Here is a 70284-nt window from a genome sequence, read left to right on the forward strand (position 1 = left end):
AACGGAAGCGGCAATCCTCTCATACTTAAGATAGAAATCTGCTCCCAAACCCGTGCGGAAACCTTTTGGTAAGAACAAGGTTTCCCAGGCGAAGGTTATGGTGGCAGCTTTGCGTCCCGCTGTTAATTGCCTTCCCTGCCCTTGTTTGCCACCTGAAAATTCCAGAGCCTCTTATCAATAACCCTCCGTGTGGCATACAGCTGCGAAGCATCCCGATCAATATATTAGCATTTCAGAGCTTGGTTATGAAGGTGAAGGGTATTACCAAGGACATCTGGGAATTCTGATCAGAGTTCTGTAATCTCTGATCAGCTTCAGTGCTTTACAAGCATGGGTTCTGGAAGAGAATAAAAGCAGAATCACTAACTCAAGAGACAGCACCTTATCCTCTCGTTCACATCAGCCCTCACTGCCCATAAACGAACAAAAAGCAAAAGTATCCTCTGCATATTCACCCTGTGGTCCTTCAGCACAGTGGCTGTTCTGCCCTCCATTACAGCTCTCAAGCACAGCAACAAACTTCTCATTACATGTACTGTGTACAGTTTTCCTGACTGGAATATTTGAGGCAAGAGTGATCTAGAGAGAGTGGAAACGCACTGCAAGGTTTTCTTTGAGCTTTTTAATGACAGCGCTACACAAGTAACTTAGATTTCATGCTCTGGGCATGACAACACATGGTAAGAATACACATCAGGCTGCTGAGAAGAAACAGCTTGTGTTTGCTTATATGTTATAGTTATTCTTCTGTCCATTCTCTTGCTCTGTGAATGATCAACAGTACATAAATGTATTACATTTCAGGCACATGCCAAGCTGAAATTGTTCCACTTTCTGTCATAGGTATTATTTATTTTTGTTGTTATTGTTATTATTATTTGCCCTTTCTGCCACCTTGAACAAGATGTTTCATTGTACACAGTTCCCTTTCTCTATTTTTTTTCTGATATTATTCATGAATTCTTAATGATAAGCCAAATATCTACCTAATGTAAAGTAGGGTAAAAAACTCGTCCTTGATTCCTAGCTTGGAATTTAGCTTTGGGGGAATTTACTCTTACCCCAGTGTAGTAATTTCTTGGCCTCTGATGCTTTATCTTTATAATGTGAGTTTGAGGACTTTTAATAACGTAGAGAGAGAGTGAAAATAAGAAACTTTGTTATCTAGGATAAGGTTTTCTCATGAATTACAGAAATGTTACATGGAAAGAAGCCCAGAAACCTTTTCTCTCTTCTCTTTTGCAGAGCTGGCAGAACAGAGTCTGCATGCCATGGGAGTGTTGTGAGTACCTGAGCTGTCTGCATAGCTGAAGACAAGATGTTCTGTTGATGCCCCAGCCAAAAGAGGTAGAAGGAGCCTCCTGGGGCATACACATTACTTGGGCTTCTTGGGATTCCTGAAACATTGAGCTTGCCTGCAGAGTAGCCTTCCCCAGGGACTAGCAGGTGAGGCAGTGTCATTAATAAGTGCAGAGCACACTGGGGTCTTGACAAAAAAGCTCTTGTGGAAGCACAAAATGGCCTAGCCATTCATTTCTTTTGCAAAACCACAAGCTATTTTGGGGATCTGCTGACTCAGAGCAAGCTGGCTCAGATTGTAATGCCATTTATAACAAAAGTTCCTCAGGAAATTAGGGTGATCTCAGGATCTTTTAATAAAATCCAAAATACAGCTGGGATTCGGTATGTACGTTCAGCATAACTTGTACAATTGCACTGGATCTCTGATATGAACACGAAGAGTCTTTATAAGCAGCTGATTTTTGAGTCAATGGGCTGTAACACTTTTGAAATCAATGATTATTTAAGAACTCCTAAAACTGCATATTGTCTAGCTGCTGTGCACACAAACATCGAGTCTACGCTGCTCTCTCTGAAAATGGATGATTTGGATCAGAGGGCTGAGGGCTGAGTGTAGTCTCTTAACACCTCTTTTCTAGCCAGGGCTGTACAGCTTTGCAGCAGCTTTTTGTTTCAGTAGGAGCTGCAAATACCCAACACTCTTCAGATGTGGTTCCAGGACACTCATGGATTTCCATAACTTTGTGACCACATATTTAGGATTTCACCACTGATGACGTTTACTCAGTTAATTTTGGTTTTATTTCTGCTTTTTCAATGATACCTCATGATCCCTCAGAGTTTCCAACTTGGCATATAAGCTCCAGTCTTTGGACTTAGAAGCTACAAAGCTTCCATCTACCCATCGCTCTGTGGGTATTTCTGTTTTGAACCAGGTTAAGATGAGTTGCAGTAAAGCTTATGTTTGGGTGACATGCTAAAGAACAGCATGTGTTCTGCCTTGAAATCCTCCAGTGATACTATTCATAGGAGTACATTTAACTGACCTTCTGTGGGTCCATTTGTGGAAGTGGTAAACTGGGCGTGTACATGAGTCGGATGATTATACTTCCTGGAAATTAGGCTGGTGGGCAGGTCACAATGACACCAGCAAAGGATATGTTGTACGAGTTTGTGATGACTTCAGAGCATCACATCACATATACATAGAATCATAGAATCGTTTCAGTTGGACCTTTAAGATCGTTGAGTCCAACCACTGACCTCGCGCTGCCACGTGTCCCTGTGTGTGTAGTGCTGTGTGAGATGAAGGCTGTATTTGGATCACATAATTTGCCTGTCAGTCCTGTCCCTGTGGACTTATTCCAAATGACATGGAATTTGCAACAGCACAAAAACATCACAACCTAGAAATTGTCCCTCTTTCCTGTTAAAAATGATATCTTTGTGAGTCAGACACAGGACTGTGATGAGCTTTAGAAATAAAAGTCTCATAAATTAAACCACCTGCCTTCCTGCAGTGCTGTAAGGTTCTAATATTTGTCTGGAAAGACTCTCAGCTTGCCAGGAAGCTGAGGGAAAACCGAGCCTTACAAAGCCTTCCATTTAAAGGTACAAAAATGCCATTGTACAGCATAATAAGGGAACGACTTTAACTGTTCCAAAATACCTCTCAACCCACACACATCACACACCCCCTGGTACACTCAGCCAGGTGAAACCTGAGATGGGCTACGAAGCATAACTCTCTTGGAGTTTTTCTACTCTTGAATAAAACATCCGTATCAAATGCATCCTGCAGGAGACACTCCTTTTGAGGAGAAAGCGGCATCCCTTTCCTGAGTAACCTCTGCTGGTTTCCAATCACGTGTTTCAGGAGAAGCGATAGAAGGAATGGCAGAGAAATGCAGTGTTTCTGAGTAACTCATCTTTTACAAAGGCCCTGGTAGTGTGTAAACAGTTTGCAGTAGGAAGGGGAGAGCCATTGGCAGTGGCTCAAAGTCTGCAGTAGTTAATCTTTGGCATTGACAAAATTGTTTTTAGCTGCCTGGACAGCGTAACAGCATCCCTGAAATCTGATGGTGGAAGAATTCATTTTGATTGCCTGGGAAAGGAGAGTTTCTGTGTGGGAGAAGCTGTTAACTCTGTTCTCATCCCTTCTTTCTTCTCCATCTGAACATCTAAACCCTGGTGTGAGGAGGTACTTCAGCACTTCCCCGTGGAAGAAGCTGTTCAAAGTTAGCCATGAATTCCATGAGTGTCTTGACAGGTTACTGTTTCCCCACAAATACTGTAAGGCCAAATGCTGCCAACACCTGCAGCAGAGCACGGAGCTAGTCTAGTGAGAGACTCCTGCCTGGCCAGGGCTACCTCCTGCAAAGACACAGCAGGCTGTGGGAAGAGAGGTCCTGCCACTGCCAGAAACCTTCTCTCAGAGCAGAAGCAGAAGCAAACCTCACCACTGCTGCCCTGCAACTCCTGGCTGCAGCATCCTCCCAGCTGGACAGACAAAGAAGCAAGGAAACTGAGCACTGTACCCTTGGGATGGAAAAGAGGAAACTGAGCCCAAAGTGACAGATATTTGTCACCTCAGGTTACTCGGGGATGGTAAAGACGGTACAAGAATCTGTGTGAAATGAAATCATTGCAGCCTGTAAGCTCTGCCAGGCACACAGAGCTGCTGGCACGGTGCTCTGTGAGCCTGTAACAGCAGCAGGCTGCAAGGCAAAGGGCATTTTGGAGCTAATTGAAGTGGGGCACCACAGAATCGCACAGTACAGATCCATGCTTCAGCTTAGCACGAGTGTAGCTCTTTAGAAGAGTAATGAAAAAGAAGAGGCAGTGCTGAGACAGGATAAATAAGGAGATAAATCACTTTGCAATACAATGCAAGCCAAAACCTGAAAATAAACAATTACTTTAAATCATATCAAGCACCTATCACAAACATCACATTTATACAATTGATCCATGTGTAAATTATCCAATTAATTCTGAATTGGAACCCTAATGAAATAATAATTATCTGTGTGGGTCTAGAAACAGAAACAAAGAAAAACTGCAGCAAAACCCACTCAGCTCCATCACCACTGGGCATGGGGTGGGTGTTGCTGAGGGGAGAGACAAACACATAACTATGTGAGAAACCTATGGGCTGCAAATGATGGCAGCGTAGAAAGGGGCTTCTGGAACACTGCTTGGGGGGGGTTCTTGGTTGTTGTTTTATAATAAACATTACAAAGTGGAAATTTCTTTCACCATTTCCAGGGGCTTTTTTTGTCCCTGCTTGGCTTTCTGCCACGAGTGGCTGTTTATCCTGAGAGACTCCAGAGGGATGAGGACCCCATAGTCAGCAGAGCAGTGAAAGATGGAAGGAAAAGGGAAAGAGTTGAAATACAGAATTAATTTGATGACTCATATGGAAACCAAAATTCTTCACTGAGGTGGAGAAATGCACCGGGGGCTTCTAGAAGAACTTTGCACCCTTGGCTTTTCATGGAAGAGCTGCAAAGAGATAAAGCAGAGCTTTAGCCCAGGTTCTCCTATGGCAGCCAGGAGCCCTAGTTAGGTCACTACCTGCTGTTGTGTGTGTGGAAGCTGTTTCCTGTCTCTCTCTTTTTCTCCTTTTTCTCTAAGTTTTACCCACCGAGCTGAGGAGAATTTCTATGGACATAACATTTCTTTTCCAGTTCCTGATGAGCTTTACTTTGCCTTCAAGTGAAACAGTTGTTAACAGGAGCAGAGTAGTGCTGAGATCCCATTCCCAAGATGCATGTTGTGGATTGGTCATTCCTGCAGCTCCCTGTTTATCTCACCCTCTCCTCACAAGGACACTAGCAGTTTAGCTAGTTAGCATCTCTCAGAAGGGATGATGCTCTGGTAAAAGTCAAGCGAGAGAACATTTAAGTGTAGAGACTGTTGCCTGCCTATGCCCATTTCCCGTAGCTCTGCATGGGCCAGAACAGATGTTTGCAGTCTTTCAAATGTGTGGAATCATGCTGGGATAGTATGTTCCTTTCCTTTCCTTTCCTTTCCTTTCCTTTCCTTTCCTTTCCTTTCCTTTCCTTTCCTTTCCTTTCCTTTTCCGACTCAGTCCCCACCGGGACCCCACCTGCCCTCGCGGGGGGCCGTACGCGGTATTGCAACTGGAGCCGCCCCGCCGCCGCTCCCCCACACTCCGGGGCTGCGGGCTCTGTGCGGGAGCTCCGTTCCCGGGTGCGGGAGCTCCGTTCCCGGTGCGGGCGCGCCCTGTCCCGGGCCGCGCTGCCGGCAGGGGGCACCCTGTGCCCGGCGGCGGGGCCGGGTCGCGGGATTGCCGGGGAGCGCGAGGCCGAGCGGGGCCGGGCCGTGCCGGGCCGAGCCGAGCCCCGGAGGCCCCGCCGCGGCCGGGAGGTGGTCGCCCCTGCCCGGCCGCAGGTCCGCCGCAGGTCCGCCGAGGGCCCGACGTGTCCCACCGCGCTCCGCTCCGGCCCGAGGAGGGGAGGGGGAGGCGGCGAGGCCCGGGCAGAGCCCTCCCGCAGCCTCCCGCAAAGTCGTTGGCGCCCCGAGGCAGAGCGCGGCGCGGCCCGGGCTGTCGGGGAGCGGCTCCGGGGCCCGGTAGCTCGGTGCGGCTCGGCCGGTGGCTTTTGTTACCGGCGGCGCGGGGCGGGAGGGGCGGGGGGGAGGCGGCGCGGCGGGGCGAGGGGAGGTTTTGTGGCGGGAGCGGCGCGGTCCGTGGCCATTCGCCTCCAGCCGCTCCCGTGGTGCTTCAGCCGAGCCGGGATCCCTTTGTGCTAATAGCCCCGTCCTCATTTGCTGCCTAATTGGAGTATATAAAGCCGATAACGGGCGGGCGCTGGTAGCCTCCAGCCACGGCAGCACGTCGCGGTGGGGGGGGCCGGGGCCGCGGCGGCTGCGGGCAGGGGCTGCGCGGAGCCTTCTCCTCCCGGCTGCCTCCCCGCCTAATCCCATTTGCCATTGTGCGTGCCCAATCGCCGCGTGCTCCCCGCGTTTAACTTGGATGACATTTTGATTTCATCATTAGCATCCGGCGCCAGGTTGACGCAGCAGCAGCGGCGGCGGGAGGCGGCGGCGGCAGCGACGACCCCGGCTCTCCGCCTGCCCGCAGCAGCCCCCCGGTGCCGCGGGCTGCGCGGGTCCCCCCAGCCCCCCGCCCTGCCGCCCCCCCATGCGAGGGGCCCCCGGCCGGCCCCGCCGCCGCGCCCCCGCGCCGCATCGCCGCGCCTCTTCCCCGCGCCGCCCGGAGCCACCGCCTGCGCACCGGCCGCCGGCTGCGGGGCCAGCGGCGGCCACCGGAGGATGCCGGAGACCGGGCAAGAGCCTCCCAGCGCCCCGCCGCCGCCGCCCCCCAAGGAGTCCTTCTACATCAAGAACCTGCTCAACGGCGGTCCCTCCAAGGCACCCCCCAAGCAGCCACGGGCGCTGTTCGCCCCCTCGGGCAAGGCGGCGGTGGACGGTGCTGGCTTCGCCCTCTCGCAGGTGGGCGACCTCGCCTTCCCTCGCTTCGAGATCCCGGCGCCCCGCTTCGCCCTGAGCGCCCACTGCCTGGAGCGCGCCCAGACGTGGTGGTACCCGTACGCCCTGACGCCGGCCGGAGCCCACCTGCCCCGCACGGAAGGTACCGCTCCCTTCCCTCCCTCCTTCCCTCTCTCCCTCCCCGGCGGGGCGGCGGCGGGGACCCGGGGCGGCGCGGAGGGAGGCTGGCGGCGGGGCGACGCGGGGGTCCGGCCGGCTCGTCCCGCTTCCCCCGACGGGACGCGGGGAGCCGGTCGGTGAAGGTGTCTCTTTGTGTCCCTTATCCTCCCCCTCCACGCACACCTCTCCCTCCCTCGTCCTTCCCGTCCAGCCGCGGAGAAATCCCTGCTGAGGGACTCGTCCCCCGCCTCGGGCACCGACCGGGACTCCCCGGAGCCGCTGCTGAAGGCGGAGGGAGAGCAGAAGGAGCTGGACTCCAAGAGCCCCGACGAGATCGTCCTGGAGGAGAGCGACTCGGAGGAGGCGAAGAAGGAAGGAGGCGCGGAGGACTGGAAGAAGAGGGAGGAGAGCCCGGAGAAGAAGCCCTGCCGCAAGAAGAAGACTCGCACGGTCTTCAGCCGCAGCCAGGTTTTCCAGCTGGAGTCCACTTTCGACATGAAGCGCTACCTGAGCAGCTCGGAGCGGGCCGGCCTGGCCGCCTCCCTCCACCTGACAGAGACCCAGGTGAAGATTTGGTTCCAAAACCGTCGCAACAAGTGGAAGAGGCAGCTGGCGGCCGAGCTGGAGGCGGCCAACCTCAGCCACGCCGCCGCGCAGCGCATCGTCCGCGTGCCCATCCTCTACCACGAGAACTCGGGCGCGGAGGGCGGCGCGGGGAGCGGCGGAGCCCCCGGCACGCAGCCGCTGCTCACCTTCCCTCACCCCGTCTATTATTCCCACCCCGTGGTCACCTCCGTCCCGCTCCTGCGGCCCGTCTGAGCCCATCCGCCCGCCCGCCGCTTGTAAGTACTCCAGACACTCGTGGGATTCGCCCGGCCGGCGTCTGCGGAGCAGGGGAGGGGGGTAAAGGAAGGGGAAGAGAAAGGGATGCGGAGCTGGGGAGACCCCTCGGCTGGTGACGCCGGGAGAAAAGGCACGAAAATTTAGGGGGAAAAGAAATTAAAATGGGGGGGAGGGAAAGGAAAAATGAGGAAATCGAAAGCGGGAACTTGTAGAGAAGTCTGGAGCCGCCACACCTTTTGTAACCGTGGAGGGAAAAGCGCGATGGTCTCTGTGGCTTGAGTTTTATTTTTGTAAAAAAAGAAAAAGACTAAAAAAAAAAAGGATGATGATAATAATAAGAATTAAAAATAAAGATCCCCGGCCACTCCTCGAGATTTGCCAAACGCTCACGGGAAGCTGAATTTCTCTTCCTTTCGGACCTCTCCTCCTGCCTCCAAATCCTTCAGGCTCCCGGTCCTGTCGCGACTCGAACTTTGCCGACCGCGGCTGTTGGTTTCAGCAGAACCTCGGCACCGCTTTGCCTCTTTGCCTTCACATATTTTGTACCTTTCCGTTTCTGCCATGGGACGTTACAAACGAGCACGAAACACAGGCTCAGAGTGCCCGGCTGAATACCGCCGCACGCTTTGGGTCACCCTTATTTATTATCGTTTACTTAGCTATTTTAAATTCTTGTTTATAATCCTCGTTTCCCTGGTTGTTGGGTTGTTGATTTGGTTTGGGTTCGGTTTATTTTTTTTTCCCCTTGTAAAGTTATTTCGGTATTTTGAGGGGGAGGGGGAGGGAAAAATCTGTACCTTTTTGCTTTCTTTTGTAATATTAATTATTATTATTGTACTTTGGAACTGTGCAATATTGTACGACGGTTCTTCAAGCACTGCTTTGATTTGAATGGTGAGGAAAGGGGGGGTTTTAGCACTGTGTAATTGCGTTTGTTCGTGTTGTACAAAATAAAGCTGAGAAAAGAAAAAATAAGGATTAAAAGTGAAGGGAAGTGAGAAGAGAGGAGCAGGGCGTGGGAATAAGCATCAGCCCGGCTTATGCGGATAAATAGAGGGGAGATTCGGTGAGCTGGGTGCTTTAAGTGAAGGACAATCAACTTTAGGGTAATTTTAATTTATTTGATATGATGTACAGTTTTCTTCTAAAGCCCATCGAGCGCGTGGATTTTAATAGGCAGAAATCGAGTGAGGAGTGGACACCTCTAGTCTCTCCCTGTTTTCGTGTCTGCTCACCTGTTGTCTGACAATTGTTTGCTGTCTTCCCAAGGGTTTGGGGTCTTTCTTTTCCTTTCTTTTGTGGGGTTTTTTTTTTCTCTCCCTCTTTCCGTTGTACTCTCTGCCCTCTCGCATTCTGTTAGGGATCGCTCCTATTTTTAAAACAGCCTATATTGTTATAAACTGAATGTTGTGGTGCAAAAAAAAAATCAATAAAGCCCATTCCTTATCATTTTTTTTAAGTGTGGCTTCGGAGCAAAAAATATGAGTGAAGAAGAAAAAAACAAAGAACCGATAAACAAATAAACCAAGGGTTGTCTGAGGGACTGCTGAGGGGCTGCTCGGCCCGGGCAGGGGTGCGAGCACGGAGCCACCCTCCAGGGGTCCTCGGGAGCGGGTGTCCGGGGGCTCCTCCGGCAGGAGGGAGTGGATGGGGGGAAGGCGGGAGGGCCCTTTCCCATCCGCGCCGCAGCAGAGGGCACCGCAGCTGGGTAACCCCGAGTGATGAGTCCCAGGAATCCCCCCGGGCGGGAAGGGGAGGGCAGGGAGTCCGTTTCTCTCCAGGGCCGCCTTCCTCGAGGGCTTCCTCTCAAGTTCTGGCCGCCCCTTCTTCTACCCCCACCCGGGTAGGTGCTGCCTTTCCTTTTCCCACCGCTTCGCCGGGGAAACAGCAGCAGGGGGCTTTTTACAAAGGCACCCCAAGGTGTCGTGTGTGTCCCCCCGCAGCTTGGCCGGAGCAGTCACTCGCGTTAATACACGCGGCCGGGTTATTCCGCGCCAGGACCGCTCTCCGCTTGCCGCAGATCGGCCCGAATGGACGTGTTTATGGAGCCGACGGCAGGACTTGGGGCCAAGGAAATAAAAATAAACCTCAGCCTTGCGAAAAGATAATCCCGCGTTTTCTTTTCGTTTGGGATAAAAACCCCGGCAATGGGTCGTAAATGAAAAATAAACAGAGTTTCGGAGTCAAAATACGCTGCTCTCTGTGTCGCCTACAAACAGAGCGATGCCGTTTCTGTTTGCAGTGCTAACTTTGGGACAAGTCGCTCGCGGCTCATTAAAAATATTGTTGTAATAGCAAATAGATCTTGCCATTTTACAGCGCGGTAGCACGATGTTATCGAACGGCAAAGAAAAAAAGCTCATTTATTTGTGATTCGTGCTCAGAAAACGATTCCGGCCCGACCCGGCCCTTCCCCAGCCGAGGAACGAGCAGTTGGACAGCAGTATGGGCCCCCCCGCCTCCGTGGCTCCGGCCTCGCCGTCTGCCTCGCAGCGCAGCCCTTACGCGGGCGCGGACACTGCCGGGCGCGGCGCGGACAGGGGGCACCGGCCCGTTCTGCACGGCCCAGAGCTGCCGGGGGCATTTCCCGGGGGAAGGTTGGTCTCGGTGGGGCTGATTGGGCTCGTGCAGAAGCTTTTAAATTATTATTATTATTATTATTATTACTTTAAAAAAAGAAGACGAAGGGAAAAGAAAAAACCTCTCAGAGCCTGTATGTTCTGCTTCTTGCCGCCCTCGCACGCCACAGAGCTGACAGCAGCCTATGAAACCGCACAGTGAAATCTGGCGGTGGGCTGAGGCGTGTGTACCCCATTCGTTGCCCCCCAAAGCCTTACTCGCACCCCTTCTGCCCTGGCCCGGCTTCTCATCCCGCCCTTCGAGCAGGATGCTCCCTTCTGCAGGCATCCAAAACCAGTCGCCTCTGGGTTTTCTTAAACCTTCAAAGTGTCCTCAAACTCCATCCTATCCCTAAACGCCAGGGTAAAACGGGAAACGAGAGGTTTAATGTCTCCCGTCGAGGGCGGAGGTGAGATTTGGCGGAGATGCGCACGGAGCCCGGGCTCTGGCGCGGTCCCGGCTTTCCCTGCTGAGCTGAGCCGCTCTCGGGCGGGGAGCGCCGGCGCGGAGCAGGACAGGCTGCCAAGGTAAACACCTCCTCAACACCCACAGCCTTGCCTAAAGTTTCTGGAGAGCCCGCATCAACTGCTGCGCTTGGATTGAGTGAAAGCAATCGCTTTGAGTGGTGGAGAGGAAAAAAAAAGTCTCTACAGAGACAAAAATTGTTTGGCAGGAAGGTTGGTGCGATTCAAAGAAAGTTGTTTCATTCCTTTAAGCTGTCAGCAACTCCACGGCCACTTCTGTTTACTGCTGCAACCCCGCTCGGCAAATCTCTGCCTTTGTTTGCAATTCAAGAGATAACACGGTTCTTCTCGGCCACTGTTTTGAGCTTGGCTGAACAGAACTAGCTCGCTTGTTTGTGGGCGAAACACACATGTATTTCTTTTATTTGGTAGTAAATAGAGGTTTGCTGTGTACAGCAAACAGCGGGGGGGAAAGATATAAACTTCTCCGCCACTAGATTTGGAGATTCAGAAGAGTTTTGCCTCCCTGAAGTAGTGAGCGGGGTGCGCGGAGTGGAGCGCGGCGGTGGATCGGCCCCTGCGGCAGCCGCACGCTCCGGACAGCCAGTTTGGGAGGTTGGTATTCATCATCATCATTATTATTATTACTAATAATTTTATTTTCGACATCCAAAGACTTGCAAATATTCTGGTTCAGATTGGTGAGAGATGTTTCGTTCTTCTGGCGGGGGCTGGGACTTGTGGACACAGGGACCCGCTCCGGGGGAATAACCTCACTTTAAAACAAGGCTGGAAATATGTGGCGGGTTGCGGCTTGGTTTTGGATTTTTTTGTGGTGGTTTTCTTCCCTCCACGCCCCCCCCCCCCCCCAAATATGCTGCAAGTGTCTCTGTAATAATCACTTTACTCTATCGACTTGGTATAGTGCGCTAACGGAATGAGAAGACCATTAAGAGCATTAACAGATTGGTACAGCATAATGCTTCAGTTCCTATTGATCGCGAAACGTCTGTAAAATATTGTTTCAAATGAATCTATTGTTCCTGCGCTCTTTTCCGTGGTGTTGATGACCTTGGTTTGTTCTCGTACATCCAAATTATCCCCTCGCTGCTCCCAGTTGATTAGGAACCGGGCGGTGGGAACCGCGTCTGCCCGAAAGCCTCGGAATCACCTCGAAATTGGGAAGGGAGGGGAGGGGGAAGGACAAGGGCAAGGGCCCGGTGTGAGTGTGGCCCTGCAAGCGGGGAGCGGCTCGACAGAGCCTCCCGCCGCTCCGCAGCTTGGGCAGCACTCGGGGTAGCTCAACCAGACCCCTCGGGACCTCCCCCTCGCCCCCCCCACCTCGGGTGAAGCGTGTAAAGTTGCCCACGGGAAGGTCTAAACCTGTCTTACATCAATATCAAGCGGAAGCGGGGACAGATCCTACAGCCTTTCCCCAGGCAGCCCCAAACTCCCCGGGGCCGGGGCGAGGGGAGCAGCGGGGCGAGGACCCCTCGTGCGGGCCCTTCGCGGCTCTCCCGAGCTGGTCGTGCATATTGGCCCGGATCGACCAATCCCCCTCGATCGGCGAGATGCCTGCGATTGAAAAGTCCCTCGCCCCGCTCCCAGCTGCGCTAGAAGGGGCCGCGGGACGCCCGTACCCCCGCGGAGACACGCGTGTCGCCCGGGCAGCGTGCGGAGCGGCCCCCGCGGGCGTGGGAAGCGGCAGCTCGACGGGGATAAAACCTCCTGTTCTCTCAGGTTTGGTCACCTGGTCTCTGCTCTCCCGGGCTCCGATATTTTAAATAAATATAAAGAATCTCTTGGTCTCCTCAGCTCTATTCGCCTTCGTGATGGAGTGGAACCATCAGATTTTCATCAAAGTTCTATTAAGTGAAACATAGGTTGCAGGGCACCCTCTGATTGAAACAGTTTAAATTTTAATTGTGTTTTTAATTTGACATATAGTTGCAGAAAGGAATGACACTACAACGCCAAGGGGCGGTCGATTTTCTTAATTTCTCCCAGAGGAATTGATGAGTCTATCAGGCCACTAGATTGGAAACACATTAAAGCTCTCTGGTTAGGTTGTTAATTGGAACTTGATGGATAGGGGGCCTTGGATAGGCTATGCTGATCCAATCTTCATGACTTTCTGTTTTCCAATAAATTACACGATTCATTTTCCAGCCACAGATTACATAAATTGTACACCTCTAGGGCTCTCTTTTTCAAATAGGGAGCCCTTTTCCCCAAAAGCCCATTGCGAGATGTCATTTGCACCAAAAAACGAGCAGCAGAGGCGCTTGAATGAAAATCGAAACATAATCAACGTTTATACTTAGAAAATTTATCGAGATCATTTTCTCTGGTATTTCCTTATTTTAAAGTTTGGACGCGCCATATATCATAATCCACACGTGTAAAGGGGACTGTGTTTAATATTTATCGAAGCTTGATTCCAAGATCAAACTTGTTTATGACTTCATCTGTCATTTCAGAGGGAACCTTCTCCCGATATTACGGCCGCTCAACAAGCCTATTTTCCGAGCCCTGCAAAAGCAGCGGAGATCAATTTTTATTAGGCTCCCTCGGAAAGCTTGCTCAGGGCCACTTTAATATCGAGCATTGTAATAATCTGGAGATCTAAACTTTAAGCGTTCGCTCTGTCTTTCAAAGTTTATCTTTGTCGCGGTGTTTGAGCATCTGCGCTCCGACGGGACGGGCTGCTGGAGGGGGGCGAGGAGGAGAGGCCAGCGGTGGGTTGCCCCCACGCAAAACCCTTAACGTGGCCGCCAGCCCCTGCCCTGATGAATATTCGATGGGATGGTAATGAGGACGTGGCTGGGCTGCTTCCCCCCGCGGGAGCCGGCCCGCCGGTCCTCCCCGCCCGGCAGCGAGGGCGAGCGTCCCGCTGAGGCCGCCTTGGCTTCCCGCCCTCCCTCTCGAGCGGAGTGGTCGTTTTCCCGATTTTCTCACGAAATAACTCATTTCGGGGAAATCCGTTCGTTCTCTCGCCGCGGCCGGGCAGAGCTCCCTGTGCCCGCAGAGCCTGTGCATCCCTCCCGGACAGCATCCATCTCCCTGGCCCGCTCCGGGAGCATCCCCTGGGCCCTGCCGCGGCTCCCACAGGCAGGACCGTGGGGAAGGAAGGACCCCTCCAGGGGCACACTGGTCTGCTGGTGGGCTTCCGAGGAAAGGAGGGCTAACGGGGGTGGCAGCTGGAAGCCAGCGGTGCCACCGCGGTGTCACCTCGGAGGGCTGCCGCGGGAGAGAGGTTGCTCCCTGTCGTTCTCCCTCCCTGCTCCGGGCCCGTCACCGCCAGGGTTCGAGGGCTGGCAGCCCCCAGAGGCTCTCCCCCGGCCAGGCTGGCCCCCTGAACGGCTTTTTCCCCGAGCCCCTCCTCGCGGGAGGGGTGCTGGGGTCTTGGGTGCGGGGCCAGCCGGGGCGGTGGAGCGGGATGAAGGACGATTTCTTAAATTGTATTTCAGTGAGGGGTCTTTCCGGGTTAATGAGCTGACATCATGATTAAAGCTGACCATTTGTAATGTGTCGCGACCCTGTTGAAAAGCACTGAAAAGGTTAATGTGGTAAAACAGGACAGCACCTGCCCCTCACAGGGAGAGGAGGAGCTGGAACACTTTTCCTAATCAATTAGTCCATTAATGAGTCTATCAAGTAGTTAAGTAGTTAAAGATTATGCCGCTGGTCTGGGTAACAGTCGTCATCTCGCTATACCTAATTATATTATAAGTACTTTATTCAATATACCAGACATAATATGGTGACTCGGAGTTAATGAAAATGTCATTTTAAAACGTCTTGACATTTGTCTCTATTGATTTGTATATTTCCATCTCATTCTTTGCTTTCCCCGATTTGATTTTATTTGGGGCAGGGGTGGTGCTGGTGTGTGTTTTGGAGAAGGGGAATGACCCTGGAAGGAAGGAATCAACAGCCGGGGCTGGGCTGTCTCCGTCGGCGGGGACCCCCGCACACACCGCACGGGCAACCGGGGGTTAAAAACCCGGTACCGGGGCCCGTGCCAAGGCCAAGGGTATTGCACCTCGACACGAATGCAACCAAACCAACTGGGGTTTCCGAGCTGGAGCAGCTCTTGCCCCTCCATCCCCTCCGCGCGATGCTTTCCCAGCTGCACCCGGGGGTCGCAACAGCTTCCTTCTCTTGTCCCCTGATCCGTGGGGTGGGAGTCACTGGTCCAACCAGCCGCAAAACTCGCCTCACCTTCATTAATCACCGATATTTCCAGGCGTGGCTGGCTGCGGGCTCGGGGGCAGCTCTCGCTCACGGTCACAGGTGACCCCGTCGGGGAGGGAGGGCCAGGGGAGGGGGCACATCCCTTAGAGTGGAGGCAGCTGGAGCTGCCTCGGATGGAGGCGGAGCGGGCGGGCAGGGGAGGGAGCGTGGGGCCGGTGTCATGTGGCAGCCGGGGCATCTGTGACCGGGCTGATGGCGCCCACATCGGCCCCGTTACCGGGGCTGCTTTCTCAGGCTTCAGTCGTCGGGGCTCGGCCTCGCATCTCTGGGGCAGGCCCTGGGAATGGGGCTCCAGGACCCCTCAAAAGCGAGGTTGGGGTGTCTCTCTGGCCCAGACGAGTCTCCGTGTGCCGCCGGGAAGGTGGGAGACCCCGGTGGGGTCCTGGCCCTCGGTCACCGTTCCCTTGGGGACAGGCGTGACACCGCGGCTGCTGCCTCAGCCCTGACGCTGGCTGCCAACCGCAGATTTCCCCTTCCACGGGAAAGGGTGGCAGGGGAAGAGCTGCCGTCGCTGTGATTTATTCCTCCTGGAGGGGAAGAGCCCCTGCCTCCTGACAAAATGTATTTGGGAATGCGGGAGGACGTCCCCTCTGTCCCCGCGCCCTCGGGCTGGCAGATCCTGAAAATGGAACGCAGGAGGCATTTGGTGAAATACTTGTTATCGACTGTGGCGCAGTGCAAAACCCCATTTCTCGAGGGCAGATTTTGCCAGGGCTGCCGAGCGGCCAGCGCACCGTAACACGGTTGTTTGTTGGGGGTTTTTTGGTTAATTTTTTGTTTTGAGGGGTTTTTTTCCTTTCCTCTCCTGTAATTAATGAGCAAGAAGGAGAAAGATCCCTGGATACGCACAAGATGTTTATCCCAACACTTACCCCTCCCATCCGGCATAAGACATTCAGCCCACGTCCCTCTCACCCACTTGAGGTGGAGGGCGAGGAGGCATGGCGGGCGCTCAGCATCCCTCCCCCGGGGGCGCGGGGGCAGAGTAGCCCGGGTGAGGAACCCGAGGGATTTCGCCCCGGTCCCACTGCCTGTCCCTCTCGCCCCCCACCTCTCTTCACGACCCCCGCAGGTTTCCAAACTTTCCGTGGCCGCCGCCGCCGTGATTGGCGCGGCGGAGGCCACCTCCATGCAAATGAAGCCCCGCCGCCCGCCGCCCGCAGATCAATAGGGACGCGGGGGAAGGAGCATGCAGTCCGCCTGGGCAGGCGTGGGGAGAGCCGGCAGCGGCACGCCGAAAACACCCCCGAAAATAAACCCCCCATCGGCTCACCTTAGGCTCCCGGCACCCCCCTCCCCGTACGCCCCGTCCCCCCGAGCCTCTCTAAAGCGAGAGCTTCCCTCCTCTGCTTTCTTATGAACCCAGGATGAGCAGCAAAGAAGACCCGAGCAAGTGCTGTCCGGCGGCTGCTCCCATCTCCAGTTTCACCATCCAGTCCATCTTGGGCAGCGGCAGCTCCGAGCCCCCCCGGGAGGCCGGCGGGAGAGCGGCCGCCTGGCCCGCCCGCGCCCGGACCCTCTCCCTGTCCTCGGAGGACGAGGAGCCGGAGGAGAGCTGGAAACACCGCGGCTGCTTCTGCTCCGAGGCTCAGGGCCCCGCCGAGGCGTGCCACAAGCACCAGCCCCTCAGTTTCACCTGTCTCGGTGAGTACCTGGAAGGGACGTGGCGGACGGGGCCCGGCAGGAAGAGTCTCAGAGGGCTCGGCCCCCACCGGGAGAGGGAGGGGGGACATGTCGCACCCTCTCTGCTATCGGGACAGAGGAAATTGCACCGTCTGTGGCTGGAGCGGGGGGCAAGGAACTCCGTCAAAAAATAGGGCGGCTTTATACATTTTTTTCCTTCCCAGCCCACGCGGGGCTCGTTCCCCCGACGGGGCGCGTTGCGATGGAGAACGCTCGTTTTCTTCCGTTCTGCTTATTCACAGCTCTCGGGCAAGAGGGAAAAAAATGTTGTGGGTTTTTGTTTTAGCATGAATTCTGACTAAGCGGTCTGTGAAATACAATGCTGTCAAGTAAAATCTGCCGTCTCGGGTCGGCTAGGGAGGCAGCCCTCGCCTGGTACTCGCTGCCTTCGCTGAGGAGTGCACAGCCACCTGTGTGTCCGTCCAACCGTGTGACGGAGGGACAGGGACATCCCCGAATCCCTGGCCTTGGTTGTGGTTTCCACGGCAGGTTCTCACGGCGGGTGCCTGTCCGGGGGCTTGCCTCAGTGCTTCTCCCAGCCGGGGAAGCTGGGGGGGCTCGTCCGTCGGGGGTGTCGGTGCTGGCCGCCGTGCGACCCCCGCGCTGTCGCTCTGTTGCAGGCAGCGCCAAGGGGAGCGGAGCGGCTGCGGGCAGCGGGGAGAGGGGACCTTTCCTCTCCCCGCCTCAGCAGGACTGTAAGGAGGAGAAGGAGAAGCCCTTGGGACCCTCCTCGCCCTCCTGCGGGGACCGGCAGCGCGACGGCGGGGACCGGCAGGCCGGCGCCGCCAAGAAGAAGACGAGGACGGTGTTCAGCCGCAGCCAAGTCTACCAGCTGGAATCCACCTTCGACATGAAGCGCTACCTGAGCAGCTCGGAGCGGGCCTGCCTGGCCTCCAGCCTGCAGCTCACCGAGACCCAGGTGAAGACCTGGTTCCAGAACCGCAGGAACAAGTGGAAACGGCAGCTCTCGGCCGAGCTGGAGGCGGCCAACATGGCCCACGCCTCAGCGCAGACTCTGGTGGGGATGCCGCTGGTGTTCAGGGACAATTCCCTCCTCCGAGTGCCGGTGCCTCGCTCCATCGCCTTCCCCGCTCCTCTCTACTACCCCGGCAGCAACCTCTCGGCCTTACCGCTCTACAACCTCTACAACAAGATCGACTATTGAGCCGCCGCATTCCCCCCCCACGGCCGCCCCGTCGGGGCCGGGACCTGGCCGGGGAGCGGGGCCGCTGCGGGGACTTCGTGCGGGGTCTCGATCCGCCTCCTCGGCGGGGACAGAGGAACGAAACTGACGGGAGGGCCGGTCAAACAGAGAGCTCGGGGTGGCCGGGGCCAGACCCCAGACCCCTCCTCGCTCTCCGGTCACTTGAAACTAAAAATTAATTAAAAAAGCGTTATTTCAGATGTGTAAATATTTTTAAAGAAAGAAAGAAAGAAAGAAACAAAATAAACAGTTTTAAGCCTCGTTTGTAAATGCACCAGCTTGATCCCCTGTTCCCGCCAGGCCCGGAGCGGGGTCCCGGGAGCCGGGGATGCTCCGGCGGGGATGCCGGGGCTAGCGAGACCGACTTGTACCGGCAAGGGTTTATGTTTTGGTTGTTATTTCTTTTTCCCCTCATCCCTCTCGTTATCTCGTTCCGTGCAGCGAACCCCAGCCCCCGCAGCCTTGCCCGCGGCGCCTTCCTGCGCTCGGCCGGGAGATGAACGAAAGGCTTTTGTCAAACGCCCAGAAGCTGTTTCGGAAACGAGGGGCGTTTATTGTCCCGCTTTACGGAGTTTGCTAAAAGCCTGACAGCCGGCTAGCAGTTACCGGGGATGGAACCCGGCGGCTCCTGTCCCGGCCCCGGGGCACCCACGGCTGTGTCCCCACGGAGTGAACCCTTCACACACGGTAACAGCGGTACCGAGCGAGGGGCGCGCTCCTGGCGGCGACAACGAAGGTGCCTTTCGGGGTAACGGAAAGAACAGGAGAGATAAGAACCGAGAAGGGATAACTCAGGCGGTGGGAACGAGAAAGCTCTCCCGGCACGTCCTTGCTCCGCAGGCGGGGTGTTCCCTTGCGCAGCCCTCCCCGGGTGCAGCTCGCCCCGGGAGATGGGCACCCGGTGTCCGTGCGGCCGCTCCGCATTGCTGACTCTGTCTCGCAATTGTTTAAGGGCAATAACTGGTGTTTCGGGTTTGCCCGTTGCCGCCGCTGAGCGCAGCGGCAGCCGCGGCTCGGGCCTGGCGCTGCGGGCTGTGGGCAGTGGGCAGCTCGGCCTCGGGCAGCCCGGGGCAGGGGGTGAAGCCGCCGCAGCCGCAGGGAGCTCAGGACCCCCCATCGCGGGAGCGGCAGGACGCGCGCCGCACGTACACCCCTATGGAACGACTACAAGCCCCAGGATGCCTCGCGGCAGGAGCGCGCGGGGCACGGCGGGACGCACGTCAGCCCTTTTGAACCGGCCAATAGCGAGGCGGCGCCAGTGGGCGTGGCTGCGGGAGCTGCGCGCGCGCGGGCGGCAGCGGCAGTCGCGGGGCGCCGAGGTGAGTCCGCAGCCGGGACCGGGGCAGGGCCGAGCCCCGCGGGCAGCGCCGGGCCGGGGCCGCGGGGGTAACGCGGAGGAGGAGCGGGCGGCGCTCGGACTGAGGGATGAGCCCCTTCCATCTCGGGCTGGCGGCCGCGCGGCCTCCACCGAGCTGGGAGCCGCGGCCTGTGGCGCCGGCCTCGCGGGGCGCCTCAGCCTCTGCGCCGCGAGCCTCGGCCCTCGGGCCCTTCTCTCACTCTGTTCCCCTCCCGCCGCAGCCAGCAGCTTCTCCGTGCTTCTCCGGGACCGGACTGCCAGAGCAGAGGCCGTGCCCCTGGCGCCTCAGCACCTCCGTAAGCCGCAGCTGCAGCAGGAAGAGAGCTTTGCTTTGGCGGTGCCGGGAGCAGCCGCAGAAACTCGAGCAAAATGAAAACGGTACTTCTCATGTCCCTTCCCAACGCTTTCAACGAGCGGCCGGCCTTGTTCAACCAGCCGTTACCGCCTAGATAAGTCAGAGCGCGGGCTGTGTAACGAGGAGCTGTAAAAGCACCGATTTGCTGCATGTAGTCACTCGAAATCAGCTTTGGGCAGTGATGGAGATGCAGAGGGGCACCCCGTAGTTAAGTCGGCGTTGCAGATTCAGCAGCATGTGTTGTCTTCTCTCTGATGTCTTCTTTGTGGGTCCCCTCTTGTGCTTGAGCATTTTATCAGGACTTGGTTGTTTGAGCTGTGCACGACAGTTACTGTTGTTTGGCAAACCTGTGTATTAAGTGATTTGTGTGGGCTTTTTTAGTGCTTAAAAGGGACATATAAAAAGCAAGAATGTATTTAAGTTCTCCCGTTTTATAGATCTTTCCGGATTACAAAACCTTTTGGGAGAGAACCTTCTAGATTTCTCATCTAAGTAACTAAGATTGCTTGTTGATTACTCTTGGGCTGGGTTTGTAACTTGTAGCAGATGCTCTTAAATCGTCATTTTTGTTCCAGTTTTGTGTCATAATTAGGCAAGGCAGTTAGCATGTTCAGTCTAATTCTCTCAGATGTTTGGAATTCCTTTAGACTTAGTGTCTTTGTGTAGGTTCATCTGAAATACTCTTTGAGGGTACAATTTAAAATGTGATGAAGGAGCTGCCAGATTCCCAGGTGGTAAAATCTTTATCTGTCTTTTGGCCAAGTGTTCCCAAAGCAGAGCTGAAAAAAGGTGTTAAAAAAAAGAGAGGTTTTTTCCTTATTCTTAAAAGTTTGTGGTTTTTTTTATCCTCCTTCTTGTATAAATAGCAGAAAGAGCACTTTATGTTTTCTTTTGAAGGATATCTTGCAGAACACCTACCAAAGTTACCCCTTAATTTTTTCCCCTGTGTAAGCATTGTAGTGCTCCCATTATTCTGCAGCTTGGTGGTTGTTCAGTGGCTGACAAGTGCCAAACTAGACTAATTGTGCACTACATTTGAACCTTGCCCTTATTCATCTACTCATTTCTCTCTTGGTTTCTTCTTGGAGGTCTAATCTTAACTCTGCAGAGTTACCAGTTAACTTAATGCTCAGCACTTTGAGCAGAAGGGAAACATGACTTGAAAAACAGTTTTGGTAGTTTTGTTGGTGTCCATACAACGTACAGTTTCATTTGTTGGAGTGGTTGTAAGGTCTGCACTGTTTTCCCAGCTGAAATTTGCTGCTCAAAGCCTCTTCTTTCTGCTTCTTTCATAGTTTACTTCTGATATCTCCAACTAGCTAGTCCTGTTCTGCAATCACCTTCAGAGTTGTTGATCTGTCATTTCATTGTTGATATCTTTTAAGTGCTTGCCTTACATTTCAGTAGCAGCATCCGTTTCTTATCTGACCTTCTTCAGCTTGTATGAGGAAAAACAAAATTAAAGCAGTTTAACTGGAAAAGATTTGATAGCACTTATGGAATCCTAAGGATTGGAAAGTTTCAGAAAGGCCAAACTAAGTCGATCCAAATGCAGTTCTTGGAAGTATAGACCAGTCAAAGCAAATCGGGATCAAATCAACACTTTTTCTTGGAGTTCTCAAACAGAATTCCTCTCTGCCTGTGTGTGCTTTTTGAAGTAGTTTATTAATGCTCACAATAGTGTATAAATATTTACTTTAAAAAATGCAGCCACCTGCACAATAGAGCAGGAAAAAAATGCATTTGTTAGTAACAGCATGTGAGCTTATTGATTAATAACAGCAGCAACTTTTTGTGCTGTTTTATCCACGCTATATTTGATGTTACAATTAAAATATTCTCTAGATGGGGAGGAATTTATTGAGGTGTTGGACAGGGAATCACCATCATGAATTTTAGTGACTTTGTCAGAAATCTGGGTGTTTTGAACTTGTTCTTGTGAACCTTTCAGGTCAAAGTGACCTTGAGGGAAGGGTCAGTTAGCTAGCCAACTTGCTAGTTCCTGCTACTAAAATTGTCTATGTGCATTGTTGTCTTTTCTTCAGATGACAGGATCAAACGAGTTCAAACTCAATCAGACTCCAGATGATGGTATTTCATCAGTGAAATTTAGTCCAAATACATCTCAGTTTCTGCTTGTTTCGTCCTGGGACACAACTGTCCGTCTCTATGATGTTCCTGCCAATACCATGAGACTCAAATATCAGCATTCAGGAGCTGTCCTGGACTGTGCTTTTTATGTAAGTTTGCAAAGTGGTTTTTCTTGTTATTTTATGGACATATAGTGCCCAAGCTACATGAGAAATGGTCAGTTCCTGGAAAGGATAATGAAATACTACCATGAATCTAGGCTAAAAAAGAGCTTACTTCTATCAATTACTCTTTCAATGAACATTGTTCTGATCCCAAATGAAGGTATTTCCTGTGGAGAGTGGAGGCACACAAGTAATTTGCTTGTGAAAGTACTTGTGAAAGTAATTTGAGCTGGTTTGTGTTGTTTCTGCTGTGGTGTGTAAATTCTGTGTGGGATTTTACAGTCCTACAGGTAGCATATAGCCCAGAAATCCTTAGTCACAGTAAATGCCTGTAGCCAATTAGTGTTTTTAACCTTCACATACCAGGTTGTTTTGGAAACATGGCATTGTTCCAAGGGAGCCATTTACCACATACTTGATTTCTGTATTTTTAATGCACTGAATTTCAAATATACTTTGTAATGGTTGAAGTTTATTGGTGCTACTTTTTTGTTTTGCCTCTTTCTTGGTATAATCTATGAACTAGAAGGTTTCAATGAGCATCTTTTTTGTGTTTTATTGTGTTTTGCCAATTGTTTTTGTCCTTCACTGACTTGACCTTGATGTATTACTGGATGTTTTAAGAATCCATTTAAATTTTTGGGTCTGCTTGTGCTTTTTCACTGAATATTTTGTCACATAGCAAATATTCTACTGTGGATTGACACACAGGGTCTCAAATGGTATCTAGCTTCTAAGCTAGGAAGGATTAAACTCCAGCAGATCCTTATACATCAGTCATATAGAACTGGTTTAGCTTGATGGTCATTTAAAAATAAATCATAGAATGGTAGAGATTGGAAGGGACCTTTAGAGATCATCCAGTCCAACCCCCCTGCAGAAGCAGGTTCACCTAGATCAAGTCACACAGGAACATGTCCAGGTGGGTCTTGAAGACCATTATGGAAATGGGAAATATGTGGTATAGTCTGTAACTGCTTTATTCAGGATGGTTTTTAGTTTTGCTTTTAAATGAAAAAAAAGAAAGATATAGCTCAAAGACCTTTACTGAAACATTTTGCAAAGCTGCTGTCACCTGCTTCTTTAGGTCTGGGACAGATCTTAACCCTTATGTCTTACATTTAAGAGGATGGGAATTAAGTCCTGTGTATGAGCCTAGGGGATGAATTGTACAGCAGCCAGGGAAACTTAATTCATGTCATATGGTGATTTATTTTTTTTATGATGCCTGGTAGGATCCTACCCATGCCTGGAGTGGAGGATTAGATCAGCAGTTGAAAATGCATGATTTGAACACGGACCAAGGTAAGCAGACTGGATTCTGACGGTGGTCTCAGCAGCTGGCTGAAGCTTCAGGTTCATGTACTTCCATGGACAGAGTATCTTTCAAGTTTCTTAGATGGGGAGGGTGTTTACTTTAAGCAGTAGCTGTTTAGATGTTGATTATAAACCTCTGTTGATGTGAGTTGTCAGTATGAGTGCTCAGCAGTCTCCTTTGTGCAGCCCATTCTGGTCAGCGAGGCACTGGATGGGCAATGTTCTTACTGTGTGATTGAAGACGGAGCTGTAACACCTTTTAACAGAAGGGCAGAATCCATTGCTGCCAAACTGAGGGTTTAAACCTTTCATTGATGTGTTTTACATGTGTATTTCTTTCTGTACTTATTTTAAGGTGAAAATGGAAGAAAAGGAAATAGCTATGTGTTTATCACACTGACTGTTCACACCATATTCATCAGAGTAACTAATGTCCCTAATAACTACTAACTGAAAGTGAGGAAACATTTGGCACTTTACCAGTTTGGTAGATGCCTATTGTAGGAAGCCTTGCATTGGATTTCTGCTGATAATCCTGCTGTGCCTATGAGGGAATCACCTAAGCAAAACTGAAATTGCCCATGTTATTTTTCAAAGAGTTGTGGTTTAAGACTTATTCAGAATGATCTTTCACACGTATGGCAGAATATATATAAAGCTTTGGCTTTGTCAAACATCATAGGTGACTGTCCATAAGTGTATGTACCTTTGTTATTATGTAGTAATTTATTGGAATGTTAATATAGATAAGCTAAAGTTGCTTTTTCTACTAGTGTCTGCATCAAAGGGAATGGTACCATTTGTTACTGACTGCTTCTTCATACCTCTGAAGGTCTGTTGGTGCTTACCTGAAATCCTTAACTTTCTTTCATAGTCTCAGGAGACACAAGTTGAAACTTAACAATCCTGAGCTTTGCAAAAGTTTAGCTTCTGAGAACTGATTTCTCCTCAAGGGGATTCCTGGCATATCAGTACACTTCAGGGAATGACAGAAAACTTTGTACTACAGCAGTGTCCTTTTTGTTCTTTATTCAATGTGTTCTGACTGTTTGTAGGGCCAGTTAAGTTACAATTGATTGTATTTTCTTACAGAAAACCTTGTTGGTGCCCATGATGCTCCTATCAGGTGTGTTGAGTATTGCCCAGAAGTGAATGTCATGGTAACAGGAAGCTGGGATCAAACAGTGAAACTCTGGGATCCCAGAACCCCTTGCAATGCAGGAACCTTCTCTCAACCTGAAAAGGTACGTACTGGATGTTAGATTCTAGGTGAGATGGTAAATAATGCATCCAGTGGCCATACAGGACACTTAAACTGATTTTTGAGCTGATAAAATGTTGCATTTAAAAATACTGATATCCAGAATGTGTTTTGATTTTTAGGTGAAGGCTTTGAGCTTTCATCCATAGGACAGCATCACTTGATTCTTAGCACTCATGGAGAGCTAAATTCGTGTCATTTATAAGAAACTTGGAGGAGAACCAAACAAAAGCAGAGTGGGACATTAATGCAGTTGTTAGTAATCTCTGGCTTAATTATAATATGCAGTATGGACTTCCTGGAACCCTAGGACATTTGGATATATCAGATCCTGGCAGTTGTTAAGTTCTGTTTGTTTTGAAACATGCATAGAGATATAACAGACCATTTAGGTTGCCTGAAATAATAATATTTGTTTCTTTAACTTGTATTAAAAGATTGAACAGAATTGCTTATTATAAGCAATATAATAATGTAATAAGCAATATTGCTGTTATTAATATTTACCTGTTGTTGTACTAATGCCTGGTAAATTCAGACATTCTCCTAACTCTAAAGTCCTCTGTGCTAATGAGACACCAAGAGAAATAAGGTAAAACGCAACATCTTAAGCTTTTTCTAGTGGTTATATTGTGTGTTAATCTTCATACTGCTTACAGGGCTACCACTGAAAGATTTACAGCACTGTCCTGTGTTCTTTATCCAGCAACCCATGCTTAGGAGTCTGTAATTTTACATCTGCATATATTTTTTGGCCTGTGTATTGAAATGTCATTTAGCTCTGTCACATCATGTAATCAAGTCATAATTGGGGGCCACCATTACCTTCTCCATCGTGTCTAAATAGCTGTGACTTCTGTTAGAACAAGCTGAATCTACTTCTGGCAAGACCTTTGTTCAGAGTAAAGTAATTGCATTATTTCTAGCTTTGATTTATAGTTGTATGTAGCATGTAAAGGACTGTGATAAATGGCTGACAGAATATCATATAATGGACAGCCACAGTGAATCAAGCTGCTTATTGGTTCAGCAAGGTTCATTATGTCATTTCTTTAATACTCCCCTTGATAAATGTGTACACCTACTCAACTGCATGACGATGGTTTCATTTGATTTATGGTGGTGTGGTGTAGAAAGAATACTTACTGTACAGGTGTGACATCAGTTTGTAAAGAAGATTTAAGATACTTAATGTTCTTTATGCCTTTGTTCCCATACATGTATACAAACAGGGTTTGTGTAATGTTTATCAATGTGTTGGATCCATTTTTACATCAATAATGAGGGGAGAGTTGAAAAAAAAATGCCATGTTAAAATGTGTAGCTGTTGTTGGCTCAGTTTTCTTGCCCTTTTTATACCTAAGTGGGATTTGGTAATTGAGATCATCAGAAACTTTAGGCAACTCCTCTGTGAACATTTAAGACTCTGGTCTTAAGGTGGGAAGTGTCATAAGAGGGAAGTTTAATAATCACATATCAGAGCAAGAATATTTGCAGAATGAATGTGGATTGATTAAGGGAAGTTTTTAATATGTATATATACATACACACATACCCACACACACATCAGTCTGCTTAGGATTTTGGTTAGCAATTAACTTTCTGGAAACATATTCTCCAGAGGTGTTTATAGCCAATGAAAAGTTGTGTTGTCTGATATCTCACTGCAATCTTACCAGGACCAAATCACTGTCAGACAACCAGAAAGTGAAACGAGGTGCTTGAGTGAAATTGTACAAGCACGTGCCAAAAGTAAATGGAATCCTTCTGGCAGGCTTCCAGATCTCTTACACTTTCAGTTCTTGATCTGAGGTGTGTAAAACACCTGTTTCCTCTGTATTAGCTACATTAGATCACTTTTTCACAAGCTTTTCCTTATAGATTGCTCCTGTTAGCAGCTGAGTGCCAGGACAGCTACAGGTAGCTGGGTTCCATCTTGTATATCCACAGCTTGTAATTCATTTGACAACACAGAGTTTTGGACTGAGCTTCTTTCTTTTTTTATACCATTTCCAGATTAACTGCCTACCAGGTAATAGTTGGAAACAGAATGGTTGATATGCTGAATGTTTTCATGGGAAGTTTGATCAAAAATTGGCTCAAAGGTTCTAATTTTTGAGTATTTTGCTATTCTAAGCCATAGTATTTTTTAAAATGTCAAGCATATTGTTTCCTCAAATTCTGCTTGATTTTACTAAAACACACAAAGTACTGTTTTATTTACACTTTATTTACCTCTAATGTGAAGCTCAGCTTGAGGTATTCTGTTTAAAAAGGAAACCAACATGATTGTAAGGTGGAGGAAAACAGAAGGAAATGTGTGGTGGGGTACTGTAGGTGACACCTAGTTTTGTACAGAACAAAACCTGTAACAACAACAATAGATAGCTAGGCTAGTAAATGTTAAAACAGTGTGATTTGTTTTCCAAGGTGTACACTCTCTCTGTGTCTGGAGACAGACTGATTGTGGGGACGGCGGGTCGGCGAGTGCTGGTGTGGGATTTGAGGAACATGGGGTATGTCCAGCAGCGAAGAGAATCGAGTCTGAAATACCAGACCCGCTGTATCAGAGCCTTTCCAAATAAACAGGTATGGCATTTGTATTTCTGCTGAATGCTCTGTAGGAAAAGTGAGGGGTTATATTTCAAGTTTTCTTCACCTTTCTCTGGTTTGGAAAAAAACCCCAAAACCCAAACCTGGTCTTCAAAGTTCTGTAATCAGACTCTGAGGAGGGGGTGGGAATGGTGTTGAGGCTGAACTCTTCTTAATAGCACAGCTTGGGAATGTTTGCTACCGACTTTACCAGCATACTACATTTTGCTTTATCTTCTCAGTTTCTTCTCCTTTTTTTCTTGTTTTAAAATAACTCGGTGTATACATCACAATACTGACCTGCAATTAAAAACAACAAAACACCCCCCCATGAAGCTGCAGTGGATGAGAGGGAGACAGAATTAGCAGGTGCTCAGCAGCCTTTGTGTATTGTAGCCCTGGGTTCTTCAATAGGCTGTGAACAGGGACAAGATTAAAACTATATGAATGTCATTTAGAGATTCTTCCTTTCTTTCTTTTTTTAACTCTGTGTCATGCATTCAAGAACCCTTGATCCATCATCGAGGGGGAATTGTACCATTTAGATGATCATACAGCTGTTTCATGTAGGTTAACATAGTGCATCTGTGGTATTTCTCTTTCTGAAGTAAAGCAAGAAGATGAGCTTTTTCTCTGACAAACTAATTTAGCAGGGAATTTTCCCCTGTACATAGTGATAGTACAGGAATTGCACGACCTAGTTACTTGTTCCTGAACTGGCATGGATGCTTTGTCCATTTTCAGTTCTAGTTACAGTAAAACAAGCTGATCTTCCAGATTATATAGTATTATGGATTTTAGAGAACCTTGCTATAGCCAGCTATCATTACAATCCTGTTTCTGAAAAGAACTATTGTGGGTTTAACCGAGAAGTTCTAATAAACGCATCTCGGGTTGCTCTAAGCGAGGACTGTAATTAACTGGATAAGTGGACACCACTTATAATCAAGTTTCCCTGAAAATACTATTTCATCTTGAGTGTTTAGTTGCTAGTTTAAAGCTCTGAACAAATTTTAACTTAATTCTGAAGCTATATAGTCTGTAATATTTCAGCCTCAGGGGATAGGTGGGACATGTACAAGGGGCTCTTAACTCTCTAAGTTTTTTTCCCATCCCCCAATCAACTTGTTTGGACCTGCAGGGGTAATTAAAAGTCTCCCTGAAAACTATGATGGAGTGGGAATCTCTCTGAGAGCTTTTTTTCCTGCATTGCTTCTTAGCAGCAAATTTTATTGATGGTGCAGTAGAACTGTGCTAACAAACAATTTCTGGTTGCACACAGTTGAAGGCTGTTTACTTATTTGCCTTTAGAGGGAGGATAAGATAAACTGTACTGCAATCTCTATTTGTAAACTTCTCAAATGCTTGCTTTTCTTTTGTTTTGGTAGGGTTATGTTTTAAGTTCTATTGAAGGTCGAGTTGCAGTGGAATATTTGGATCCAAGTCCAGAAATCCAGAAGAAGAAATACGCTTTCAAATGTCACCGTTTGAAGGAAAATAATATTGAGCAGATTTACCCAGTCAATGCTATTTCTTTCCACAACGTCCACAACACGTTTGCTACAGGTAAATGCTCCATTTTCTCTCACACTTGCTTCAGTTCCTTTAGTTTGGATTCAAACAGGATAGCTTTTGCTTTCCCCTTTACTTTTTTAAGCATTGTTTTCTTGCAAGGAGAAGGCTTTTGAAGTTATTTGCTGCAGTGAGAGTTAACTGCTTTACCAGGGATTTTGGGAAATACTCATTCTGTTCCTTACTGAACTATGCAACTCTATTTTTACTGATGAAGTATTTCCAGACAGTTTTCTCTTGTCCTTCATTTGTTTTTGGTCCCCTTTGATCAGATCTTTGCACTCTTACCGTTCTCTCCCACCCCTCACCTAAAAAGCACAATTTACAAACAGCTTTTAAAAACTTTGGAACTTTCAGGAGGTTCAGATGGCTTTGTAAATATCTGGGATCCCTTCAACAAGAAGAGGCTGTGTCAGTTCCATCGCTACCCCACCAGCATCGCGTCCCTCGCCTTCAGCAACGACGGCACCACGCTGGCCATCGCGTCCTCCTACATGTACGAGATGGACGACATCGAGCACCCCGAAGATGGCATCTACATTCGCCAAGTGACAGACGCAGAAACAAAACCCAAGTGAGTCTTGCTGCACCCCAGCATCCCTCCCCACGTTTATTAATTTCCCTGTTATTGATGGCAGTCCATAGTGCAGCTTGACAGCAGGGCTGGGTTTGATTTTTATCTCCTTTGCCCAAGCTTTCAATATCCGTAGGTTGATAGACGGCTGATGGATAAAATTGTGCCTGGTTGTTTAGTAGGAGAAGAATGTCAAACTCCTTCTCCTTTTTGAATAGGTGCTATTATATGAAGCTGTGGAGTTATTGCTAGCTCGTTGCTTTAAGAATTAAGTGAGGAATTCAGGAATAATTCTTTGGAGTCAATGTGGCTGTGTTTGGATATTTAAACTGTAGAACTAAGGAGATCTGTACGCGGTGGGTGTGCTCCCAGCTGTCACGGGCAGAAGCGAATCTGGATGCTCTTCCAGGAAGGTTCTGTAAAATCAAGGAAAAGCTTTCTCAGTTCCTGTCTATTGGAGTTTGCAGCCACCTGATAAAGCACTTTCCTATCTCTGTTGCTGTCAAAATGGGGCAGAGTGATTGATGGGGGTGAAAGCTTTCTGTTAAGCTCTCTTTGGCATGGCTGTTACACAGACAGATTGCCGTCACAGTGCGGAATTGCACTGCTCTTCATTATGCTAGCACAGGAGCAGTTGTTTTTATTTTCAAGTTCCTGTGGTTTGTCACTGCTGTGTTTTTTTTCCTTCTGGTACTCAAGCTGTCTTGCACTTCATTTGGTTGTCTCTTTTGTCTCTCTTATTTAGTATCTCAGTGGCTATGTAGATAGACAAGCATAGACGATCAAAGTTCTTGAGCTTAAAACCTCAAGACCTTCCTCCTGCCCTCCTTTAAGTGACTTGTATTTTACTTCAGAGCAGCCATTTTATTGCTGTGGGGACGTGAGGTGGAAGTGACAGAAGGAGAAATCCACCACCTCTCGCTTGCAGACGTGTGTTTGGCAAAACAGAACGCCAGAATTATTTCAGTATTTATTTCTGAGGCTTCCTCGGGAGGAAAAACGAGATAAAATCCAAAGATGATAATTCAGAGATGATAACTTCAGAATCAGTTTGGATTTATTGGGAGGGTTAAAAAAATAGAAAGGTAGTAAAAGGATCCTTGCTGGTGTTGGCCTTGTAATAGTAAGGGCTGCTTTCAGTTATTTTTGTTCATTGCTAGTTGTAGTTGCTAATTCTGTAGATGCTTCACTCTGCCGTATGAGGAGGTTAATCTACAATTAAACAATATTTCCTCTTGGCCCTCCATTATTTTCTGAAACAGATGGTTCATCATTTCCTGGGCTGTTAAATACAGCGAGGTTAAGGTTAGACTCTTGGGAATCAGCTAGTTTTGAATCATATTAGGCTGTAGAAGGAAAACTAATAAGAATACTCCTTAATATCATTTTGTGACTGTAAACAATTATTTATTAGCAAACAATTGATCCCAGAAGGGCAAATTGTTTGAGTCAGTAATGAGCTGAGAAAAGACAGAGCATATCTGTGTATTTGGAAAATAATTGTAACGTAATTGCAATGCATTTAGACAGGCATCTTTTTGGACCTGTTTCTATCTTTAAATGAATTTCTGAAAACATTAACAAGGTTTATATGCTTTTCTGACATTTACAAGTTGCTTGTGCCAACCTTAGGGCACTAAGAGTGATGCATATGTTTTAATGTTACAGCAGTGTGAGTCATCTCTGGTCCATTCTAAAAATAAGTTGCTTAGGACAGGAGACTAATAGTTGTTTCACAGGGATCTTTTGTTTTTGCAGATTAATTTGAATCACTTAGCATTTCTGCACGATGCATTCCTAAATGCAGCAGGATGGTGCCATATTATATGAAGAAAAACTTGTCAAGATCAGCTTTTTGATGACTGAATTATGATGTATTGCGTCTTGTTACAAGTGAAAGCAGTCTTTCTGCTCACTTCTGCTTTTATGGAATGTTCAATGTGTTGCCTACGTATTATTACTCCAAATATTGCATGCTGAAATACGGTTTTATTTCTTTCAGGTCTACTTAGTCTTCTGGTGATGCTGCTTCTCTACATGAGGTGCCCCACCTGCTCCTAACAAGACTAAAACAATAGAAGTGCGAAGAGCAATCTTTGTACTGATCCTGTTTTTAAACTAAGAAATATTTGTATATTGTAGTCTCTTATCTGTCATTAATTGCCTGCTTATGATGTTACTGAAACTGTTTTCTTTATCTGCTCTCTGTAGCTAAATTAGTTCAGTCCTGTAGGCAACTTTGTGTATACCTTTATAAGAACTTACCACGTTTTGTACTTTCTAATGATGGAAACTTCCAGTGGCCTCATAGTTGTTCAATAAATATCCATAGGTTTCTTCTTGAAAACAAATGCTTTGTGTAACATCTCTTACTGTTTATGAAACAAACATTAAGACCAAACCTTTAAGTTGCAAGAATTCACGAGTTCTGGGTCTTCCTGATGGATAAAGACAAAGGGTTCAGGAATTTTCCAATGGGATGAAGCAGGAATTTCTTCATTACTTGGGGCTGTTGGCTCTCCAGTGCTTTCACTGGGCTGTGAAAGCCTAAAGCTGTGTTAAGTGGGCTTGGTAGTTGCAGTGACTTATTCATTACTGGGGAAACATTGTTTCTGGAGGAAGGAGTTTGAAGATGTGATACTTTGTGTGTGTGTATGTGTGTGTGGTTTCTGGAGGAAGGAGTTTGAACATAAGATAGTGTGTGTGTTTGGTTTTTCTTTTTGTAAATGAGAATGTAAATCTGATCAAGAAACTCAACCTGCACATCCATCTTCTGCCAAGAAGAGCGTATTCAGTGTTGCACCTTCCTGACTGCTTTGAGGACATAAAGGTAACATGTTTTCTGATTAGTACCACCACTGACAGCCATCTCATCCAGCTCTGTTTGCAGAACACTATCAGACTGCTCTCTCAGCAGCAGCCTGGATCAGGGGTTTGGCAAGTACTCAGTACTTAAGTACTCACTTTGTAGTGAATAGTAAGGAAGGGACAGAACAAAACTCCTATGAGGTTTACCAGAGGTGATTAAGGTGTGGGTATTTTGGGGTTAGGATTGGACTCATACTTCCAGCTGCCTTGCTTGTGAGTTAGCAGTGCCTGTGTAGCCAGTGGGAGTACTTTATTGCCTTTAAGAAAACAAACTTGCTGATGACAGAAATAGTAACTGATCCTTCCAGGCAGGTGGTGATGAAGAGGATGCTGGGCTCTGTGTGTGCAGAGAGCCAGCAAACCAGAGCTGTAGTCACAGTAAATGAGTTGTATGTGGAATATCTTGGTTTGTCATGAGCTAGATAACGGATTCTTTGATAATCTGGCTTGATAGGTTTGAAAAAAAGGAAGATTTTCCTAAATTAAACATGAACAATGGTCTCACTGCAGTAGCATGCAGCCTCTGTTCTGATAGATGTGCACCATCTTTATTTCTTCTGGTTTTAATTGTCTTTCTGGTATTGAAAGTACATGACTGTGGTGTTGAATATTTGATGTCACCTGAGGGAAGTGGTGTGACATCTTGGTGTTTGAGGTGTTTATTGTTTTTGTTTGAGGAATGCTTGGCTACATAGGCTCTGGTCCCTAAGCATGGGAACCAAAGGCTTCTGTGAGAATGATTAGCAAACAAACAGTAAGCAAAACCCCTAGTTTGGGGGATACCTGTAGGCTGAGACAGCAGCCTTTGTGTTAAGAGCATTGTGAAGTGTTCTGGGATCCCACACCACAAGTGTAAATACAGAGGTATTTGCAGAGCAAACACACACAGTGTCTGTTGTTTCTCCAACTCTTCTCAGGTAGGAGTGTATAATACAAACCACAAGACTGAGACCCTAAATAGTTACCTGAAAGCATAACAGTGACCCTGCATGTAAAGAGGTGAGGATGGGTCCAAATAAGTTGTGTGAAGGCAGGAATGGGCTGGGACTGACGAAGAGGTGACTTAGTGATGACGCAGCAAAAGGAACATGTGAAATGGAGTGTGGACAGAGTGAGGAGTTACAAGGGTGGAACTGCAGGGAACAAAGTGAAATAAGAGCTAGAGAACATAGGGGAAAACAAAGAATTAGGGGAATTCCAAATAGTTCAGTTTACAAAGTAGGTACATAACCTAGAAATGGTGCCACCTGTGCAACTTCTCATGGGTGAGTATTGGGGTAGAAAACCTGTTAGTGCTTGATGTGCTGAGATCTGGGTGCTTCAGGGGACAAAGGTAGCCCCAGAGATGCAGGAGGAAAGGGATTGGATTTGCTTGTTCTATTTTGGCTTAAAAATGGTTGGAAAATTGCTTGTGGTGTGCCAGTGTTTTATGTAAATCATAGAATGGTAGGGTTTGGAAGGGACCTTTAGAGATCATCTAGTCCAACCCCCCTGCAGACAAAACCCCCAGGAGTCTGTAGCAAATGGTGGAACCAGAGTGTAAGGGAGAAGAGAGATGTTAGCTGGTCAGAGCTATAGCTGTGTCCATATTTTGGGTACAAATATGTGCAGCTGGAATACAGATATTTCTTTTACAAGATTAATCTTCCTTTTATTAGCTCTCTTCTAGAAATGCAGGTCAAGGCAGAGGTTCATAAGCTGGAGAAATCATGAAACAAGCCTTTTCTGACCTATATAACAAGCGGCTGAACAAAGAGGATATACTGACTCTTGAGCAGAGGAATTGAGATCTAAAAAAGCCCCTGAAGTCCTTGCTTTTTGGACAGTGTTTGAGTGCCATACAGAAACCATGGAGTCACAGCCATCATTCTAATAGAGTCATCAATCACCGCTGACTGCTTGCAGGGAAAAAAATACCTCGGGTTGTCTCTCACAAGAGCCTTGTAACACTGTGGTATTAGAAGCCAAGTGGCATCTGTGCCCTGAATGGTACAAAAGCATGCTGGTAAGTGTACTTTTTTTTCCTGTTGGCCAGTACTTCAGGATAATCAGTGTATGGTTACAATGTACAGGGCTGGAGCTCTGCCACGTCTCAGATGTTTTGTGCTGCTGCTGCCGTTACAATAACTATATGTTAAAGAAAGGTGTCCTGTAGATGGGTGTTTTCTCAAGCAAGACCAGACCCTGCTCTGAGCTCAATGCTGAGCTCTGAACTTCAAACACAAAGCCTTAAGTGATGCCATTGGCCTTTACAAAGCTCTGTGGGTATTGCTGGCTCCATCTTCCTTAGCTGGCTTGTGCTTCTGGAGGTGTTCAGGAGTTTGAAAATGAAAGGTTTCCAAGAGTCACGCAGTCACTTCAGCAGTAGTTCGGCTGGTGCATCTGTTGAGAGATGCCCAAGAGCTGAATGTTTCAACTATTGGATCCTCTTACAAATGTTGGCTTAAACGCTGCATCCCTCATCAGTGATTGGTATTGGTGGTCTGGAGCAGAACCTATTTCTTTTGCCTAGCAGACATCTGTTCTGGTGATTACACCATTAGCTGCTTTTATGTTGTTTAGTATAATCGTCACCGCCACGTGGGTAATTCTTTTAGTCAATATGCAACTGATCCGAGTTCCAATCTTCCAGCAACGTGACATGTGCTCTGAAACACAGGGGGCTGCTTTGTTCAAAACAGTATTTAAGTGATAACTTTGTAATATGTAGAATTTAGAAATGAGAAGTCAAATACAGGAGCTCGCCCAGATATTCTTAACTAATCTGCTGAAGGTGCTTTCTGTGGAACGGGTCTGATTTCCTAAGGCTCTGTGTGTGACAGGCTTTGGCTATGTCACGCACTTCCCTATAGCATCAAGAGATACCAGTGTGCTAAGGCATGATAGCAACATGGGGGAGGTAAAAGGTCTTCAGAGTCTCCTGTGATTACCTGCAAAGTGGAAGGGAATAAACTCTTCTCCGTGTCCACTGGGACGAGGCGTAATGAGCTTAAATTGCAGCAGAGATTAGTGTAGACGTTAGGAAAAACTTACAAAGAGTAAGGATGGTTAAGCCCAGGAGTAAATTGCCTGGGGAAGCTGCAGCATTCTCCATCTGTGGAATTTCTCAAGTGCAGGTTAGAAACAGGAATGGTGTGGTTTTAACTGGTTCCATCTTCGGGCAGGGAAGATAAACTGGTGCTGATTGTACGTGTGGTTGTTCGACTACTGAATTTCTCTGATCCTTCATTCACCAGCTTTGCTCCTGCTGCAGCAAACTGATTGGTATTCTTTGTAACAGAGGCACGGGCTCCTGTTCATTTAACATCTTTGAATTCTTACACAGGCTTTTACTTTCCTGTGTGGCCCACATCACTATTAAGTGACAAAGTGGTTTGGGCTTCAAATACACCTGAGCTCACCCCATCAATGTCACCGGCACGCCAGAGCCAGGAGAAACCTCTGCAGAACTGTCCCATTAAACAAGCCCATCACACTGCTTAAATTCAGTGTGTGTATTCATTCTGTGGGCGTTTCTGACTTTGCAGAAGGTTAATAAAGCAGAGCACTCCATTCTTGCTGGCTGTGTAAATATTTTGTTTGCATCAGACTTAGGGTAATTGTAGTTTAAGCTTGCAGCTGGCTTCACTGTCAGCTGGCACTAAACAACTCTCCTGCCAGTGCAGCATGGAGTTGTGTATTTTACTCAATCCCTCACTTACAGAAACCCACTGTATTTTAGTAAAACCCGAGTCAAAACAAAGCAACAATTTATTCCCTTATGCCACAGAGCTCCTAATAATTAAACCAAGCAAGGGCTGCTTTTCCCTGCCCGTGTTTGCTGCAAACCGCCGCTGCTCCGCAGCCACAACAGTGCAACAAAGAGGACAATTGCCTTATTCTCAGCGCTGCACAGATGCATTGTAAGGAACGATTCTGGCTTGAGAATTTGTTCCCTAAATAGATAAGACAGCCAGAGGTTGAGAGAGAAGAAATATTCTCATTTCACAGACATCAACAAAGGCACAGAATAAGGAAGCGAATTTCTTTGTGATGGAGCAAAGGCAGGACTTGAGCAGATTTCTTGATTCCTCGCTCACCTAATTGGTTTAATTTCTTGCCTCTGCTGCAGACTTACTGTGGGGAGTTAGTTGAGTTAATCCTTTTTTATTCCTGTGATGTAATTTTTTTTCATCAATCGAAGGAACAGTGCTTCCGTGTAAAAGCAAATGAGACCAAATTGTTCAAGGGGAGTGAAGATCCTTGGGTGAATCGTTTTAAATGCAGATTTGTTTCCCTTACAAGAGGAGACAGTACACAGTATTGTGTTGATTTACCCTACTGGCATCAAGAGATTCCAGTAGAATACAAAGACTGACTTTATTTACTCCTTTAGCGAAGGGTAGATGCAACAGGAAGAAAAAGTAGCAAGTGCAAAGATTTTTCAGAGGTTATGCTTTTAAAAATAACACTGGAAGTTTGCCTTTGTGTTTCTACATAGTAGAAAAAAATGGATTGGGCCCTGCAAATCCAAGGCTATTAAGAAGTATTAAGTAGAGAATTTGTAATCCCCTTTGTAAAGCTCAAAAATAAAAGATGGAATTGCAGAGCTGTAGCCTGTGCAGCAGATTTTGTCATGGAGAATATAGATATATGTGTTTTATTTACCATGTTCCTCACTCGCAGTTTCTCCTGTCTCTCCTTGATGGGTCGTTTTTCCTGTCTCACAGACATTCTGTGTTCTGCTGGGGAGCCGCTGGCTGCAGTTGCTGCAGCCCCACACGTGCAGCTGCAGGATGCTCGTCCCTCGCTACAGAGCTGGTGAGAAGCTGCAAGTCCGTTTTCCCTGGAAGCAAACACGTGGGGTATTTGTAATGGCAGAAGCCTTCTTGTTCCCAGGCCCACCAGAGCACGTAGCCTTATTTGCTCTAATAGATAAAGTCACTGCTTTTAGTCTTTCACTTGGTGATAACCCACACGGTCGTTTAAACATGGCAACTGGTGACACACACTGTGATGAGACAGTCTGAATATCTCTTGCATTTGGAAATTAGATGTTTTGACAACATGACTGTGGCTTTTTCTCTTCCATCTGAGTTGGGATTGTTGCATCCTCCCATGAAGGTTTTCTGTAGCGAGCTGCAGGAAGGTGCCGCTGCCCGAGCGGGGAGATAAGCGCCCTGTTTCTGTCGGAGCACACTTATTCCTGCTAATGAGATTGCAGAGGGAAACACTGAGAAATATTTGTGGAGCAACTTTACAGATGAAACATCAGGCGTTTTGTGCAGGAGCTTTGGTCCTACACCAATAAATTCAACGGCAGGGATATATCTGGGGAACTGCATCTGTGTGTTTGTGTTTAAAATCTTTGGGTTTAAGAAATGCTTAAACCCTTGAATTTTCCCCTTGGTTATAATAGAGTCACCGTTCTTTTCCTGTCATCTGCAATCCTCGATTGCTTTTAATCAAATCCTCGGGTTTTGAATTATTTAAACATCTTTTTGGGATTCAATTTTTTATTCCTAATTATACGCAAAAGATATATATCATGAAATATGCAGCGTGTAATTGCGGTTCAAGCGCACAGCCTCCCGAAAGATGGCTCCAGCACTTTCACACAGCCAACATTTAATTAGGCAGATAATGGGCTTTTTAAGGATGGGGTGGGGAAGCAAATTTTTGGAGTTGCACTGGTTGGTGTTTTTCAGATGGAGGTGGAAATCAACAACGAGGCTGCAAATGTAAATCCAAGTCGCATTTCTTTCCCCATCTCTCGTGTCTTCTTTCTGCTTGTATTGGACTCCAGATCATTCCTACAGAACCTGAGTTTATTTAGACAGTGAACAAGTCCTTCAGTCAGTCTCAGAACAAAGCCTGATTTTCTACATAGTTGAGGTTTGTGTTTGTTCCTCCTTAGACATCTGAGAAATCAAGGTGAAGCTTAAACTCTTCCACAGTCAGGAGGAGGCTTTTCCCGGATAGATTTCCCAGCCCTTCCTTCCTGGGCACGTTATTAAAGGCTGTCTCCTCTGCTTGGCTGCCTGCTTTCATGAGGGATGCGGGAATTTGATATCTTGGAGACCTCTTTCCTCTGTCAAACTCAGTTGTAATTGGTCAGTCAGTTCCCAAGTTATTAGGGGGATGAGAGGAGAAGGGGCCGGGCAGACAGACACAGGCAATTTCATTGCACGAATCTCATTTCCTTCAGAAACTGGAATAAAAAAAAAAATCAATTAAGGTTAAGACCCTCCAGTACCCTTCTTCAATTACTTTGTAAGAACAATGCCTTTTGCTGAAATATCCATGATCTACAATATCTAGATCACTCCAGCATGGGGTGAAACCTATTTTAGCAGTTTGCAAGTGTCCAAATGAAGGGTGAAACCTGGCTTTTCTGTAAGCAGTAGCTAAGGCTGGCTTTGGCCATGTCAGAATTCATGTGCCACACGTCAATTTGATCGTGTAGGGTCCAGAGGACACAACCCCTGCTTTTTATTCCCACTGGTGAGCCTTAACCCCAGCTTTTCAAACACCCCTCGTGTGCTTCAGGGTCTTCTTCACCATTGCTTTGTCTTTTGTGGCTTTTAAATAGCAGCTGAAACTTCAGGTGCTGCTGTTTTACCATGCACCTGCAAAGCCTGCTCAGGACTTCCAGCCAAAGAGAAACCCCTGAGAGACCCCTTCATCGGGAGCTGTGCAGCAGGGCTGCTGCACTCCAAGCTGCGAGGGAGAACACAGATGCTGCTTAGCACATCTCAGCCCAGGCCTCCTCCAGCATCAGGAGGTTCCTACAAGCTGCACTGCTCCAAAGACACGTGGTCCCACTCTTGCTTTTGTTTCAGCATCAGATGGCCTTACCCACTGCTTATCACAGAATCTCAAGGGCTCAAAATCTCAAAAGATGATCCAATCCAAACCCCCTGCCAGAGCAGCACCATCTAGAGCAGGGCACACAGGAACTGGTCCAGGTGGGTTTGGAATGTCTCCAGAGGAGGAGACTCCACAGCCCATCTGGACAACCCCTTCCAGTGCTCCCTCACCTCAAGAAGGAAGAAATTCTTCCTTGTGTTTCTTTGGAACCTCTTATGTTCCAGCTTGTACCCATTGTCCTTTGTCCTATCATTGTGTCAACCAGTTCCTTCTCTCTTCTCCTGAGTGATTGTGGAAATGTCACTGATTTCCAAGTAATTCTGTTTACCCTTCCTCCTTGTGTCACTGACAATTTTTTTTGGTGTAAATATAGAGCATTTCATGATTTCATTTTGTATATAGCATTTCATGAAGCCTCCATTCCTATAGTCAGAAAGAATTCAAACACAGCTCCAAAGTGGCAGACACAGCGAGACGTTGAATAAAGCCCTCGTGTTTTCACAAGATGTTTTCTGGACTCTCTTCTAAATCACCATCAAAATCCCAACCTAAAACAAACCCAAAAGACCCCAAACAAACCTTTTAATTCCTGTTCTGGTTGCAAACCAAGCCTATGTGAGCAGCCTGAAACGTTTATGATCTCAAAAGCAGCAAAAATCATCCATTTTCTGCTTCCTACCCAGCAGAGAGGTCGGGATTCAGCACTTTGGGGCGGTAGCTTCTTTTCCTTCCTCTCATTTCAGTATTTGTTATGCTAACATCTTGTTCTGCTGTCGAACTGTTTACAGTAAAGAAAAAGCCACCCTTATTTGGCCTAGAATCTCTATGGTGAGGGGTTTTGGTGTTGTTTTTTGTGTGGAGAGAAGGAAATGAGGAAGGAAAACGTTAACAGAGGGAAGCGTACGTGTTTCAGGTGATGGATTATGTGCATGCCCTTATTTCTTGCTTTACTGCATTTGTCATTTCTCTAAGGTTCTTTTATTAAGAAATAAAGAAGTGATGCTTTTCCTGTGCATCAACTTGAAGACATTTTGGTGGGACTTTGTTACAACGTCCCTTCAGTTATTTAGTTCCTTGTGGAGTGACGTGGAACCACGATTCAACCCCTGGCCGAAACCTTTTCAGCTCAAGGGACATCTTTTCAATTCAGTGACTTGCTCTAAGGCTTGAAGACAATCCCTCTGCTTAAAATCAGTGAGGAAAAACCTTGTTTCTCTTGGCAGAGGATCAACCTCTGTGTCAAAATGGTGGCCAATAATGTTTTCCAGATTTTATTTGTTACTTACAGCATCAGGCAGATGCAGTATTCCTAAAACAGAGGTTGTGGTTTGTGTCATTTGCATGTAATGCACTCTCATGGCTGTCTTTAATTCCCCATGTAACTCTCTGTTGTAAGAGCAGCAGAATTGCATTGCAGGACAGTAGGTATCAGCAGGTATGATTTTTTTTAGGGGGGCTTTTTTCTTGAGCTGGCTTCTAATGCAGCAGCCTTTCATCCCTCTAGATAAGATTTACCTTTAACCCAGAATCTTTCACCCGTTATCTGTAATGTATAATTATAAATACATTGTGGTCTTGAGTAAGTACAATTAAAAAGGGTAATTCGTTTCCCTCCCTCTCTCCCATCCTCCCACCCAAGTCCTTAGGTTTAATTTTCATGATTATGTTAGATTATGAGTCATTTTAAATCATGGTATCCAGTAGAGACTGCTCCTACTCTGCAGCTCTTTTCAACAGTTGTTTATGGTAGTTTCAGCCTCTTTCTGCCTCTCTGAGGCTCTTTATTTTTAAAGCAAGGCAGACAAGGCCTAAAATTATTCCATTAAAGAGGTGCAATTTTTGTAATGGGACTTAGAGTGCTCTGCAGAAGTGCAGGCAAGTTTCTTCAATATCCTGAGCATTATTCGCTCATTTAGTTAAATGATGTTTCTAATTCCCTGGTAATTACATGTAATGAGGCACTCTTTCTCTTCTTGATGAGACTTTAGCTTAATATGAGATGTCGTATTTTTTTTCTTCCCCCCTTTTTTTTTCTTCTTTAGGGATAATTACCCTTCCCAGGAAAAGCCAGGGGTTTGTTGTGCAGAATATACAGCAAATTATTTTATTTCCTGCCATCTTGACTGCCAGTAAATTATAAAATTAAGTTTCAGTGCAGCATTAGCACCATTTTGGAAAGGCTTGAGGTTTTTTTTTCCCCCCTCTCTCCTTCTTATTCATGTATTGATGTCCTTTGGGACTGTTAAGCTGTTATTCATAGAATAGATGTTTTTCTGCCAATTCCTAGCATTAGATGGTACTGAAGCAGCAGCAGCAGCAACATAGGTTTAATTTCTTTCTCCTGGATAATGCCCAATGCAGAATGCTCTTGTTAGTTGCTTTTTAGATCAGGTAATTGTAAAGTTTTAGTAACACTCCTTCCCCCTCCCTCCTTGGTGACTAATTCAGTTTATTTTTACACATGTTGTAATATCGAATGCTGAGGGGCTTTTTGTATTCAATCCTTTCTGGCATTGTTCATATTTACATAACATATAAGGTATGGGAACGAACAAAAAGCTTTGTGATACCTGAAGTTAGCAACAAAAAAGGAGCATTTAACTTCAGGAAGAGTCAAATCAACAGGAATTTGAAGTACTCTAAATGTCAGTGTCATTTTCTTCCTGTTATTCTGACAAGATGGTGCTTTTCTGCTGTGTTTTTGTTGTTGTTTGTTTTTAAATGCAAAATGCTGTAAAAATGATGAATGGAATAGCACCTTGAGAATAAAACCTAATAAGGGCAATCTCTGCACTGGGAGTTGAATGGCCAGTGGGAAAAAATACATTTAGTCATCTGATTCTTATAGAAAATCTGAGGATGGATTTCTCTCACCTGCCTTTATCTAAAAGCAATGGGTTTTGTCAAATGAGGAAGCCATCTAGGCTCCCCCGTTTCCAGTTGCTGAAGGATTTTAAACCGGTGCAAGATATGAAAGGTGAGGTCTATTGGTCACAACGTTCCTGCTAATTCATTTCTTTTTCCTCTGATGTCACCTGAGATAGGACTTTCAGCTTTTGATGTCTGGCTATGAGCAAAAGCTGGGTTCTGGCTGTAGCTGCTTTGCAGGTGGACTTTGGACAAGTCACTTTACCTTCTCCACATCAGCCTCCATCAATAACGGTGTTAATGACAACCATCTCCTCTGCAAAGCCCCAGGAGAGCTACAGGCTGAAATTATTACACAGCAGCCAGAGCCAGCACTGTGGTAACTTTCCAGCACCTTTGCAACAAACTGCACTCCTGGCCATGTGTGCAAGATGCATCTACCCAGTGCTCTCGCCTTGCAGGAGGAGGGAGAAAGAGAATCCAGTTGTATGGGGGAGAACCTTATTGTCTAGCACAGATGAGTGGGGAGGGAAGGGGAGAAAGGACAGGGAGGTTTGTTACCAAAGCCTTGTGTGACTTCTCATTAGCTCTCTCTCTCTCTTTGGAAAGGATATTTTGACATTTAGTTGGAAAGAACTTACCCTGCTCACCCTGGCAACCTATTGGTAAGAGAAGGCCACGAAAGAACCTTTATCAATACGAAGGTATGTTTTCCTGTGTGTGAATATGCTGCATCTCTACCCCTGGAAGTCAATGACACCACCCACGTGCTTTAAAATCTGTTCATTTAAGGGTTTTGCAGGGTCAGCACCAGGCTCTGGCTTGAAAATGTTGGGCTCCTGTATCAGGAGTGTACTTTCTCTGTCTAAAGAAACCACAGTGCTGCAAAGTTCTAAATATAAAGGCACATCTTCATGACAAAACCAAGATTTTGAGAGGCTAAAGTGCAATCAGCGGTAGAAAATAAATGTCATAAATAACTTTTTGATCCCAAATACTGTGACCCCAATTCTATAGCGAGAAGCTGGAAAAATATGACTGCATCTCACTCTTTATTTCATCTTAAGCAATTTGGCGTCAATCAAATGACTATAGAGGCAAAGGCATGAACGTTTATTTCCCAGCCCACAGGATTGCTGTCAAATTGCAATTTTCAAAATGGAAAGAGTCGTTAAGCTAGATTTGCTCCATTTTCTTCCCAGTTCTTTCCCTCAAACTTTCAGAAAACTGCCTCTCAATTTTGCAGTGTACTATTCGACAATGTGCGGGGAAATGAAAGAAGCTCCCGAAGAAATCCTTCTCCACGCGGTGGGGAAATCTCCTTTTCTTGTCTGCAACTCAAGTATATAAATCTAGAGGAAGGCTACATCAAAGAAGAAGGAATGAATGAGGTTTGAAGCGTTCAGGTCTTGCCCTGGTGAGGTTGGCAGATGAAAGAAACGGGTTTGGTACGTTGACGTTGGGTGATTCGAAGCTGTCTGGCTGTGGCTGGTTACCTCCAGTCTACTGCAACTCATGCCTGCTAAGAAGGGGAACCTCATGGTTAGACTTTATGGCTTGAAAATACAAACCCAGACTTTACATGTGTTACCCATCTACTGTTGCTTTTGCAACAACAGTGTGGGAAGTCCCAGTGGAAGAAGTCTGTGCTCCCTTATCGAGAGAGCTGTAGAAACCCACTCAGAAGGATTTGCACTCAAAACAGATGATACTGGTGATGAGAATTACCCAAACCAGTCAGTCTCTGCAGTAATGCTCTGAGAAAGTGCCTTCTCTTCTATTAATGCACTTTTGTTGAGTGGTGTTTATGAGGAACTCAACTGCTGCAGTACTTTGGGAGGTACCTAAATCTGATGGATTCTTTGCTTTCTCTTAAGTTTCTTTACATTTCTGAAGGCCAAAGCTCCTTGACAGACCTAAGCAGCATTTGCCTCATCTTTAAAACCAACTATAATGTTCTACTCCTGTCTTCCAGTTGTCACAGTCTGGTAGTAACTTGAAAGCCTGCCTAATATATTCCCTTTTCTGTTAGTAAACAAAAACCTTGTGGAGAGTGTGTCCATGTCAGCTATGGTGAGTGGGAGTGAATAGGAAACACAGTCTACTATATTGTTCATTTTAGATGGTACTATTTTGGGAAGCTTTGGTATAAACCTCTGAAAAATCATGGTAATTTGCAGCTTTTTACAGGGCTTAAGTGTTGACAGAGGTCACCAACTTAAGCTGTCTTGCTTGCTTAAACATTCAGATGTGTAGGACAAGCAGTTTGGAACAGTGTGGTGCTGGAAAATTATTCACCCTTCTTGTGTGCAAATGGTGATAAATAGACTAGAACTCCCTGATTTTGCTTTTTTGGCTCCATGCTGCAGCAGAGCAGACTGCCAGGGTGGTTGCTCTTCATACCTGCCAGATGTGAGACTTGGAGCAGCTCTTTGCAGAAGGGTTCACCTTCCAGGGCAGGGTCCAGGAGCATCAGCAGCACTTCTCAAGGGTGAGCCTTTCAGCCTGGGAAGCTGCAGGTTGCATGCAGTGCTTGGCAGAAGCCTGGTAGATGTCTGCAAGGCAGAGCTTTGCTGGTACATGATCCAACAGCCACGATAACGTCAGTCAAAACCAGGAAACCTGTCTACCAGGGCTGGACTAACTCCAACACCCCTTTCACAAGGGCTAATTAGGAGCCATCAGATTAAGTTCACTATTGCTTCATTAGAGTAGCCCTAAGCCAATGGCCTAGAGGCAGAAGAATGCTGTTAGTGAATCAGAGAAGTAACCATTTGTTGACATTTCTGTCTGTTAGCCCCAGACATCAACCTATATCCTGATGGTAATGTGCCTCCTTGTCGTGTGCACTTGCACCCCTGCAGATGAGGATGCTCCCTTCAGATTGTTACAAATGCCTTTATCCATTCCCATTGACATTTTAAACAAACGGTGATGTATTTAGTACAATAATTACAGTTATTTGATTACCTTTCTTTTTAGCCTGAAGTAGAAGGCAGCTGACAGATGTGAATACCTCCGAGACCAAGGCTCTGTAATAAACTAACATTATTTATTACAAGATGCATTTTATTAATAGGAACTGGCAGTAATTAATTCACTGAAGTTGATGTTAGTAATAATTACGTGTAATTCTTGAAATATTTATGAAAGAAAAGTGTGTATAAAAATGATGCAAAGGTCATTTAGCTAATTAATAAACATCACCAGCATTTCCAGTGAGCCCTAATTCTGAATAGTTTCAGGTTTTCCTCAGTGAAACCGTTTCTGAAACTTTCTTTTCTTCGTCCGTGGCCTCTTGACATGGGGAGCTCACGTTTCTGGTTATTGTTTTGAGCCAATGGATGTGCTGTTTCCTTTGCTAATTCACTTTGTCCTCTTTCCTTGTTCATAGTGAAAGATCCTAATTAGAGATAGCACTACCTCAATCTAATTTAGGTTATCAGTGAGTTGTGGTGTCTCCCAGTTTAAGGATATATGAATATATCTCTGTCTTTTTTAACTTGATTCCACTGACTTTCCTTGGAATCAAATAACCATCATCCAAATTAATAGCTGACATCTGAACTGGAAAAAAATAATCTTAGTGTCATTTCTGCCTGCATCAAATTCAGTGACCAAAACAAGTGCCCCTTGACCTTGTGAGATGCAGGATCAGCCCCTGATCCTTGAACGCTAACGTTGCGCTAATTTGTGGCAGCCTTTGTCATGGGATAAGCTGGAGCTATTTGAAGAGTAAGGTGCAGGGTGAGATTGTCCTATTGCCGAGGTCATTCTGTGTAGTGTAGGCTGTGGAGAACTGCATCCTGTTTTGGATTGAGCCAAATGACTTGTGTTTGCTTAATGCCAATAGTTCAGAGACGTTCAGACGTGATTTGAAACAGTGAGAGCCAGGGAATCCACCACACCCTTACTGTCATATGCTCCAGCAGCCAACCAGGCTCACCCTTCAGTTGTGGATGGATCTGGCTTCAATTTCTTGCTGCAAGTCAAACATAAATGTTTAGGCTTGATGAAGGGTTTGCCATATAAAATTCCACGTTGTCTTCTGAAGCAGCACAGGCTTGGTGATCTAATAGGGTTTGTTTCCATGAGTCTGTGCGAGCCACCTTTGCACTTTGCTCATTCTGGCGTTGTTTTATGCTCAGTCATAAAACAACCTTCAGCACTCTGGCTCTTGGCAGAGCTGGGAACTGCTTAAGGACTTCAGGGATGAGGTGGTGAGGAGAGAGCATCATGCTCACTGCCTTAAATTCAGGCACGAGGAGTGCTGACCAAAGAGCTGATGTCACTTCTGCAAGCTGCTCTGGGGGTGAGTAAAACGGCTGTGGTGCAGCTCTGAGCAGGGAGATGGACACAGAGCTGCCCTAAATCAGGGAGGGACTAGTCCATATTTGTTAGCTTCCTTGAATACTACTTTTCTGACTTGGTGTTTCTGTACTGACCAGAAACAATAAAAGCAAACCTGTGTGTGGAACCATAATTCCTCTTGTTTCGTGAATGAGAGGCTACTGGCTGATGAGGAAATCTTGGTCTTCAGCTGATAGTTTATGTTTCTCATATGTGTCATGCACAGTAACAAAATATGCCTGGGATTCCCCCTTTATTAAGAGCCTGTGGGATAACGTCTTTCATGGTTGTCTACCCAGTGGTACTCCAAGCATAAGCAGATCAAACTCACAACTGATGCCTAAGATCTACACGTAAACTGAGTTACAGGTCTGTGGCTGGTCTGGATATGAATGGCCTCACCAGAGTCTCGTGCCTTATTCAGTTTCTGTGGACTAACTTTAGATAATAAATCTTCTTTAAAGAACAATTTTATTGTATGAGTAAGATCTGATGTAGGAAACTTTATTACATGGGACAATGAAATATATCTGGGTAGGTCATATAGTCTTGAATGGCTAATGAGCATCAATAGAAATGACTCTGGCTGATAAACATTTGTCTTTTACTTAACAGCTGTTATCCTTTTTAAGCACAAATTGTGCCCCATTAAAGCTGAAGATGCTCAGCCTTAGTTCAGCAGGACAGCACAGATCTTTGTGTTTTCTGCCAGTGGGGTTAGCTTGTCTTCAGCATAATGTGTTCTGCAGAAGTCGTTCAGTTCTATGGAGATACTTTCCCGTGCTATTTTTCATGAGGCGTCAGAGCTGGTATTGTACCTGGTGGTCTTTGTTTTTGTGGATCAAAGTGGCTTGAAAGGCTTATCCTTGAACTGGCTACCTTTGAGAAGTGAATTTTCTGGAGGAAGGGCATTTTTGTGTCTGTGAGTCGCTGTGGAAATGCCTGTGATGGCAGCAGAGCAGGAGTGTGCTGCCAGGATCCAGCACTGCCCTGTCAGTTCATGGTTCCTTTAATGCACAGGTGCAAAATGGTTCTTGAAAGAAGTCTCTGTCCAGCCCTTGCTGAACAGACACATGTTGCTGTCAGATGATAAAGGCAGGTGACAAAATGATGCTGGATGTTACTGGCTGCTAAGATCTTGATGGAAGAGCTCAGTGCAGCTGTAAACGACATCAGCATGAACAGATACCTCTTTTCTGTGAGGAAGCCCTGGCCCAGCTGCCCAGGGAGGGTGTGGAGGCTCCTTTCTGGGAGGTTTCCAAACCCCCCTGGACACATTCCTGTGCCCCCTGATCTAAGGGAACCTGCTTTAGCAGGGGGTTGGGCTGGATGAGCTCTGGAGATCACTTCCAACCCCCACCATGCTGGGATTCTGTAGGCTCAGGAATGAATTACTTTGGCTTTGCTCTTTCCAACTGCCCTTTTAGCAAAATGAAGAATACTGTTGTTGATGAGCTCCATGAGGTGATGTTCCTCTGAAAGGATACTGGACAGAGAAGTGGAGAGAGAACACAGTAGCAGAAATCAGACAGACACGAAAGGATAGAGAGTGCAAGGTTGTTCCTGACTTTTGGCTTCACCTCTTTTTTGGCCCATTCCTACTGAGGAGAAAGCTCCTTGAGACTCTGCTGGATGGTGCTATTCACAGCTCCCCTTCAGCTGCTGAGAGACCTGGACTGGCCAGGCTCAGGCACTTCCAGATGCCAATGCTTTGCATGCTGATACACCAGTATGTGCAGAATAACACACTGATGATCTCAGGTCTGCTTTTTTGGGCGTGAATGCATAAATATCATCAAAACAATAAATGACCACCATAAGGTGCTGGGCTAGAAAGAAATGATTGCCCTTAGTGATGAAGAAGGAGTTCTCAACCCAGTGGTCCCTCCTGTGTGCCCCTGTCCTGGGCTGATGGCAGTCCTGCTGTGACACGTGTCACTGTGCTGTTGAAGAGGATGAGCTAGAGCTATATCGGTCTCCCAGTCTTCCCCTGGTAAATCCATCTCAGCTCATTAGTAAATGACAAGATTTGGCCTTGCATCATTATATAGCCTAACTGAATAGGGAAACAATTTTCTGACATTATTTGAATTGCCTGCCTTGGAAAATAAAAATGAAAAAGCTCTTGTTATTTTCAACTAATAAACAGACTCTCAGGAAGGAAAAAAAAGCTTCAGCAGCAAACAGAAGAAAGAGCAAAACAAGGTAAGGGGAATATGCACACGAGGGTCTGCTGTACAGAATATGTACAAACCCACAGTACCTCTTCCTGCTATGTAAACCATTTTAGCCTTTACTTGTTACAAACAGTCTCCTCCATGGGCAATCGTCTGGTAAAAAACCTGACCAATTTCTGAATTGCCTCGAATAAGCTTCCTAACAGGCAACTGGTTCTGATAGAACAATTTGAAACTCTCTGTCTCCTTATCTTCTGTCGACATCATTTTTCAGAAGGGGCAACAGGACCAAATTAAATCGTTTTGCTGCAGACAGTCTGTCTGATTGCGTTGCTGCTCTTGCCCGTTGTGAAGATTTTTTTTCTCTCTAGCATTTTCAAGCTAAGACAAGAGGAAAGTTCATGTGTACCCATGCACATAGATGCACACAAAGCTGTGCCTCCCTTCCCTTTGACTTACTCAACTGTGAGACACATTTACAGCCTAAGATTCAGCGTCCAGTTGTTCTACCCCATGGCCAACTCTGTCTGGTGGTGTCAGAAACTCTGCTCCTCCCTTTTTTTTCCTTTCTCTTTCCAAAGCCAGACTAAAAGCTTGAAAGGCAATAGTGAGAAGATGTGTATGAGTTAGTTGAATTCAAATATTGTGGAAAGAAGTGAAGGGCAGGGTGACAGGCAGCACTCGGATCCGATTTGTTGCGCTCATGCTAAGGAGCAAAAGGCTCGGTTGTCTTGTCTTTGCTATTTCTTATGCCTTCTTCTTAGAATCATGGAATCACAGGATGGTGGGGGTTGGAAGGGACCTTTAGAAATCATCCAGTCCAACCCCGCTGCAGAAGCAGGGTCACCTAGATCAGGTCGCATAGGAACATGTCCAGGCGGGTCTTGAAGATCTCCAAGGAAGGAGCCTCCACAACTCCTCTGGGCAGCTCTTGTTTCTGAAGCCAAGCTTGTGTGCAGAAAGTTTGATTTTTGACTGAGGTGCAGCTGTTAGGACTCAATAGAAACAGTGAGCATGGTGGAAGAGAAAGAAACTGGGAAACGAGATGCACTGCAGCCAGCAAATGGATTTGGAGAACCTGATTGCTGTATAAGGAAAGAAGCCTCTGGGATATATTTTACTTACTGGCAGAAAGGAGAGAGCTGTGGTCTTGGGACACGTTTCTAAGGGCTGCACTGCACAATCATCGCCTTTGGATTGTGTCCAAGTGCTGCTCAGAATCCTGAAGGCTCTTGAAAGGCATTAAATCAAGATGGATGTCACTTTACATCTCATTGCCAATGCACTACCTGGAGCATGGGTTTGCATGCAGCATTCCTTCTCAAGCACAGGCTTCTGCCTCAAGGGAGGGTTTTGATCCAGCTGGGAAGAAAGGAGGAAAACTTTTTTGTGCCCTCATTTGCTAGTCACTCAGTGTCTAACCAACTGTGATTCACCAAAACCTCTTCCTCCAGAGCTTCGTGTTGTGTTCCAGGGGATCTAAGTCAGCATTCCTTAGCATGCCTCTGTACTGAGGATGTAAACAAGGAAAGCAGATGAGCAGCGTCTTTGGCTGGAGTGATTCCTCACTGCTATAGCCATTTTAGTAAGTTCTTATTGTGTGTTGGCTTCTCTTTTCAGATCACCATCTTCTGGAATTGCTCCATCTCCACTGACTTACAAGGTGATGCTCTCTGTGTGTTCCTGCTGAAGACTTGTTTCTTTGCTTCTTAGTGTCTTAGTCACAAACTACCAGGTAAAATCCTTCCAACTAACTTTACAGGGACACTATAAGTACCTGGGGAGGGAATGTTTCATAATTTCTATGTTGGGAGCTGAATTCATAGTTGGCTGAGTATTTATTCTTGGATTTATATAAAGTACAGGTGTCATCAGTAAAGTGGCAAACCTGGAAGACTGTTAATTGTTCCTTCAACAGCAAATTAACATGCATAGAATGTATTATTAATGTAGTATTAAATATGCAGATAAGCAATGGTTTTTAAATAATGAATGGTTTGTGAAAAGAAAGACAACACATTATTAAGAGAGGGTCTTGACTGTCTACTCCCCTGTGCAGAGAGACATCTTAACCTTAACCAAGACAGATTTAAGCAGAAGTGGATACCTTCTCACATCTACTCTGGGAGCAAAGGTGAGGCAAGAGCTGTGTGGAAGTGCAGAACTGCAGGAGTTTCTGTTGTCAAGTGCCCAAGCAGGTGCTAATTTCCAGGAACATACTGTGTATTGGTGATCTTTGCATTGAGTAAGCATAAGGGAAAGGTTGGGCTTGTGTTAAATCACAGAATGGTTTAGTTTAGAAAAGACCTTGCTGAAAGCAGAGGTACATCCTCAGGTGGGCCCTGGAATGGTCTGTGTGCTACTTCATCCCCATGAAGCCACTTGTACAGAGCCAGGCGTCTAGTCTGAGACAGTGTTGGGGAATCTTGTTTTCCCTTTTGCAGTGACATAATATAGCTGGGAATTTAAGGAAAGCTATGGCTACTGCACCTATTTTTGGGTGTGAATTCTAGCTAATTTCACTCTTGGCATCAAATGAAAAGAATGAAACTACTGTGCTCTGCCATTACAGCCCGTCTCTAATTGTGCCCATGTTTGTGGCATGCAGAAGCAGTGTCCTATTTGAATTAGATGGCCATTTAATAGTATGAAAGCTTTTTGGTGTTTAATTAGTGGATGCTGGTCATCAAAATGTGGGTCTAAGACAAATAGCTGTGGTCCCAGAGCAGACATGCTCTGTGGCTAATAGACAAAGCACCTTTCCTTTCCAGTTCTGCTCATGGCAGAAGCAACTGGAGGTTGGAAGGAGAAGCCTGGCTCTGGTGTCAGCCTCAGCCACCTACAACTGACATATCACATGGTGAGCTGGGCTAGGGAGGCATGGTCACAGCATCATAGAATGGTAGGGTTTGGAAGGGACCTTTAGAGATCATCTCACAGAATCACAGAGCCATAGAATCATTTCAGCTGGAAAAGACCTTTCAGATTGTCAAGTCCCAGCCCTCCCCTCACACTACCAAGCCCATCACTAATCCATGGCCCTCAGCATCTCAGCTCCACGGCTTTGGGATCCCTCCAGGGCTGGGCACTGCCCCAGCTCCCTGGGCAGCCTGGCACAGGGGCTCACACCCCTCTCAGGGAAACAGTTCTGCCTCAGCTCCAACCTCAACCTCCCCTGGTGCAACTTGAGCCCGTTTCCTCTTGTCCTGTCACTCATTACTTGCTATAAGAGATGGACCCCCAGCTCACTGCAGCCACCTGTCAGGGAGTGTCAGAGAGTGCTCCTGTCTCCCCTCAGGCTCCTCTTCTCCAGGCTCAACACCCCCATTCCCTCAGCCCCTCCTCAGCACCCTTGTGCTCCAGCCCCTTCCCCAGCTCTGTGCCCAGCTCTGGCCACGCTGCAGCCCCTCAGTGTCCCTGTGGCAGTGAGTGAGGGGCCCAGCACTGAGCACAGCCCTGGAGCTGCAGCCTCCCCAGGGCCCAGCACAGGGGGACAATCCCTGCCAGGGCCCTGCCCTGTCTCAGCACCCTCATCCCACTCCATCACTTCATGGCTGGTTCCTTGGCCAGGGCTCTGCAGCAGCCTAGTCACAATTCAGCTTTCTGTGAGGATCCAGTCCCCTGTTTTTGTGAGTGTGCTTTGTAGTCTCGTGTCTGCCCAGCTGTGCTCCCAACGCTGAGTGTTCACAAGCAAAGAAGACCCAGGGTGAAATTAAAAGGAGGCCGAAGGAAGCAGACAGCAAAACAAAACCATGCTTTTCTCTAGGAGCACTTGGTAGAAACCCTAGAAGGTGTTAAATTGATTTAATCCTTGCCTTGTTTCATTTGGCCAGTGCTTGCAAAACGCTGCAGTTGGTTTTGGCATAAAGAAATGAATTGCACTGTTCTAAGCAGCGTTTCTAAATGTGGGCTTGAACAGAGGTGTTTTTAGAGATGGTTAAAAAAAGAGCTGCTTTAAAAAGACAAAAGCTCTCCCATACAGTAGAATAGAAGCTTTTCTAAAGCCCTTCCCTGCCCCCTTTCTTCTTGAAAACACATTTGTAACCATTAGTTTGGTGATGGGGCATTTTTGCCCTTCGCATCGCATCGTAGCGGGGCGAGGGCTGCGGGAGGAAGGCCGGTGCCTCTCCAGCCCCGCTGCTCATGAATCATGTTAGTCCAGAGGGGAACCCGAGCTGGTCCCCAGCTCAGCAAAGCCTTTAGGCTTTGCAACTCCTTTTCTCCTGGTTATTTTTTTGAGAGGGAGAGGTTTTTTTAGGCTAAGGAAGCATCCTTTCATTAATGGCACTGCTATATTAGAGACTAATCAGAAGTACTCAGAACTAGAGATCCTCTATTACATTTAACTCAAAAAGCAATTTCTCTTGTCTGTGTTCAAATGCCATAATGTAATAAGGAGTAGTCCAAAAGCAGAAGCCCAAACAAGCAGAGCAGCTATGGCAGGATAGATGCTTTCTATTAATATGTCCTGTCAATATAAGTTCAAGATGAACTACAAAACTGGAAACTTTATTAATTCCCTTTTAAATGTGTGAGTTCTGTGTATATTCAGGTTCCTATTTAAGGGTGCACAATGGAAAATGATTAAGAATTGAAATAAACAAAAATATTTCCCCAGAAAACAATTTCCTGTTGGAATCACTAACGTTGAGAGTGAAATATTCAGTCTCATAGAACCCTGTAAATAAAAACTGGAAGACATTTAGTTGGTTATTAGAAGAAAGGAGATCAGAAAGGCAGTGAGAGTTGTCTTTCTTGCAGTGGCAGTCTGATAATTTACAGATATTTTTCCCTTTTTCACTCTCATTTCCTTCCCAGGAGCTTGATTCTGAGCAGAGTTGTGTGCATGTGTGTGCCCAAAATGATGCCATGTGTGCTAGAACTTATTTGCTTGAATAAGGCTAAATGACAATGACATCTGCATTTGTATTAGACCTTTCTGTCGCTGTTTTGCTTCCAGAATGTGAAAGTAAATGCAAGACCTCCTATAGAAATATGGTTGGTTATACAGAGAGGGTATTTGGCACCCTTCCAGAGTGCTGGGTTCCTACCTGTTTCTAACCAGTAAGTTGAATCTTTATGCTTTCTTTTCCACTGGTTTAAGTATTTAATCACCATTGTTATGCAACCTATTGGATAGTAAACCAATTTGCTTTGAATTACCTGCTTTGACACTTCCACCCTCAAAACTACAAGATGCTAAAAGCAAGTGTTGGTTAACAAAAGCTCTCTTGCAGTTGTAAAAGATTTTGTTGCTAAGGTCTTTGGTGATAATTAGTCTTTTTTGGTCTTTGAGTGAAAGACACCTTTCTTTTTGGGCAGTTAGGATGGGCATTCCTTGTGCTGTTTGTATACTTCCCCAAATTTGCCTACACAATTTATAAATGGTCATCCCTTGCACAAACCAGTTCTGTGTTCACCTCCAGAACAAATGAAGCTTTTGCTGTTTCTCTTCCTTCAGAGGCACATGGATCAGCAAAAAGGAGCTGCATAGGCAGAAATGACACTTGGAAAATTACAAAGGGTTATTCCTTAGCTCCAGCTTACGTGAGGATCTTGAAGAACATAGAGCCAGAGGTCTTGATGTCAGTAAATTATTAAGCATGCAGAGTAGCTGCTAAATCTGCATCGAGATCCCATGATCAGGAAGTTAGACAGGGTTTTCAACACCAGTTTTGTCTGATGTTTAAAAGAACCTCTTTCTTCTCAGTGTTTTCTCTACCATTCCTTTACAGCTGTGGTGTACTGGTACCTGGCACACCAGCTACTTACAAGTGCAAAGTTGTACAGAAAGTTGCACAGATTTATTCTCTACTAAAGGTTTCTAGTGATTGGGTATTGCATAGATGCTTTTTATGAAACACAGGTCATTCAGTATGTGTGCTTACAGACAATTCTGTGTATGAATTCAAGTGGCTCTTCCTGTGCCTTGCATTTGTCAATTCTGACTGTCACCACTGTCATGGACTCCATTTATCTACTTACTGGGTTTCTCTGATATTTCTCTGAACCTGTGCAAATTACTTTCTAATCTCTGGCAATATTTTACTTCTCACTGCCTCCTGCAACAACCTCTTCTGGGTAGTTCTGAGACAAGTTTGACAAAAGCCTTAAGCTGATTTTCTCTCTTGCTTTCCGTCTTGCTCGCTTCCTTCAAGGTCTTTATAGTACATAGCAACAGCAATAATAAACAGCCTCTGCACATTTTTGGTTAATGCTCCATGGTGTTGGATTTCTTTTGATTTCCCTTTTTGTTGTGAGAAGAGCTTGCACTGCTGGCACAGTCACTACTGGCCAACTATTCGGTGCATGATTGTGCTCTGCTGCGGGATGTGTTTTGTTGTCTTTTTGTGCCTATCCTGTTCCTGTCACCTCTCCCATCAAAAGAAGCATCTTACCTATTGGTGTAGAGTCAGATCAACCTGTGAGGAGAGAAACTGGATTGTGTGGGGGAGACTTTTAACTTGTTTTCTGACCAGTTTTACAAATCACCACTCAGAGTAGCACCCCCCTCTCAAAGACAGGTTTGGTGGCACCGTAGGGCTGCACAAGTTCCATTTGGCATTACCAAATTGCTTTCAGAAGCCAGTTTGCTTTCAGATGAAAATCTGCTCCTCATGTCAAACTACAGGGATCTGCAAAATTGTGTTGCTAGTGCAAAGAAAACACCAACAAACTCCTAAATGGAAAAAAACCAACAGCCTTTCCTCTTCATCCAGAATAATCTCTGGGAATTATAGGAATGAGGAAAGACATAAGAGACCTTGTAATGAACCCAAACTTCAGGATTCCTTGTGACATAGTAAAGATTTTTAGGTAAATGGCTGTGGCTTTTCGTCCAGTATATGATTTCTGTGCTGTTTGACTTGTTTTCACTTGACATCGGATTAGCCAACAGGTTAAATATTGTGGTTCCAAAGTGTTAATTTAGCACATTTGCAAATTAGAATTTCAACATATTTGGAATTTTGATGAGACTAAAAGCCAAATTGTAGTGTTTAAAGCAGCTGATTTTTAGGTGCAGTTCAGCAATTAAGTTAATTTCTAGCTTTCTGATGCTGAGAAGGACTCTCAGGGCTGATAATAGCTTATTTTCTGGGACGCAGATTGGGGGAGCTGACTACAAACTTTCAAATGAACACGTGTGCTTGATTTGTCTATTTGTATTCAAGTTTACCTTTTTTTGGTTGTCAGTAACACTACCCCACCTGCCCTATACAGCTTGTAGTGCTCAAACCTATTTGGAAAATCGTGTGAATAGGGATTTGCATCATTACAATTTCCTTTCCATTTAGGAAGCATCTGCTATATCTTTAAAAGTAACAGGTTTGAAGAGGCCACAGGCTGTGAAACAGACTAAAGCATTATTAAAATGAAACAAAAACGTCAAAAAAAGCTTGCTGGACCTAATTCAACAGCAGTTTGAGCATTTTTTTTCTTCTTTCCTCCCCTCTTTTTACCTTGAAAAGGTTAAAAGCATTTGGGTCCTTGTGGAAAATGTAATTGCATTTCAGCCTTGTTTATGTGTGAATCTAAAGAATACTGATAATCTGCCACGTGAAAAAGTTCTGTTCTTCTGCTAACAGGCAATCCTTCTTGTTCCTAACAGGTCTTTCTATTAAGTAAACAGTTAAGGCCTAATTGGAGCTTTTATCTGTACCATGTCACACTAACTGATCAACCATTGCTAGCAGTCATATAAATGTCATTTTAAGTACTTCAATTGTACAGACCCAAGTGCTACAGGGAACGAGGAAAAACCTCAGCTGCAATTTTTCTTCATAACAAATAAAAAGCAAAGTTCTATGAAGATGTGTTAGAGCAGGTTAGGTTAACAATATTATCCTGCTAACCTTCATGCATATCATTTCCACGGGCAGCTGGGTGTTTTGTCAAGGGAACCGACTTACTCCAGGACATTTCTTCCCCTAATTAGGTTTGCCGTTCTTTTGAAGGTGGGCAGTGCCATCGTGGCGTGTGTCTTAGTTTCCCTGTGAGATAAACAGCAAGCTGACAGAAAGTGCTTCTGACAGATCATTTCTGCCAGACTTGGTCTGTTACTCTGCTTACATGAGAGCCCTACACAACAAAAAACTGCTGACTTCCATGATTTCCCTGGAGTGAGATTTGCCCTGGCGCTCTCCTCCTCATCTTCTCCCATCCTCTCTCTTTCTCTGCCCAAGCACCAGCTTTGCAGGAAAAGAAAACAACCCCTTTCTTAGAATTGTTTTAGACAAGCAGAGTATTTGGTTTGTTTATGTGTTTGTTTGCTTCACTTCCTAGTCATTGCCTGGAAGACTGGCCTTAGCTTCTCCTGAGCCTCATTGCACACATCCCAAATGGAAAGAAAAAATATGACTTCACTTTCCAAAAGCACTCAGCATTGGTTTGCTCACACTTTCAGTGGGAGCCAGTTTAGCCAGGGCACAGCGAGTCCCATCCCAATCTGTGTTAGAAAACAAAGTCCAGAAAACACTTGTATTGCCTCTGAAAAATTACAGACTGGTTTTCTGGGCACAGTTCCTCTGGTTATTTGTACTTCTCTTTACACATTCCTTGACCCAGAGGTAGAAGGTTTCTTTTCGCCTGATAGCGTTGCTATTGGTCAGCAAGCATCACAGTTGCTATCAGTAGGACTGTTATTAAACTCATTAGAAAACTGTGAAGGTGTTTCAGATGTCATTTTGGGTCCTGCCTGTCTGAACACTGGGCTCTGGAGAAGAATTTGAAGGGACATGAGCAAGTTGCTCTCTGAACATCAAGCTGTTTTCAAATCGTCCCCCCGTTTGGCACTGTCTAATTAAAGGAGCTCTAGAAAACACGTCAACAATCTCATTCCTTGTCTCAAGGCAGAACTGAATGTGTCTGAGTCATTTATAAGGAAGATAGATGAATGCTGTCCTCCTAAGGTTCACCTAGTCCAGTATCCCCATCATCAGCAATAGCTTGTAGTGTGTAGTGTACACTAGTGCAAGGGCACAGCCATCCTCCCACCTCCAGGAGCCTTCAGCCTTTAACAGTTCATAGGTTTTGTGATGCAGAAGTGCTGTGCTCAAGTTTGACTGCCTGTGTTATCTAGGGTGTGGATTTTAGCCCTGCCCTGCCTGTGTGAAGCTTGCAGAGCCCTTAACGAGCAGGTGGTGCCATCCATTGGCTTCAAGGTCCATAATGCAGCTACTGACCAGATCATCTTGCAAGTTGAAAAGGAGAGCGTTTTCACTTGAGTTGCCAAGCAAAGAACATCTGTTTCTGCTCTTGACACAGAAACCCTTTAAAACGGGCACTTGGAGATCAGGTACTGAGCATGGATGTCTCACTTGTTGTTGGGGGAATGGCATAAACCAGAGCAGCTTTGGCATCTGTTGATCTTGAATGCAAACCCGTGGCAAATTGAGCAAACAGGACATGATGGCCAACCTCATGGGCTGTTGCACAAGGCTTTGCTTTGCTTTACTCACCCTACTTGCTGTGCTGCAAGCTGTGAGAACAGTTTTAGTTCACTGCCTCCTGGTTCTTCTGGATTTGCTCTATCCTTTGGCTCACATATGTACTGTAAATCCTCTCGAATTTAATGTCAGCCTCCTCTTTCCACCTGTGATGTGGCATCATACCATCTCCCACAGCTGGGATTCAGATGGGGTTTCAGTTCTGATCTGGCTTACAGATCCTCCCCACCAGGTCTCCTAGGCTCTGTCAAAGGAAGTGCAAAGGAAGCAAGGCACCTCTTCCCTTTGTCCAAGGTAGGAACAAGCTGTCTGGAAAAGGCTGACCTCAGGCTTGCTAAAGTTAGCAGATAACCTGGTAGTCCAGTTTTGATGAGCTCTGGGCTAAAGGAGCAGGCAGGAGTGGAGCATTCAGTGCAGATCTTACACCCACAAATGTGATCCTGTGTCCGACACGTTGGGCTGATGGAACACACATGCAGTGGGACAGCAGCTTCGGTGCTTGTTTGGCCTATGGGCAGTAACTGGCCTGTGTTTCGTTGGCAGTAATGCTGACATGTGACTCCTTTTTCTTCAGGCACATGCACAAATTTGGACTCTGCTTCTGTGGCCAAAGCTGTTTCAGTGCCAGGATTGCCCCCTGTGGTGCAAATACCCCTGTGTACGACCTTCCCAACAAAGAGCAACTCGGTGAGACGTGTTGAAGGGATCTCTTGATAAAATGAGAGGAGAGGAGTAGCTGGAATTGTTCATCCCTCACATCAGCAAAGGAACCAGGATACTTGGCTGGGCTGGGACCAGCTGTGATTTGCACAGTCAAACCAATTAACAGTGCTGTCTGCAACATGGGAATACGGGCACACACGCAAAAGTTCACATACACACACGTTGCTCATCCCGTCTTTTCCAAGGCTGCGCTGATAAGGAGATTTCTTTTTGTCCTCCAGAGTTTTGTTGAGGTTTGGGAGGTATTCCTTTTCAGGGAGGCTGTTTTATGCTCCTGAGCAGCACCCTCCTCTATTGTTTGCAGCAGCATGATGAAACTTTTGTGCTGTTGGTTGAGCTCATGCCCTCCGGCCCTGGGCAGATTGTTCTTCCTGCAATTAGTATTCATGGTTAGCTGAGCAGAACTTCTACAACACATCTTCCCTGCTTTGAAGGTTATGTTACATGGTTTCAAAGTGGAAAGATTCCTATATGAAGAAGATATCTGGGAATATCCATTGCCTTCTTGTGTATTTAATGCTTGCATTTTGGGTAGGATTTCCTTGCCATTTATTCAGTGCTTTCTAATTTAACACATAATAAAGTGCAGCAGCCAGTAAGAACTCAATTGGCTTTAAGATTTTTCCATTGAATTTTGTCCCAGGTTTCCAATCTCTTCCTTGGCTTTGGGAGAAGAAGTGGTATCTTTATTTCTTCGTAGAATTTGCATGTGTTGTTAAAGATTTAGTACTTTTGCAAATACAGGAAACATTTTTTCCTATTATATTCTATATTTATTCTATGTATGTTCTCTGCATGTACAGAGAGCTCTGTGTACTTGATCTTCACCGAAAAGATCAAAAGTGATGTCGCTTGTAAAACTCTTGTTGCTTTGGGAAAAAAGGTGATGCCACTTTTCCTCTTTTATATGTGAGACTAAAATATTCCTCCCTCAGTTAAAGGACGTTTCTAGCAGCACAGCTAGAAACAGCTCCAGAACTCGCATGTAGAAGGTCAGTGCCACAGCCTTTCAGTGCAGTCTGGTCACTGATGGTTTGGTGGCATGTTCAGGAGAACCATGGTTGCGGAATAGATCTAACTTGGCTGCCTATTGCTCTGAAATCTCTCCTTCTATTTATTACTCATCAGACTCTTTAGATTGTGACATTAAAGCCAAAATCAGGGTGACATCGAGCTCCTGCATGCAGCAGGATTCTCAACTCAGCAGCTTCTTGGGAGCTTTTTCTATGCACAACTGTAGATTTTTTTTCCTGTGCACAAGCAGCTTGTGAATTGCCCAGCAAATGTTATTAGATGTGATGTACATCCATGCTGCTGTACGCAAATATCAGGCAAGTGGTAACCAATGCTTCATTCCTGGGCACAGTGGCTGGACCTGAGAGCATCAGGCAGATGTAGTTGTCCTAAAATCATTGAGTGATTTGGGTGATCTTTGGGCTGAAGAGCAATAACCATTGCTGGCAATACAGCCACTTGATTGCTGTCACTGGGTTTGGGAAAAAGGTCTCTGCCTGGAAAACATTTTTCTCTGCCATGCTTGAAATAATCTGTGAAAGAAATTTGTTTTAATGGATCAAACGATTGGGATGGTTAATTTTGGCTGTGGCCTGCCGGTGTGGAAATGGCTCTCGAGGAAAGTTTGTTCTCTTAACAGATAAACTTTAAAATAGAGATTATTCTATTAGCCCATCGAGGTTATTATCATCACCATCACTATTAGTGGTAAAGGCATAAGTATAGTTTACCTGGCAGGTTTTAAATGGATAGTTATGAGTTCCCCGTGACCAAAATATCAGTGGAAGTGTATCACAGGTGATCACTTTTTCTAATGTAAATCATTTAACATCAGTAATTTTCCTCTGTTGCCAATGCCATTAGTTATTTCAGAGGGAAAAAAAAAAGAAAAAGAAGGATGTTTTACTTACTTTTTAAAAATTTTACTAGGTACCCATAGCTTGACTTAATGATTTGTATAAGTGATAGTAATTGCTGAAACTACAGTTGAGTATTATTAGCTCTAAAATGAACACGGTTATATGTCCAACACAACTAGCAAGGAACAGAAATGCAGTTGTATCCAAGAGAAAATAATTACAGCAATAATCAGTGTAATTCATGATAATGGCTGAATTGAATTTCACACCATAGCTCCAAGCACTTACATTTAATGAATGTAGTTTGTGCTTGTTTACTAAAAAGGTTTTTAGCAGAAAATCGATAATGTAACTTCAGTGTTTCTAATTGCAAATGTAATTTTTTTTTTAAAAGTAGTGGTTCAATAAGGATTTTGTAGGGAAAATTAAGGTATGTAAGTGCAGCAAATGCTGTTGCTTTAATTAGCCTACCTGTACATTAGTGGTATAGTTCCTTAATATTTATTTATCACTACATATTGATTAAAATTGGTTGGTATTCCATTTTTAAGACTAGCTAATGAACACTGAAACTTTTCAGTAAGCACTGGCTGTGACTAAGTAGATCACTTTATAATAGAACTGTCCTCAGAAAGAGGTGATTTTACCTTAAAAGCGTTATCATAAGAGCAAGGAAATACAGGCTGGTCTACAAAGGTGCTTCCTGCACGATGGATACAAAAGAGTTGCTGGTCCTTTACCTGCACTAGCAAAATAAATAATGATTGGTGGTGTAACTATAATTGCTTAATTGACCCAAGGATATTCTTGGCTTCATTTGTGGTGAGGAGGGCTGTTAATGTTTAAAATGACAAGGAAGCTGAGGAATGCGATGCCAAAGGAAATGTTCAGTTCCTTAGCCTTGCCATCTCCACTGTCATCTCAGAGCTCAGGAGAAGGTTGGCTGTGGTACATAGAGGTTATTAAGATCCAACTCTAACAACTAAATGTTCCCAGAGGCTGCTTTATAGGAGTAAACTCCTCACTCCTACTCTTACTAAAGTCAACAGCAAATGTCCAAATTTATTAAGTGGTGGAGCATAGGGGCTGGTATAGGTCTGAGGCTGGGGAGTAGGAAAGAGGTAGGAGTGAAGTTAGAGCATTTAGAAGACAGAAGAGATGGAGCCCTCAGAGGTGGATTTTCTGCAGCTCAGCTACATGCAAACAAAGTTGCTTTTGCCTATGGACTCTTTTTGCTTTTGGAGACATAGACCCAAATACTACATCGACAGGGAGGGGGGAAGACCTGTGAATGCCTTCTGAACTCCCTTGTACAAGTAAGTGAACCACTTTTATAGCCTACAAGGACAGTTGTGTTAAAAATCACAGCTAGTGGAGATGTTTTGTCTTAAAATCATAGAATGATTTGGTTTAGAAGGGACCTCTAAAGGTCATCTGGTCTAAGCTGCCTGCAATGAGAAGAGATATCTTCACATTGACAAGAAGAAAGTCACTAGGTCACAGATCTTCCAAACCCAAGCTGATAGTCCAGCAGGAAGGATGTCACTGCCCAATCAGCAGCAATGACACGGTATCTGGACTTAAACTGTGGCAGCAAATTAAGTGCAATTCACTGGGAAAATATTAAGAAATATGGAAAGGCTTAAAAAAATAAACCTGGATCACTCAAGACTTGTGCTCTGCTTATTTTCTGTGGCTCCCTGCCCTCGCTGCTAGAACCAGCGTTGCATTTTCTGCTGGGTTCAGTAAGGCATTTTACTCTACAAAAACAACTAGCTCCTTTCCAACCAATGATTACTTGTAATTATGCTTTCCCCTGCTATTATTCTAATAGACTGTCATGCTGCACAGAGGAGGCGTTTGGAGGCTGCTTTTATGGATGGACTGTTGGAACACTTAATATAGCTCTATTTTTGAATTATCAGGTTCTATCCTTTTGAAGTCTGTGTTAGTGGAACTCCTATTTATGAAATGTGCTGTGCTTAAAGGTTTGCTATTGATGAAGAGGTCCAACAGAGGCCTTTATCGTAAGTACTGTAGCATTCTCCCCGAGAAATAAATAGCCTTGCTAAAAGGTATGTTGTGTACCAAGGTTGCAAATTATCAGCCAAGCACCTTATAACTGTATACTTCAAAAATACCTTTCTGCTTTCTGTTTGTTCTCCCTTTTTTTCCCCACAACATGAGCGGTGTTTTTAAAAACACATCAGGAGACAAAGGCAACCCCAATCTGTTATCTCTTGAATTGGGCAGTGTGTTCTCAGTGTAACTCTTTGATATACACATATATCTTGGTGGAAGGCCCTGTTTACAGGTGTGTCATTCTCTGCATTAAGTACTGTGAGTTTTGAGGGACTTTTTCAGCTCCCACTTGGTGAGTGAGTCCAATTGCTGATTTGTTGCAGAGTTCCATCACTATGGCAGCCACACCAATGCCTCCAAAGCTGTGAATTGAGGATTACTGCCAAATTAGTTAGGACAAAGTAATGAGAGCAATGTCACGCATGCAGGAGGAAATAAAATCTGATGTTTTCAGTCACAAGATGTTAACAAAGATGAGATAGGAGGGATCTTTGTAGCTTCATTTCCCTCTTATGTTGAAATTGCTAGGAGCTCAGTCATGCAAGGTACTGCCTGTTCTTCCTTCCTTTTGCAACCCGCTCTCGAACCCTCTCTCTAATTCTGTTTACCTCTGCTCCATTCCTTGAGCCCTTTGGACCTAAAGGCAAAGTGCACTGAAGATGTGATGTACGCTGATTTGTCTATCTGCTGCTGAGTTGTCCCCTGATTTAAGATCAGAGCAAGTCAGAAGAGCAGCATGTCACTGGAATGTACTTCAAAAATTAAACGGGAATGCTCAGCTTCCCACTATTTAGTTTTCTGTTATTGCAACATGCTGATCTTTGTGGAAGTTACTACATCCAGCCATACCTTTCCTTGCCCTGGGAGCTTATCCTTAGGCTGCCTTCACAGACCTGCTGCACCGGGATCAAGGACCAGAGCTCCCTGAGTGCTCCGGAACCTGGGGCTGGCGAGATATCCAGCACGGTGGGATGAGCCTGGTAAGACATGGTGATGGGGCACAAGGGCATCACCGAGGAAAGCAGCAGGTACGTGACAACACAAACAGTGCGGATGCTGCCTCGTGGAGGGGGGATTCCATTTAACACAGCAAATAAGGCGAGCCTTGCTCTAAAGTGTTTATCTGGAGCTTTTTCGTTTGGAGCTGCAATGTATCAGAACCTCGACTTTGTACTCCCTAATTCATCTTTACTTATGTATTTTACTATTACCGATAGCTTTCCCCTTAAGCCTGTCTATTTGCTAGTAGATTTGACAGATGGCAGCTACTCTTTGGGATGTTGGATGGCGGTTGTACGGCTACGATGCCAGGAGCGCTCTGAGCGCTGGTGTTGCATATTTATTGATCTCCATATTCCCAATAATCTGATGCACGTCACATTTGACAACATTATGTGGAGAGGTCAGCTGCATGGGGCTAATGAAACTGTTTCAAAGATGGATGTTGTTTTCCACAACATTAACCTTGCAAATAGCTGTCACTAGCGCATTTCACTATGGGGCTTGGCGTTTGAGAACCTCCCTTTTTTTTATTGTTGATGTTAACATTAAACAAAACCTGAAGCCATTAAACCTCAGTATTTATATACGATGGGAAACACGGACGACGTGGCATCACTCCAAATGAAAATCTTATTAACGGCACACGGCGCTTGTGGCAAAGTCCTGAACAATCTGAAAATTGGTTTGCCTGTCTGAAATGTTTGACAGATTAGCTAAGGATGATGTAAAAGGACCAAACAGGGAACGGCTGAATTCGAAGGATTAAAGTGGCAAATAGAAAACCCTGATGTAATCAAAAAGCACATTGAGCTTTCATATTTTACTGCACTATTACTGTTCTCACCAGGAGCTTATTACATCCAGGGCAATATAAAATTTAGATTACCCTCTTTAAAGTTATTTCACTGGCATGGGTAATGTTAGGAGGAAGCCCTCGCTTTCCAAAGACCTCTCTTGAAGTTCTTTTTCCTGAAAAAGATACTGTTGTGGTGATTTAAATATTTAATTGTAGGTTTTCTGCCGTGGTGCTGAGGCACTTCACAACAGGAGTCCTAAGGGCAATCAAAATAATCCTTGGAGGCCCCTTTTCCACGTTACAGTGTTTTTCAACACTTGTAGTAACTCTTTTTCGATGTCACACGGCATCTTTTGTAATGTAAATTTTGCACATACTTGCACAGCACAATTCCAAATATGATTTTGATAGGCAAGCAATTTAGGGAATGCTTATGCTGGCCATCTGAGCTGCCAAGTGCCACGGATTTTTACAGCGTCTTCTGGGACTTCAGCGCTTTGTAAGTGAGAAAGAGGAAGAAAAAACCCCAACCTCAACGCTCGTCCTGGTCTGGAAACCCATGATTACATTTTAATATTTTAAAGTGCAGGCAGTAAATGTTACAATGAAGCCTGTTCACAAAGGGTGAGATTGTAACCCGTGCACCGAGGCTTCTAGGAGTAGAGGTCAGATAACCACGATAAGGACAGCTGAAAGCGGCCTCACCGGGTCTTTAAGGTGATGTGAGCTGGAGCTGTTGCAAAGTCTCTGTGGAGCAATAGGCTGCTCATGCCCCACTTGCAGCCAGTGCAGCCCTCAGACATTGGGCAATTTAAACTTGCTTGAATAAAGCCTTGAGCATTCATCAAGCCTTGTTCCAGGCTTCCCTTGTAGGTGAACACCCACCACTGGCCCCTGTGGGTGTTTGGATCATGAGCTGATAAAGGCACCAGAAGGGCATCTCCCAGTTTTGCTTGATCGTGCCCTCAAATGAACATCCTGAATTAAAGGCTAAAAAAGGTCAGATGAGAAGGAAAAGACTTAAAGCAACCCTTTAAAAAATGTTGTCTAGGATGAGCTTATAACAGGCTGTGATTCATTTAACTTGTCCAAAAGTTAAGCTGTTGTCTCTAATCTACACACCCAGACTGTCTGAGCACTCAGAGGGGAAGTTTCAGGGGACAGGATGGGTCAGGATGGGAGGATCTGATGCCTGGAGGCATTTTGTGATTGTAGATCTAGAATGCCTAAGGCAAGTGCTTAAGTTTTGGGCCAAAAAGCCAATGAGGTGCCAACCATCCCAGTGGAGGGCAAGAACATTTGTTTCTGTTCCAGATGTTCTTCAGGCTGGTTTTGAGGATTTTCTGAAGGTGTGTTCAGAAGGGAAGAGGTGAGGTAATTTGCATTTCATATTTATTTTATTGCACGTGTTCTAACACACAATTTGTTTCTTAAAAGTTTGTTAAGAATGCAAATATTCCCAAGTCATAGAAACAAAGTCCCTTCCCTCACTTTCGGGCAGTTTCTGGGTTATTTATTTAGTGATTTAGCGTAGGGTCACGGAGAGTTTCTCCCGAAGTAGAACTTAACGCCAAGTGAACGTTGTAAAGGGAGTTAAAGCAGATGATTTATATTTATAACATCTCTTAGTAATGCTTAACATTGCTAATTGAGAAAACATCGTCCTGTAATAATTCTCAGGTTGCACCGTGTCGTTATCATATGAAACCGTGACACGATGTAACACACTTCTGCAACACCAGTTCTGATATTGCTAAGCTCACATGCTGTAAAATATTAAGTGCTCACCAAAAATGAATCAATGGAAAAAAACCCCCACATTTTGTACTCTAAAAGCTAATCAACTATGAGTTCTTTTTTATTTGTCTTTTGGGTTTAAAGCCTCCAGACCTCATTTTCAAGCTCTTTTCTGAATCCAGGAGAGCTAGTTTATTTTCTAAAGAAAACAGAGAGAGGTCAGCCAGAGCCTCTCACAAATACAAAGGCTCCAGGAGCTTGGGCTTTAAGATTTCAAGTGATTATGACACAAACAGCTTGAGCACTGTCAGCAATGCTTTAGGATTTTAACAAAAAATATGTAATCTCTTTAAAGATGTTAACATAATGGATGGGGCTCCTTGCTGGAGAAACAGACATCTCTGTACTTGGAGGCATGATGCTACCACAGTGAGGAATCTGTTGGTTGTCTAATGCTCCTCATCTACACTGGCACTTGGATCAAGGACCACATTTTTTTTTACTTAGCTTTACCATAATGACCTGGGATGTGGGGTTTTTTTCCCCCCTCTTATTTTCCATGAAGCAGAAATTCCACAGGTAGCAGCTGGAGCCTGGATGTCCCCCTGGGCAAGCAGAGTTTGGGTAGGGTGGCTGTGTTGCCAATGGCACATAAAGGTAGGACATGGCCAAAATTACTGCTCGGATGCCTGGTGTGAAGGATCAGGTATCCATTTTCAGATGGGTCATTTGGCCTTGGCTGCCATCTGGAGCAAGGCTAAGAGTTGTATCTCTGGCTGTAATAAGGTGCTGCGATGCTCTGCCACTACATCCTTAAAGACTCAGAAATACCCGACCTTAATATCTCTAATGTCTTCAAAATAATGCTTAAGTGCAACTTCAGGGGTGGAATAAGTCTAGTTCTAGACCTCTGGACAGAATCAAATTTAATCCTTAGGGAAGCTCATCTGTGCCTCACAACTGCAAAGTGCTGTGCACTCTACCCTGATTGTTCAGTAACTTGCAGAAATGAGCCCATATAAAGCATTAAAGAACTTCAGAGCCCTGCGTTTGATTGCATGGAGTTAGAGAGAGAGGAGAGATGCGAGGAGCAGCCACAGGACCAAGGCCACAGGCATGAATTAATGGGGATTTCTAAGAAGCAGCTCCTACCCACTGGGAGAAGTGGAAGTGCTACTGGGGTGAGGACTGCAGGATTGGTAGCAGAGTCCTTGAGACCCAGAAGTACTAATTGTTTAGAAAGGCAGGATTTGCTAGTTGCTTGTCTAAACTGCTGCTGATGATCAAGTGTAAGAGCACAGCTCTGTGAAACCTGCACTTTGCAATCTCTCCTTGGCATCATCTCAAGGACTCCCATCTGATATCCACTCATGGATGCTCAGATTTGCTGGGTGCCTTGCTCCTGGGATCAGGACCAGGCAGTGGAGCAAGAGCACAGGCTGATCCCATCTCTAATGGAAGAGGATGTTCTTGGTTTATATGTGTGTCAGTGATGCTTTTCCTCTGAGAGAAAGGATTTAAGGAGGCCATCCATGTATGTGCTTGTATGACACAAGTACAAGTACCCACTGAATTTTAAGCTAGTTTTTGAACATTTCAAAATGTGAGTTAGAATATCTTGTGAGCTTTGAGTGAGCTGTATATTTTCAGGCTAGTTATCTGAAGAGTTGAAGCTTATTCTCCAAGGATAGTGTGGGATAGTTGTCCTGGGGAGCACATTGGGAAAGCTGGCACAAACAGAGGTTTAGGCATGTAAAGACACAAGTCATTAATCAGCGTGGTCTCAGTTTTTCATCTTGTATCATTGAGGACAAGTGTGTTGTTATTTTCATGGCATTTTGCATCTCAGTGGTAGTAGCTGAATAGTAATAACATGCTGTGCTGCAATGTGACATTGTGCTAGAACTGCAACTTAGTTGAAGTATTCCATGAATTGAGTACATGTATTTAAATCATCAGAAGCTAACTGGAACTGCTTGAAACACTATTCTTTTGCAAATGAAAGTGTTTCCTGTTTGTTTTTCAGTGAAATACCTTAGAGTCACGTTCCCTTCAGAACTGCATGGTCTGTGAACACAATGCAGAATGTGAATCTGAGGAGCTCATGGATGGGAAATAATCTGTCTACCAGTTCAATCCTCTCGTAGTGCTTAGGACTTTACAGACCAACTCAAACCCTGTGAATTGGGACTGTGTATCACTGCAGAACAGTTTACTACTTGTGGGTGAGGGCAGGGAGTTTTAAGCAGTGTTTTGGAAGTTAGAAAACATGTAGAAGGTGAGAAGACTTGTTCTTCACATCTGTGAACACAAACCTGCGAAACAAGAGCTGCTACTTTCTGTTGTATTTTTTTGGTCTGGTACTGCTGGCAGTTGGATCTGCACGGGCCCCGTGGAGCTGGGGAAGGGGCTGGAACACCAGTGCTGTGAGGACCAGCTGAGGGACCAGGGGGTGTTCAGCCTGGAGAAGAGGAGGCTGAGACAGGAGCACTCCCTGCAGCTCCCTGACAGGAGGCTGGAGTGAGGTGAGGCTCAGTCTCTTGTCTCTGATAGTGAACAACAGGACAAGAAGAAATGGCCTCAAGTTGTGCCAGGAGAGGTTTAAGACTAGAGCTGAGGAAGAACTTTTTCCCTAAGAGGGTTGTCAGCCTCTCTCCCAGACCACCCAGGAAGGTGGGGGAGTCCCCATCCCTGGAGATGTTGCAAAGCCATGGAGCTGAGGTGCTGAGGGATATGAGTTAGTGGTGGGCTTGGCAGTGTGAGGGGAGGGCTTGGACTTGATGATCTTAAAGGTGTTTTCCAACCAAAAGGATTCTATGATTCCATACCTGTGCAATGGCTGCTCCCAGGCACCTGGAGCCCCACTCTGATGAGCACACTAAGAACAAGAGATGCAGACAGATGCCTGTCCTGCCACAGCCCATGCTGGCCAGGATGGGACCTGGGCATGCAGAGCTGAGCAGGATAGGGCTGTGAGTGGTGATGGCTCCAGTGGCCTGGGGATAACCTGACTCTGAGACTCGGTGGAGGCAGAGCTGAACTTTCCATCCAGCTGCCTCCCACCACAGAGATGCAAAACATTTCTGCATCGTTAGGTTTGGTTCCTCAATACCGCAGCCTGTTTAGAGTTAGCAATTGCAGCAAACTGGCTCTTAAACGAAGGTTAAAGGCCTCGATGAAACACAGAACACCTCAAAAAGACAGCCTAAATTTTTGCCATTTTAAACTTTGCATGGCTGGCATGCTAGAGCAGCCACCCAGGTTAATGAGCTGGGAGTTTAAACAGCAATTGAAGAAGTCAGTTATAAATATAGAACAGTTTGCTTTTTGCCTTCCTGTTGCTTTCCCGGGCTTCTGAAGGCCTTCCACTGATGGAGAGCTTTTAATTTCACATTTTGGCCCCCACCCCAGGTGATAAACAAAGGTTTCTCATTGCCATGACTCGGGTCAGCGCTGCAGCCTTAGCGTCAATCCCACTGCCTGTAATTACACACAAAAGGTTACCGAGATCCGCGGCTAATTTGCAGCCTCTGTTTAGCAGAATTTAATAGCAGGTATTACTGGTGCAGCAGTAATTAAGGACCTTTGTCAATAAGACGGAATAGATGGCCACACTTTGTTGTAATCAGTGGACTCTTGAGAACCCAGAGGAGTGAAAAGCAGTGAGAGGAGCAATCCATTTTGCGAATAACATGGCTGTCCTTTCACCCCCCCCCTTCACTCCCTCCCCCCCCTCCTGAAACCAGCAATGGAATAATAATTCCCCAGGCAATGAAAGTACAGGAATAAAAGTACTTACCCTCCAGCCTGTGATTTTTTTTCTCTCTCTCTTTTATTTTTTTTTACTTTTTATTTACTCTACTGTGCTTTTTTATTTGCTTGGGGCTGCGTTTGATGAAGTATTGTTTAAACAGCGCCGAGCAAAATGGATATAGGGAGATGGAGAACAGAAAGAGGAGGAATTTTAACCAGGTGGATATATGCATTTGCCTTTCAGGTGGAAGCAGTTTGGTTTATCAATTATTTCCTTTGGATTTAAAAAAAAAAAAAGAGAGAAAGAAATGACAAAAAAACCCCAAGTGGCTTGGTGAAGAGGTGGAGAGAGTCATTTAGAGCTGTCTCTGCACAGAGCCGTTCAGCTGTAAATGGGTCGCAAACAACAAGCGAGAAGTGAACTTGGTGTAGCATTGTAACCCCCTCTTCTCCCCCCCCCCCCCCACTTC

General features: G+C 45.9%; 3 protein-coding genes across 4 annotated transcripts; all 3 read left to right on the plus strand.

Moving 5' to 3' along the window:
* The first annotated feature begins 6591 nt into the window (after positions 1-6591).
* Positions 6592-7755, plus strand: HMX3 (H6 family homeobox 3). The gene is made up of 2 exons (XM_062001540.1): positions 6592-6919; positions 7148-7755. The coding sequence occupies exons 1-2, from the start codon at positions 6601-6603 to the stop codon at positions 7753-7755; spliced, it is 927 nt and encodes a 308-aa protein (XP_061857524.1). The 5' UTR covers positions 6592-6600.
* Positions 7756-16486: 8731 nt separating this feature from the next.
* On the plus strand, positions 16487-17967 carry HMX2 (H6 family homeobox 2). The gene is made up of 2 exons (XM_062001791.1): positions 16487-16763; positions 17423-17967. Exons 1-2 carry the CDS (start codon positions 16487-16489, stop codon positions 17965-17967), a joined length of 822 nt encoding a protein of 273 aa, XP_061857775.1.
* A 1292-nt stretch (positions 17968-19259) lies between these two features.
* BUB3 (BUB3 mitotic checkpoint protein) lies at positions 19260-31640 on the plus strand. 2 transcript variants are annotated; one of them, XM_062001797.1, is made up of 9 exons: positions 19260-19325; positions 19585-19741; positions 21764-21958; positions 23209-23278; positions 24383-24534; positions 26982-27140; positions 28532-28709; positions 29073-29289; positions 31292-31640. In XM_062001797.1, the coding sequence occupies exons 2-9, from the start codon at positions 19733-19735 to the stop codon at positions 31299-31301; spliced, it is 990 nt and encodes a 329-aa protein (XP_061857781.1). In that variant the 5' UTR covers positions 19260-19325; positions 19585-19732; the 3' UTR covers positions 31302-31640. The 2 variants fall into 2 exon arrangements, with proteins under 2 accessions (XP_061857781.1, XP_061857782.1); XM_062001798.1 differs by lacking the exon at positions 31292-31640 and having other exon boundaries at positions 29073-29293.
* The last annotated feature ends 38644 nt before the right edge of the window (positions 31641-70284 follow it).

Source organism: Colius striatus, chromosome 8, assembly GCF_028858725.1.
Source record: "Colius striatus isolate bColStr4 chromosome 8, bColStr4.1.hap1, whole genome shotgun sequence".
Lineage (NCBI taxonomy): Eukaryota > Metazoa > Chordata > Aves > Coliiformes > Coliidae > Colius > Colius striatus.

Excerpts from the sequence above, each read along its gene's own strand:
- HMX2 (XM_062001791.1), top strand. The coding sequence starts at position 16,487 with ATGAGCAGCAAAGAAGACCCGAGCAAGTGCTGTCCGGCGGCTGCTCCC. Across the intron at positions 16,764-17,422 it reads CCTCAGTTTCACCTGTCTCG|GCAGCGCCAAGGGGAGCGGA; the intron begins GTGAGTACCTGG and ends GCTCTGTTGCAG.
- BUB3 (XM_062001797.1), top strand. Across the intron at positions 23,279-24,382 it reads TGATTTGAACACGGACCAAG|AAAACCTTGTTGGTGCCCAT; the intron begins GTAAGCAGACTG and ends ATTTTCTTACAG. Across the intron at positions 28,710-29,072 it reads CCACAACACGTTTGCTACAG|GAGGTTCAGATGGCTTTGTA; the intron begins GTAAATGCTCCA and ends TGGAACTTTCAG.
- HMX3 (XM_062001540.1), top strand. The coding sequence starts at position 6,601 with ATGCCGGAGACCGGGCAAGAGCCTCCCAGCGCCCCGCCGCCGCCGCCC. Across the intron at positions 6,920-7,147 it reads CCACCTGCCCCGCACGGAAG|CCGCGGAGAAATCCCTGCTG; the intron begins GTACCGCTCCCT and ends CTTCCCGTCCAG.